At 49.8% G+C, this 66,834-nt stretch overlaps 4 protein-coding genes across 8 annotated transcripts; 3 read left to right on the top strand and 1 right to left on the bottom strand.

Annotated features, from left to right (window-relative positions):
- Positions 1–6,089: 6,089 nt before the first annotated feature.
- ERRFI1 (ERBB receptor feedback inhibitor 1) lies at positions 6,090–17,919 on the top strand. 4 transcript variants are annotated; one of them, XM_067472892.1, is made up of 4 exons: positions 6,090–6,166; positions 7,161–7,292; positions 14,896–14,957; positions 15,086–17,919. In XM_067472892.1, the coding sequence occupies exons 2-4, from the start codon at positions 7,210–7,212 to the stop codon at positions 16,186–16,188; spliced, it is 1,248 nt and encodes a 415-aa protein (XP_067328993.1). In that variant the 5' UTR covers positions 6,090–6,166; positions 7,161–7,209; the 3' UTR covers positions 16,189–17,919. The 4 variants fall into 4 exon arrangements, 3 of the variants coding, with proteins under 3 accessions (XP_067328993.1, XP_060615065.2, XP_067328992.1); XM_060759082.2 differs by lacking the exon at positions 6,090–6,166 and adding an exon at positions 6,508–6,652; XR_010910425.1 differs by lacking the exon at positions 6,090–6,166 and having other exon boundaries at positions 6,700–7,292; positions 15,086–17,280; positions 17,313–17,919.
- Positions 17,920–22,764: 4,845 nt separating this feature from the next.
- Positions 22,765–28,372, top strand: TAS1R1 (taste 1 receptor member 1). Its single transcript, XM_060758710.2, has 5 exons — positions 22,765–23,234; positions 23,891–24,640; positions 25,440–25,646; positions 25,781–25,901; positions 25,988–28,372. Exons 1-5 carry the CDS (start codon positions 22,983–22,985, stop codon positions 26,944–26,946), a joined length of 2,289 nt encoding a protein of 762 aa, XP_060614693.2. The 5' UTR covers positions 22,765–22,982; the 3' UTR covers positions 26,947–28,372.
- A 2,095-nt stretch (positions 28,373–30,467) lies between these two features.
- PARK7 (Parkinsonism associated deglycase) lies at positions 30,468–43,635 on the bottom strand. Its single transcript, XM_060758711.2, has 6 exons — positions 43,468–43,635; positions 41,320–41,421; positions 40,991–41,050; positions 38,995–39,064; positions 32,700–32,786; positions 30,468–30,809 (listed from the first exon to the last, which is right to left on the bottom strand). Exons 1-6 carry the CDS (start codon positions 43,555–43,557, stop codon positions 30,649–30,651), a joined length of 570 nt encoding a protein of 189 aa, XP_060614694.2. The 5' UTR covers positions 43,558–43,635; the 3' UTR covers positions 30,468–30,648.
- A 139-nt stretch (positions 43,636–43,774) lies between these two features.
- On the top strand, positions 43,775–52,563 carry TNFRSF9 (TNF receptor superfamily member 9). 2 transcript variants are annotated; one of them, XM_067472888.1, is made up of 7 exons: positions 43,775–43,919; positions 46,294–46,344; positions 46,466–46,594; positions 46,689–46,758; positions 47,807–47,913; positions 49,984–50,100; positions 51,708–52,563. In XM_067472888.1, exons 1-7 carry the CDS (start codon positions 43,841–43,843, stop codon positions 51,821–51,823), a joined length of 669 nt encoding a protein of 222 aa, XP_067328989.1. In that variant the 5' UTR covers positions 43,775–43,840; the 3' UTR covers positions 51,824–52,563. The 2 variants fall into 2 exon arrangements, with proteins under 2 accessions (XP_067328989.1, XP_067328988.1); XM_067472887.1 differs by having other exon boundaries at positions 43,776–43,919; positions 46,463–46,594.
- Positions 52,564–66,834: the final 14,271 nt, after the last annotated feature.

The raw sequence follows: 66,834 nt of genomic DNA, 5'->3' as shown, positions 1-66,834 counted from the left end.
TAAGGAAGGAAGGGGAGAGAGAGAGAAGAAGAGAGGGAGGGAAGGAAGGAGGAGAGAGAGAGAAGGAAGGAGGAGAGGATTGAAGGACAGAAGGAATAAAGAAAGGGAATGAGGGAGGAAGAGAAGGGAAAGGAAGGAAGGAAGGAAGGAAGGGAGAGAGAGAGAGAAGAAGAGAGGGAGGGAAGGAAGGAGGGAGAGAGAGAGAAGGAAGGAGGAGAGGATTGAAGGACAGAAGGAATAAAGAAAGGGAATGAGGGAGGAAGAGAAGGGAAAGGAAGGAAAGGAAGGAAGGATGGGTGGAAGGAAGGACGAGAGAGAGAAAATAAGGAAGGAAGGAAGGATGGGTGGAAGGAAGGAGAGAGAGAGAAAAGGGAGAAAGGGAGGGAGAAAGAGGGAAGGGAGGAGGCAGGAATGAAAGGATGGACAGAGAGAAAGAAAAATACATGGAGAGAAGAAGGGAGGGGGGAAAAAGAGGGAAAAGGAGGGAAGGAAGGAAGGAAAGAGAAAGGGGGGGAGGGGAGGGAGGATGAAAGATTGGGAGAGAGAGAGGAGAAGGAAGGAAGAGAGGATTGAAGGATGGAAGGAATAAAGAAAGGGAATGAGGGAGGAAGAAGGGAAAGGAAGGAAGGAAGGAAGGAAGGGGAGAGAGAGAGAAGAAGAGAGGGAGGGAAGGAAGGAGGGAGAGAGAGAGAAGGAAGGAGGAGAGGATTGAAGGACAGAAGGAATAAAGAAAGGGAATGAGGGAGGAAGAGAAGGGAAAGGAAGGAAGGAAGGAAGGAAGGGGAGAGAGAGAGAAGAAGAGAGGGAGGGAAGGAAGGAGGGAGAGAGAGAGAAGGAAGGAGGAGAGGATTGAAGGACAGAAGGAATAAAGAAAGGGAATGAGGGAGGAAGAGAAGGGAAAGGAAGGAAGGAAGGAAGGAAGGGGAGAGAGAGAGAAGAAGAGAGGGAGGGAAGGAAGGAGGGAGAGAGAGAGAAGGAAGGAGGAGAGGATTGAAGGACAGAAGGAATAAAGAAAGGGAATGAGGGAGGAAGAGAAGGGAAAGGAAGGAAGGAAGGAAGGAAGGGGAGAGAGAGAGAAGAAGAGAGGGAGGGAAGGAAGGAGGGAGAGAGAGAGAAGGAAGGAGGAGAGGATTGAAGGACAGAAGGAATAAAGAAAGGGAATGAGGGAGGAAGAGAAGGGAAAGGAAGGAAGGAAGGAAGGAAGGGGAGAGAGAGAGAAGAAGAGAGGGAGGGAAGGAAGGAGGGAGAGAGAGAGAAGGAAGGAGGAGAGGATTGAAGGACAGAAGGAATAAAGAAAGGAATGAGGGAGGAAGAGAAGGGAAAGGAAGGAAGGAAGGAAGGAAGGAAGGGGAGAGAGAGAGAAGAAGAGAGGGAGGGAAGGAAGGAGGGAGAGAGAGAGAAGGAAGGAGGAGAGGATTGAAGGACAGAAGGAATAAAGAAAGGGAATGAGGGAGGGAGGGAGGCAGGAAGAGGAGGGAAAGGAAGGAAGGATGGGTGGAAGGAAGGAGAGAGAGAGAAAAGGGAGAAAGGGAGGGAGAAAGAGGGAAGGGAGGAGGCAGGAATGAAAGGATGGACAGAGAGAAAGAAAAATACATGGAGAGAAGAAGGGAGGGGGGAAAAAGAGGGAAAAGGAGGGAAGGAAGGAAGGAAAGAGAAAGGGGGGAGGGGAGGGAGGATGAAAGATTGGGAGAGAGAGAGGAGAAGGAAGGAAGAGAGGATTGAAGGATGGAAGGAATAAAGAAAGGGAATGAGGGAGGAAGAGAAGGGAAAGGAAGGAAGGAAGGAAGGAAGGGGAGAGAGAGAGAAGAAGAGAGGGAGGGAAGGAAGGAGGGAGAGAGAGAGAAGGAAGGAGGAGAGGATTGAAGGACAGAAGGAATAAAGAAAGGGAATGAGGGAGGAAGAGAAGGGAAAGGAAGGAAGGAAGGAAGGAAGGGGAGAGAGAGAGAAGAAGAGAGGGAGGGAAGGAAGGAGGGAGAGAGAGAGAAGGAAGGAGGAGAGGATTGAAGGACAGAAGGAATAAAGAAAGGGAATGAGGGAGGAAGAGAAGGGAAAGGAAGGAAGGAAGGAAGGAAGGGGAGAGAGAGAGAAGAAGAGAGGGAGGGAAGGAAGGAGGGAGAGAGAGAGAAGGAAGGAGGAGAGGATTGAAGGACAGAAGGAATAAAGAAAGGGAATGAGGGAGGAAGAGAAGGGAAAGGAAGGAAGGAAGGAAGGAAGGGGAGAGAGAGAGAAGAAGAGAGGGAGGGAAGGAAGGAGGGAGAGAGAGAGAAGGAAGGAGGAGAGGATTGAAGGACAGAAGGAATAAAGAAAGGGAATGAGGGAGGAAGAGAAGGGAAAGGAAGGAAGGAAGGAAGGAAGGAAGGGGAGAGAGAGAGAAGAAGAGAGGGAGGGAAGGAAGGAGGGAGAGAGAGAGAAGGAAGGAGGAGAGGATTGAAGGACAGAAGGAATAAAGAAAGGGAATGAGGGAGGAAGAGAAGGGAAAGGAAGGAAGGAAGGAAGGAAGGGGAGAGAGAGAGAAGAAGAGAGGGAGGGAAGGAAGGAGGGAGAGAGAGAGAAGGAAGGAGGAGAGGATTGAAGGACAGAAGGAATAAAGAAAGGGAATGAGGGAGGAAGAGAAGGGAAAGGAAGGAAGGAAGGAAGGAAGGAAGGGGAGAGAGAGAGAAGAAGAGAGGGAGGGAAGGAAGGAGGGAGAGAGAGAGAAGGAAGGAGGAGAGGATTGAAGGACAGAAGGAATAAAGAAAGGGAATGAGGGAGGAAGAGAAGGGAAAGGAAGGAAGGAAGGAAGGAAGGAAGGGGAGAGAGAGAGAAGAAGAGAGGGGAGGGAAGGAAGGAGGGAGAGAGAGAGAAGGAAGGAGGAGAGGATTGAAGGACAGAAGGAATAAAGAAAGGGAATGAGGGAGGAAGAGAAGGGAAGGAAGGAAGGAAGGATGGAAGGAAGGGGAGAGAGAGAGAAGAAGAGAGGGGAGGGAAGGAAGGAGGGAGAGAGAGAGAAGGAAGGAGGAGAGGATTGAAGGACAGAAGGAATAAAGAAAGGGAATGAGGGAGGAAGAGAAGGGAAAGGAAGGAAGGAAGGAAGGAAGGAAGGGGAGAGAGAGAGAAGAAGAGAGGGAGGGAAGGAAGGAGGGAGAGAGAGAGAAGGAAGGAGGAGAGGATTGAAGGACAGAAGGAATAAAGAAAGGGAATGAGGGAGGAAGAGAAGGGAAAGGAAGGAAGGAAGGAAGGAAGGGGAGAGAGAGAGAAGAAGAGAGGGAGGGAAGGAAGGAGGGAGAGAGAGAGAAGGAAGGAGGAGAGGATTGAAGGACAGAAGGAATAAAGAAGGGAATGAGGGAGGAAGAGAAGGGAAAGGAAGGAAGGAAGGAAGGAAGGGGAGAGAGAGAGAAGAAGAGAGGGAGGGAAGGAAGGAGGGAGAGAGAGAGAAGGAAGGAGGAGAGGATTGAAGGACAGAAGGAATAAAGAAAGGGAATGAGGGAGGAAGAGAGGGAAAGGAAGGAAGGAAGGAAGGAAGGGGAGAGAGTGAGAAGAAGAGAGGGAGGGAAGGAAGGAGGGAGAGAGAGAGAAGGAAGGAGGAGAGGATTGAAGGACAGAAGGAATAAAGAAAGGGAATGAGGGAGGAAGAGAAGGGAAAGGAAGGAAGGAAGGAAGGAAGGAAGGGGGAGAGAGAGAGAAGAAGAGAGGGAGGGAAGGAAGGAGGGAGAGAGAGAGAAGGAAGGAGGAGAGGATTGAAGGACAGAAGGAATAAAGAAAGGGAATGAGGGAGGAAGAGAAGGGAAAGGAAGGAAGGAAGGGAGGAAGAGAAGGGAAAGGAAGGAAGGAAGGAAGGAAGGAAGGGGAGAGAGAGAGAAGGAAGAGAGGGAGGGAAGGAAGGAGGGAGAGAGAGAGAAGGAAGGAGGAGAGGATTGAAGGACAGAAGGAATAAAGAAAGGGAATGAGGGAGGAAGTGAAGGGAAAGGAAGGAAGGAAGGAAGGAAGGGGGAGAGAGAGAGAAGAAGAGAGGGAGGGAAGGAGGAGGGAGAGAGAGAGAAGGAAGAGGAGAGGTTGAAGGACAGAAGGAATAAAGAAAGGGAATGAGGGAGGAAGAGAAGGGAAGGAAGGAAGGAAGGAAGGAAGGGGAGAGAGAGAGAAGAGAGAGGGGGGAAGGAAGGAGGGAGAGAGAGAGAAGGAAGGAGGAGAGGATTGAAGGACAGAAGGAATAAGAAAGGGAATGAGGGAGGAAGAGAAGGAAAGGAAGGAAGGAAGGAAGGAAGGGGAGAGAGAGAGAAGAAGAGAGGGAGGGAAGGAAGGAGGGAGAGAGAGAGAAGAAGGAGGAGAGGATTGAAGGACAGAAGGAATAAAGAAAGGGAATGAGGGAGGAAGAGAAGGGAAAGGAAGGAAGGAAGGAAGGAAGGAAGGGGAAGAGAGAGAGAAGAGAGAGGGAGGGAAGGAAGGAGGGAGAGAGAGAGAAGGAAGGAGGAGAGGATTGAAGGACAGAAGGAATAAAGAAAGGGAATGAGGGAGGAAGAGAAGGGAAAGGAAGGAAGGAAGGAAGGAAGGGGAGAGAGAGAGAAGAAGAGGAGGGAGGAAGGAAGGAGGGAGAGAGAGAGAAGGAAGGAGGAGAGGATTGAAGGACAGAAGGAATAAAGAAAGGGAATGAGGGAGGAAGAGAAGGGAAGGAAGGAAGGAAGGAAGGAAGGGGAGAGAGAGAGAAGAAGAGAGGGAGGGAAGGAAGGAGGGAGAGAGAGAGAAGGAAGGAGGAGAGGATTGAAGGACAGAAGGAATAAGAAAGGGAATGAGGGAGGAAGAGAAGGGAAGGAAGGAAGGAAGGAAGGAAGGAAGGGGAGAGAGAGAGAAGAGGAGGGTGGGAAGGAAGGAGGGAGAGAGAGAGAAGGAAGGAGGAGAGGATTGAAGGAGAGATGGATAAAGAAGGGAATGAGGGAGGAAGAGAAGGGAAAGGAAGGAAGGAAGGAAGGATGGATGGGTGAGAGTGAGAGAGGAGAGGGTGGGAAGGAGGAGGGAGAGAGAGAGAAGGAAGGAGGAGAGGATTGAAGGACAGAAGAATAAGAAGGGAATGAGGGGAGGAGAGAGGGAAAGGAGGAGGAAGGAAGGAAGGGGGAGAGAGAGAGAGAAGAGAGGGAGGGAAGGAAGGAGGGAGAGAGAGAGAAGGAAGGAGGAGAGGATTGAAGACAGAAGGAATAAGAAAGGGAATGTGGGAGGAGAGAAGGGAAAGGAAGGAAGGAAGGAAGGAAGGAAGGGGAGAGAGAGAGAAGAAGAGAGGGAGGGAAGGAAGGAGGGAGAGAGAGAGAAGGAAGGAGGAGAGGATTGAAGGACAGAAGGAATAAAGAAAGGAATGAGGGAGGAAGAGATGGAAGGAAGGAAGGAAGGAAGGAAGGAAGGGGAGAGAGAGAGAAGAAGAGAGGGAGGGAAGGAAGGAGGGAGAGAGAGAGAAGGAAGGAGGAGAGGATTGAAGGACAGAAGGAATAAAGAAAGGAATGAGGGAGGGAGGGAGGCAGGAAGAGGAGGGAAAGGAAGGAAGGATGGGTGGAAGGAAGGAGAGAGAGAGAAAAGGGAGAAAGGGAGGGAGAAAGAGGGAAGGGAGGAGGCAGGAATGAAAGGATGGACAGAGAGAAAGAAAAATACATGGAGAGAAGAAGGGAGGGGGGAAAAAGAGGGAAAAGGAGGGAAGGAAGGAAGGAAAGAGAAAGGGGGGAGGGGGAGGGAGGATGAAAGATTGGGAGAGAGAGAGGAGAAGGAAGGAAGAGAGGATTGAAGGATGGAAGGAATAAAGAAAGGGAATGAGGGAGGGAGGGAGAAAAGGGAGGAAGGAGGGAAGGGAGGAGACAAAATTGGGAGAGATAAAAGAGATGGAGAGATGAAGGGAGAAAGAGGGAAAAGAAGGAAAGGGCGGGAGAAAGAGGAAGGAAGGAGGCAGGAATGGAAGGATGGAGGGAGAGAGAGAAAAGCGATGGAGAGAAGAAGGGAGGAGGGAGAACGAGGGAAAAGAGGGAGAAAGGAAGGGAGGGAGGGAGCCAAGGGGAGGAGTGAGAAGGTGTAGTGGGCGTGGCCAGGGGAGGCCCCGCCCCTCCGGGCTATAAAAGCGCGGCACCCTGCCGGAGCCCGGGAGTAAGGCGCAGGAGGAGTAAGGCGCGTGCGCAGTGGGGGCGCTGCTGCTGCTGCTGCTGCTGCTGCATTCTGGGTAAGGCCGGAAGGGGCAGGGAGGGGGGCGCGCGCGCGGGACTCGAGGGAGGGAGGGAGGGAGGGGGGGGGGCGGTTGCCATGGCAGCGTGGAGGGAGGCAGGCGTGGGCCGCTTCCTGTGTCCCGGGCCCTCTCCGCCTCCCTCCCTCCCTTCCTGCGTGGGCCTCGGGCGGCAGAGGCGGTGGAGACGGCAGTGGCAGTGGCGGTGGCAGTGGCGCCGGGGAGTCTGGTGAGTCAGGGCTGAGTCACTTCCCTCCCTCCCTCTCTCTCTCCCCGGAAGGCCGGGGCAGCCAGCTTGGGTGGGGGACAGGCGGAAGTGACGTCAGGGCCCCACACACCGGGGGAGCCCAGGGGAGAGGAGGGGGGCGGTTGCCTGGCAACCCGGGGCCGGACACTTCCTCTGGCCCTCTCTTCCGGGAAGAAGGCTCTCCCCCGCCATCCCTCCCTCCCTCCCTCTCTCCCCATTCTCCACTCCTCGGGATGAAGGTGAGTTCTGGCTGTCTGGCCATCTGCCGGGGGTGCTTCGAATGCCGCCTTCCTTCCTTCCTGCTCCTTGTGCTGGGTGAGGGGGATGGCCCAGGAGGCGCCTCTTCCCACTCTTCTGGGATTCCAGGGCTCTACAGCCGTGCTTCTCACCCTGTGTGGCTCCCCAGGTGTGTTTGGCCTACAACTCCCAGGAATCCCAGCCAGTTGACCATCTGTCAGGATTTCTGGGAGTGGAAGGCCAAAAACATCTGGGGACCCACACAGGGTGAGAAGCACTGCTCTACAGGAAAGAGAGGAGAGTCCGTCTGGACACGAGGAAGGACCTCCTGCCTGGGAGAGCTGTTCACCAGTGGAACTCTCTGCCTTCCCCGGAGGGAGTGTGCTGGTGGGAGGGAGGCTCCTTCTTGGGCATCTTTGGAACAGCAGGGCTCTGCAGGCCCAAGATGGAGCCTGGTGCCTGTCTCTCACCCCCGCCTCCTCTCTCTCTTTCCTCCTTCTGTGCTGCCAGGAGGAGTGCTGCCTCTGAGCGCGTCAAGAGCGCCACCGCCGGGCCAGCCATGTCGGCCACGCTGGAGGGCGCCTTCCTGCCCAGCCCCACCAGCCTCCAGGCCCCCCGATGCGGAGGAAGAAGAAGGAGAAGGTCAGTCCGGCCAGACAAGAGGGCTTTTGCCAATCCCCAATCCTCCTCTAACTCAGTGTGTGTCGTGGTCAGTGTGTACATTGGAGGGAGAGAGAGGCAGATCAATGGATAGGAAGAGAAATCAATGGATAATAATAATAATAATAATCTTTATTTGTACCCCGCTACCACCATCTCCCCAAAGGACTTGGTGCGGCTTACATGAGGCCGAGCCCAAACACAACAATACAAGCAATTAAAATTGAGAACATAGACAATAACATACAACATTATCAATAAGACAACATACAATTAAAACTGTGGGAAGGCCAAAGGTAAAATTAAAATTGGAAATAGCGCTGAAGCATGGACGAAAAGGTGACCGTGGCGTTTGTGGAAGACATACGAGCAGACCTAAAAGTGTAAAGTGCTTGGAGGACACAGTGCTGTGGGGTCATTATTATTCCGGGAAGGCACACTGGGACAGCCACGTCTTCCAGCTCCTCCTGAAGACTGCCAGGGTTGGGGCCTGCCTGGTGTCCTTAGGGAGGGAGTTCCAGGTATATGGATAGATAGATATGAATTTTGTTGTTGTGTCAGGAGCGACTTATGAAACTGCAAGTCGCTTCTGGTGTGAGAGAATTGGCCGTCTGCAAGGACGTTACCCAGAGGCAGTTCCTCAAGTTACTCCTGACGCAAAAAAAAAGTATTGTTTTATTATGCATTTTAACTGTACCTTCAACTTGCTTCTGATGAGACAATACTATTATTATTATTATTATGTACTCTTGTATTATTGTTATAATATTACTTTGTACTAGCTGTACCCGCCACGCGTTGCTGTGGCCAACCTTCCCTCCCTCTTCCTCTCCTCCTTTCTTTCTCCCCTTCCTTCCCTTTTTTCTTTCATTTTCTCCTTCCTTTCTTCTTTCCCCTTCCCTCCCTTTTTCCCTCTTCCTTCCTCTCCTTCCTTCCCTTCTTTCTTTCATTCTCTCCTTCCTTCCCTCCTTCTCTTCCCTTCCTTCCCCCTTTTCTCTCCCTCCCTCTTTCTCTCCTCCTTCCTTCCCTTTTTTCTTTCATTCTCTCCTTTCTTCCTTCTCTTCCCTTCTCTTCCTTTCCTTCTCCCCTTTTCTCTCCCTCCCTCCCTCTTCCTCTCCTCCTTTCCTTCCTTCCCTTTTTTCTTTCATTTTCTCCTTCCTTTCTTCTTTTCCCTTCCCTCCCTTTTTCCCTCTTCCTTCCTCTCCTTCCTTCCCTTCTTTCTTTCATTCTCTCCTTCCTTCCCTCCTTCTCTTCCCTTCCTTCCCCCTTTTCTCTCCCTCCCTCTTTCTCTCCTCCTTCCTTCCCTTTTTTCTTTCATTCTCTCCTTTCTTCCTTCTCTTCCCTTCTCTTCCTTTCCTTCTCCCCTTTTCTCTCCCTCCCTCCCTCTTCCTCTCCTCCTTTCCTTCCTTCCCTTTTTTCTTTCATTCTCTCCTTCCTTCCCTCCTTCTCTTCCCTCCCTTCCCCCCTTTTATCTCCCCCCCTCCCTCTTTCTCTCCTCCTTTCTTTCTCCCCTTTTGATGTGTTATCCTCCTTGTGGGAGGCTCCACTCATGTCCCCGTATGAGGAGCTGGAGCTGGTATAGAGGGAGCTCCTCCGTGCTCTCCCTGGATTTAAACCTGTGACCTGTCATCTATAGAAATAGACTAGCGGCCCCCTGCCAGGCGTTGCTGTGGCCCAGTCTGGTGATCTGGAAAATAAAGTAATGAGAAAATGTTGATTTCTAATATCTATCATGTTTTTCTGCTTGTGAGTAAACAGTACTTCTTGCTGTGTCTTTGTCAGTGTGGATGTGGAGAGTGTCTGGTTTGCCCACCCTGGAACATGCAACATATCATTGTCCTTCTTTCAAATCTTTGAGACTGCATCTGTCATACACATATATGTGTGTGAATGGCTGGATGGCCCTTTGTCAGGAGGGCTTGGATTATGTTTTCTTGCCCTGGTGAAGGGAGTTGGACCGGGTGGCCTTCAGGCAGCATTTCTCAACCTGGGAAGTCAAGACCCGGGGGGGGGGGGGGGAGAGGGGTCACCAGGGGGGTGTCAGAAAGGTCACCAAAACCCACCAGAAAACACAGTATTTTCTGTTAGTCATGAGGGTTCTGTGTGGGAAGTTTGGCCCAGTTCTGTCGTTGGTGAGGTTCAGAACGCTCCTTGATTGTAGGTAAACTATAAATCCCAATAACTACAACTCCCAAATGGGTCTGTGTTTATGGGTCAAGTTTGGTCCAGATCCATCATTCTTTGAGTCCACAGTACTCACTGGATGGAGGTGAACTACAACTCCCAAACTCAAGGTCAGTGCCCACCAAACCTTTCTAATGAGTTCTAGTGTTGGTCATGGGAGTCCTGTGTGCCAAGTTTGGTTCAATTCCATTGTTGGTGGAGTTCGGCATGCTCTTTGATTGTAGGTGAACTATAAATCCCAGCAACTACAACTCCCAAGTGACAAAATCATCAATTTTTGAGTTATGGTCACTCCTTGTGTTGTGAGACGTTTTGTTGCCAAATTTTGGTGTGATTTCGTTCATCGGTTCTTTTGTTTTTAGGGTTCTCATATCTATCTATCTATATATATATAGAAAGAAAAATGATGATAAAACATCAAAACATCCGGGCAACGTCCTTGCAGACGGCCAATTCTCTCACACTAGAAGCGACTTGCAGTTTCTCAAGTCACTCCTGACACACACAAAAATCTATAGAAATAAAAATGTAATGTTTGTTTGTGGGATTAACATAACTCAAAAACCACTGGACAAATTGACACGAAATTCGGACACAATGCACGTATCAGGCCCGTGAGTGACTGTCACTCATGAAAACACTGAAAAACACATGCAAAACGACTCCCACGGCAAAGAAACCCACAATACCATACCCACACTCCCTTCCGGACTACAGCTCCCAGCATCCCCTAGGCCAGGCCCTTCAGGAGAGGAAGAGGAGGAGGAGGATCCAAATGCGCTGCTTCCAAGATGGGAGCTCTCTTCTCTTTGGATTTCTTTGAGAGCATCCCCATCCCTGCATATTTCCAATTCCTTTTCCTGGACTGCAACTCCCAGCAATCCTCCAGATAGAGAGATTGAATGGAGACAGGGAGGGAGGGAGGGAGGGAGGGGGCGGACACATGGGCTGGTCCATGAGGTCACGAAGAGTCGGAAGTGACTGAATGAATAAACAACAACAAAAGGTAGGAAGGTAGACAGATTGATCCAGAGGACTGCTGGGAGTTGCAATCCAAGATTGGTAGAGAAGGAAGAAAGGAGGGAAAGAAAAGGGAAAGAAAAGGAAGGAAGGAGAGAAAGAGGGAGGGAAGGTTGGCCAGGTGGAATAATGTCCAGGGTGGAAGGAAGAAAGAGCCCTTGTCTGTTTGGTGCTAAATCTGTAAATTACGACATAACTTCACCATGCATGGAACTGTTTTTTCTGTTGATTTATTGTAAAACATGATGTTTTGGTGCTTAATTGGTGAAATCATGACGTAATTTGACGTTTCATAGGCATTTCTTTAATCCCTCCTTATTATCCAACATTTTCGCTTCTCCAACGTCCTCCCGGCCTGTTTATGTTGGATAAGCGAGACTCAGCGGTGTGTCCATTTCAGTTCTCTCAGTTGGACTCCGCCTCTTTGGCGAGGGAGGGGCTTCAGAGGCAGGCCCCCATGTTTGTTACTAGCCGTCCCCTGCCAGGCGTTGCTGTGGCCCAGCCTGGTGATCTGGAAAATGAAGTCATGAGAAAGTGTTGCTTTCTTTTATATATATATATATATATATATATATATATATATATATATATATATATATATATATATTCTTTCTGCTTGTGGGTAAACAGTATTTCTTGCTGTTTCTTTAGTCAGTGTTGATGTGGAGAGTGTCTGGTTTGCCCACTCTGGAACAGGCAACACATAATTGTCCTTCTTTAGGGGCCCCTTTCAAATCTAGGATATTATACCTGTGTGTGTGTGAATCATATCTATCTATCTCTCTCTATGGCTGGATGGCTCTTCGTCAGGAGGACTTTGATTACTTTTTCTTGCCCTGGTGAAGGGAGTTGGACTGGATGGCCTTCAGTATTTTCTGCTGGTCATGGGGGTTCTGTGTGGGGAGTTTGCCCCAATTCTGTTGTTGGTGGGATTCAGAATGTTCTTTGATTATAGGTGAACTATAAATCCCAGTAACTACAACTCCCAAATGTCAAGGTCTATTTCCTCCAAACTCCACCAGTGTTCACATTTGGGCATATTGAATATTTCTGCCAAGTTTGGTCCAGATCCATCATTGTCTGAGTCCACAGTGGTCTCTGGATGTAGGTGAACTACAACTCCCAAACTCAAGGTCAATGCCCACCAAACCCTTCTAGTGTTTACTGTTGGTCATGGGAGTCCTGTGTGCCACGTTTGGTTCAATTCCATCATTGGTGGAGTTCAGAATGCTCTGTGATTGTAGGTGAACTATAAATCCCAGAAACTACAACTCCCAAATGACAAAATCAACTTTGAGTGAAGGACATACCTTGGGTTGTTAGGTGTCTTATGTCCAAATCTGGTGTCAATTCATCCAGTGGTTTTTGCGTTCTGTTAATCCCACAAACGAACATGACGTTTATATTTATATAGATCTCGTTTCCCTCAGACCTCAGTGGAGGTGGAGTCGTGCATCATCATCATCATCATCATCATCATCACTTTATTTCTTAATTAGTCGCTCTCCACCAAAGTGCTCCGAGCGACTTACAATATAAAATAGCTTATACACATTAGTAGAAAAGTGTGCCTTTGCGGACTACAACTGTATAGTTTGGACTACAGCAGAGTCTCGCTTATTCAACATAAACAGGCCAGCAAAATGTCGGATAAGAGAAAATATCAGAGAATACGGAGTCTCCTGCTGTTCCTTATCCAACGTGGTGCTAGAGAACTAGAACACTAACAGCAAGGACTCAAAAGGGTTAAGGAGGCATTTCCCAACCAGGGGGTCATCAAAGACCATCAGAAAACACAGCCAAGTTTTCACTAGCTTCCTAAAGGTCAGGAGGGAGGGGCAGATCTAGTTTCATTTGGGAGGGAGCCACCACAGAAAAGGCCCTGTCTCTCGTTCTCATCAGATGCACCTGCGAAGGTGGCGGGACCGAGAGCAAGGCCTCTCCACACAATCTTAATACTTTGGATGGTTCATAGGGGAGAATAAGTTCGGACAGGTAAACTGGGCCGGAAATGTAGAGGTTGTAGGTTAAAACCAGCACTTTGAATTGTGCTCAGAAGCTAATTGGCAGCCAGTGGAGCTGGCGCAACAGAGGAGTTGTACGCTCCCTGTACTTACTTACTTACTTAGGCGATCCCTCGTTGGCCGAGGAGGATAGTCTTCCAGGATCAGTATTCTTGTGGATCCGTAGGTGGCTGTGGAGCCCTCTTCTTGACCTGCATCTTCTCCCATAGTAAGGAGGGCATTGGTTTCCAGACGGAAGGCGGTCTCGTCGGGGTTGGCTTGACGCGCCTTCCTCTTGGCACGTTTCTCTCTTTTCCCCTCCATTCGTGCCTCTTCAAATTCTGCAGCACTGCTGGTCACAGCTGACCTCCAGCTGGAGCGCTCAAGGGCCAGGGCTTCCCAGTTCTCCGTGTCTATGCCGGAGTTTTTAAGGTGGGCTTTGAGCCCGTCTTTCAATCTCTTTTCCTGTCCTCCAACATTCCGTTTTCTGTTCTTGAGTTCGGAGTAGAGCAACTGCTTTGGGAGACAGTGGTCTTTGGGCATCCGGACTACGTGGCCGGTCCAGCGGAGTTGATGTTGGAGGACCATCGCTTCAATGCTGGTGGTCTTTGCTTCTTCCAGCACGCTGACGTTTTCCTGCCTGTCTTCCCAAGAGATTTGCAGGATTTTCCGGAGGCAGCACTGATGGAATCGTTCCAGGAGTTGCATGTGACGTCTGTAGACAGTCCACGTTTCACAGGCGTAGAGCAGGGTTGGGAGGGCAATAGCTTTATAGACAAGCCCCTTGGTCTCCCTACGGATGTCCTGGTTCTCAAACACTCTCTGCTTCATTCGGAAAAATGCTGCACTCGCAGAGCTCAGGCGGTGTTGTATTTCAGTGTCAGTGTTGACATCTGTAGACAGTCCACGTTTCACAGGCATAAAGCAGGGCTGGGAGGGGAATAGCTTGTTGTATTTTGGAGAGGTGGCTGCCAAGGGAGCGGAAATGGTCCACATTTTCTAACATTACACCATTAAGCTGTATCTCTGGCATTGGAGAGGGGTTGGCTGGTGACTTTAGCTGGAACAGCACTTTGGTTTTCTCAGTGTTCAATGGCAGGCCGAGCTTCTCGTATGCTTCTGCGAAGGTGTTTAGAGTGGCTTGTAGGTCTTCTTCTGAATGTGCACAGACGACATTGTCATCAGCATACTGGAGTTCTATAACAGACGCTCCCTGTACCCGCTCCCGTTAGTAGCCTGCTGCCGAGCGTTGGACTAACTGCAGCTTCCAGGCAGTCTTCAAAGGCAACCCCACGTAGAGAGCGTTGCAGTAGTCTATACAGGATGTAACTAGACCGTGGACCACCGTGGCCAGATCAGACTTCCCAAGGTAGAGGCTCAGCTGGCGCACAAGCTTTAACTGTGCAAAAGCTCTCCCGGCCACCGCCGAGACCTGGTGTTCCAGGCTCAGCGATGAGTCCAGGGTCACTCCCAGGCTGCGAACCTGTGCCTTCAGGGGGAGTGGGACCCCATCTAACACAGGCTGTGACCCTATGCCCTGACCAGGAGTGCCTCTGTCTTGTTTGTTTTTGTCCCCTGAGTGCATGTTCTAAACGAGCTTTTCAAGGGAAGGAGATGGGCAACATTAACTTCAAAGACACAACCGTCCTCTCCTCACCCAATGTATTTTTGTAGTGGCAAGTCTTTATCCTTTGCAGTTTGAAGACATGGTTCTTCAGTTTAGCAGCTGAGCTCCCTGTGTGCCATTACATTTACGCTTATGAACGTCACTTGTTCAAAGAGTTGACTTCTAGCAAGGTGGTGACTTTATTGACTCGTGGTCATTGGTCAATGGAGATTCACATTTGCCAAGCGGATGAGACATTATTTTTACTTTTTCAACAAGGTTGTGGTGCACTTATTGCCAATAAGTTATGGAATTTCCAATCGGAGTTCCCTTCTCCTTTGTAACTTTTAATGCTTTGTCGGAATGTTTTAGGTTTGGTTGATGTCTTACTAGCTTGGGCACCTGGCGGTCTCCGGGTTATTTGAAAAAGGCATTGTTTTGGGGTGTTAGGTATTATCATTTAGTCAATTAGTAACATTATTGATTAGATACGTGCCAAATGTGGACCAGATCCATCAGGCCAGCAGTTCTCAGCCTTTCTAACACCGTGACCCCTAAATAGGCTTCCTCGTGTTGTGGGGACCCCCAACCATAACATTATTTTCGTTGCTCCTTTATAACTGTAATTTTGCTACTGTAATAAATAAATACAGTAATAAATAAACAAAGGGTCAGGTTTCAGGAGGTGGCGGTTGGGATGCCCCGCTGTGTGATTGAGCCCCCAAAGTGGACAGGTCCCCCCCTTGACCAGTGCCCCTCTCTTTCCCCGCAGCCCTTTCTTCGGAGTGGATCCCGGGAGCCCCTCAGTCGAGCGTGGCCTCACGGAGAACGGAGGTGAGTGTCCCCGCTTCTGGCCGGGATATTTTGGGGGCGGCTTGGCTTTAGGGGTGAGAGGAGCCGGTCAAGTGTTGGGTCGGAAGTGCCGCTCGCCCGCTCTTAACGTGTCCCTCCCTCCGTGTTAGGCCCCCGTCCTTGTGGAGGAAGATCGCCCGGGGAGGAGGACGTTCCCGCGTGGCCCCTTTCTGCCCTGGGGCCCCGGAGCGAGGGCCCCGAAGACTCCCTTGCCGCCCTCCTCCTGGGCTTTGGGCGGCTCTCGGCTTCGGGCGGGGCTGAACGGAGCGCCCGCCCGCTCCCCCCGCTGCCACCGGCTGAGGACGACCACAACGCGGAGGAGGAGGAGGAGGCCGACCGAGAGGTGGAGTTCCTGACGAGTTCGGACACCCAGCGCCTCCTGGGGGGCGCCCCCCCGGCCCTCCTCCGGCCCACCTCGCAGGGGCAGCAGCAGCAGCAGTGGCGTGGCTTCCGGGACTGTGGGCAGGTCAACCACGCCTATTTTGAGGCTGCGAAGGAGGAGGAGGAGGAGGCAGCGAAGGCGCCGCCCCCGCTGCACCGGAGGCTGCGTCGCTCGCACTCGGGCCCCGCCGGCTCCTTCCACAAGCCGACCGTCGCCGTCCGGGCCTCGGGCCCCTTCCGCCGGGCCTCCCCCGCTTCCGACGATGACGAGGGGGATTCCAGGCCGGTGGTGCCCCCGCGGGTCCCCATCCCGGCCCGGGCGCTGAAGCCGGACCGGCGCCGCTGGTCGGCCGAGGTGGCCTCGGGGGCCTACAGCGACGAGGACCGGCCCCCCAAGGTGCCTCCCCGGGAGCCCCTCTTGCCGCCGCCCCCCTCGGCGCTGCCGCCCCCCCTGCGGACCCCCAGCCCCAAGAGCCTGCCCTGCTACCTGCACGGGGTCATGCCCCCCACGCAGAGCTTTGCCCCGGACCCCAAGTACGTCAGCAGCAAGGCCCTCCTCCTGCAGCGGCAGCGGAGCGAGGGGGCCTCTCCGCGGGGGGGCCTTGCGCCCTGCATCCTGCCCATCATGGAGAACGGGCGCAAGGCCAGCTCCACCCACTACTACCTGCTGCCCGAGAGGCCCCCCTACCTGGACAGGTACGAACGCTTCTTCCAAGACGCCCGGGCTGCGGAGGAAGCGGACGCCATCGCCGCAGGAAGAGGGGGGCCCTCGGAAGCCGGGTTTGGGGACCCCGCCAAGCGCAGGCACTTTCCGTGCGTGGTTGCCCCCTGAGGACGACACGGGGAGGCGGTGGCCGGGTGAGGGTTCAAGGGCCTCCCCACACATCTGGGGCCTGCTTTGGGGAAGCAGCGGGGCGTCAAAGGGGGGCACAGGCGCCTCCGCATTGGGCTTCGGAGCCAGACTGGAGAGCGGCAAATACGTCAGTCATTCCACGTCCGAGAGTAATTAATATATAGAGAGATGCCTCTGCGCATGCATGTGATGTATCTATAATTGTACAGAGACACATTGGCAGCCATGTTCAAAATTAACTGGGTATTTTTATTACAAAAGTGTGAGTCAAGCACTGAGAGAGTGAGTAGGCCGAAGCCTGTTAGAGTCAGTGGGTTACGGCTAGTTTCGTCCTGAGGAGAGTGAGTAGGCCGAAGCCTATTAAAGTCAGTGGGCCAAAGCTAACGTCACCCTGAGGAGAGTGGGTAGGTCAAAGCCTGTTAGAATCAGTGGGCCAAAGCTAATGTCGTCCTAAAGAGAGTGAGTAGGCCGAAGCCGGTGTCATCCTGAGGAGAGTGAGTAGGCCGGAGCTAACATCGCCCTGAGGAGAGTGAGTAGGCCGAAGCCTGTTAGAGTCAGTGGGTTACAGCTAGTGTCGTCCTGAGGAGAGTGGGTAGGTCAAAAGCCTGTTAGAATAAGTGGGCCGAAGCTAATGTCGTCCTAAGGAGAGTGAGTAGGCCGAAGCCGTCAAAGTCAGTGAGCCGAAGCTAATGTCATCCTGAGGAGATTGAGTAGGCCGAAGCCTGTTAAAGTCAATGGGCCATTGCTAGTGTTGTCCTGAGGAGGGCAAGTAGGCCGAAGCCTGTTTAGAGTCAGTGAGCCGAAGCTAATGTCATCCTGAGGAGAGCAAGTAGGCCGGTCTGTCAGGAGTCAGTGGGCCAAAGCTAATGTCGTCCTAAGGAGAGTGAGTAGGCCAAAGCCTGTTTAGAGTCAGTGGGCCAAAGCTAATGTCATCCTGAGGAGAGTGAGTAGGCCAAAGCCTGTTTAGAGTCAGTGGGCCAAAGCTAATGTCGTCCTAAGGAGAGTGAGTAGGCCAAAGCCTGTTTAGAGTCAGTGGGCCAAAGCTAATGTCGTCCTAAGGAGAGTGAGTAGGCCAAAGCCTGTTTAGAGTCAGCAGGCCAAAGCTAATGTCATCCTGAGGAGAGTGAGGTAAACCTCTGTGTGAGAGAAGCCTTGTGTGTGAAGCTCCAGTGTGTAAATTACATCTGAGAATAATTAATATATAGAGAGATGCCTCTGCACATGCATGTAATAGATCTATAATTGTACAGAGAAACGTCGTGTCATTCGGGGCCTCTGTGAGCATGGCCACCCTTCCCTGCCCACCAAAGCAATGGGGAACCGGTGCCTCCTCGTGCCTTGAAGGGCCGGCAGAGAGGGACGCCAACCACCCACCCTCCCGTGGGACCAGTCTCCCTTTCCCAGAAGGGACGGGACCAAAGGGGGGCACAGGGGGTGGGTGCACTCCTCCTGCTCCGCGGCCCGCCTGGCGCCGTCCATACCTGCCCTCCCACCTCTTCTCCCCCCCCCTTGAGCCGCAATGCAGGCACCATTACACGTCCTGGGAGGGAGTGGGTTGGGGGGCAAAACTACATGAAGGTCTGTGAATGAGCGTGCCGAGGGAGGTGCGCCCGGCATTCAGTATTGAGCAAGAAGCAGCCCGAGAGGTTCGCTTTGGTATCGTGGTGTCTTGCCATTATCTTGGATTCAATAAAGGTCTTATTTATGGTAGAGCACGGCCCTTGGCGTCTCCTTTGCCACTTCTCCTCTCTCCCCAAACCAGGTTACGGTCAGTGAGGTTACGGACCTTCTGACCTGGTTCCTGCAGTGATCTCAGGAAGTGAGTGAGGGTACTTCATGTCCCATCATCCATGGTCCATCCTCCTCCAAACCGTGCCAGGATATAGAGTGGGTCATGGGGGCTCTGTGAGCTAAGTCTGGTCTTGATCCGTCATTGGTGAGAGTCACAATGGGTTCAGGAAGTGAGTGAAGATACTGTACGTTCCATCATCCATTGTCCATCCTCCTCCAAACCGCACCAGGATGTAGAGTGGGTGATGGGGGCTCTGTGTGCAAAGTTTGGTCCTGATCCGTCATTGGGGAGAGTTACAATGGGTTCAGGAAGTGAGTGAAGATACTGCAAGTCCCATCATCTGTGGTCTATCCTTCTCCAAACCGCACCAGGATGTAGAGTGGGTGATGGGGGCTCTGTGTGCCAAGTTTGGTCCTGATCTGTCATTGGTGAGAGTCACAATGGGCTCAGGAAGTGAGTGAAGGTACTGTGAGTCCCATTATCCATTGCCCATCCTCTTCCAAACCGCACCAGGATGTAGAGTGGGCGATGGGGGCTCTGTGTGCCAAGTCTGGTCCTGGTCTGCCATTGATGGGGGTTGTAGTGGTCTCAGGAAGTGAGTGAAGGTACTTCAGCTCCCATCATCCATTGTCCGTCCTCCCCAAACCGCACCAGGATGTAAAGTGGGTCATATTGTGGGGGGGGGGGGGGTGTCTGTATGCCAAGTTTGGTCCAGGTCTGTAGGAGCCGAATTGGGTGAATGTACCGCACACCCCGTCACCCCCCACTCCAAGTCAAGTGAGTCCTGTGGGTTGTGTGTGCCAAGTCCTTCTCGGGGGTGGCAGTGGTCTCGCGGGGCCTCTTCCCTGTGCCAGGACGAGGCTTTTCATGCTGGAACGATGATGCCACGCGGACCCCCCTTTTCTCGCAGCCAGAGGCCAGCGGGGCTCCTTTCCAAGCAGGGCTCTGGACTGGGCTGTTCCTGGGAGGCCTCCGTCCACGGAGCTCTCCTCCTTCCTTCCTTCCTTCCTTCCATCCTCCTTCCTTCCACCTGGACGAACCGGCCGTCCAATTCCAGCGCTGCCACCGCCGCCGCCCATCCTGTGTCGTAATTGTGGCCTTGCATCACCACCCTCTTCTTCGTCTTCTTCGTCATCATCCCTCCGCCCACGTGCCGGGTTCCCTCCGCTCCGCACCGCTTCCGCCTCCTGCTCCCAAACGACAGGCAGGGAAAGCCACAAAGCCTCCGGAGGCGTCTCCCTCCCTCCGAAGCCTCACACCACGGCCGAGCCAGAGGGAGGCGGTCCGGCCTCGGGACGTGGCTGCGGTCAAGGCAGCGTGTGGGCAGAGAGAGAGAGAGGAAGGGAGGGGAGCCTGGCCTTGGCAGTGAGCTGCACCGTGCGTGCGGGGAGGCCGGCATGGCCCTGAAATTATGGGGTGCCCCTCCTCCTCCTGCTTCTCCCTCCAGCGCCTGCCTGCCTGCCTGCCTGCCTGCCCCACACTCGCTCAGCCGGTTGCACCTCCTCCTCCTCCTCCAAAGAGTTAAATGTCGAAGGCTTCCAGGGCCGGACTCACTGGGGCGTTGCGTGGTTTCCGGCCTGTATGGCCAGTGGGTGCGGGTAGCCTTTTCCTCCTGACGTTCAGCCTGCTTCTGTGGCTGGCATCCGTCAGAAATACTAAACATTTACTAGGTATTTTGGGTTACAAAAGTATGAGTCAAGCACGGAAAGAGTCGAAAGGCCAAAGCCTTTTGGAGCCAGTGGGCCAAAGCTAGCGCTGTCCTGTGGAGAGTGAGTAGGCCGAAGCCCGTTAAGAGTCAGTGGGACAAAGCTAGCGTCGTCCTGAGGGAAGAGAGTAGGCCGAAACCTATTAGAGTCAGGGGGCCAAAGCTAGCGCCCTGAGGAGAGCGAGTAGGCCGAAGCCCATTAAGAGCCAGTGGGCCAAAGCTAGTACTGTCCTGTGGAGAGCAAGTAGGCCAAAGCCTGTTTGAGTCTTTGGGCTAAAGCTAGCGTTGTCCTGAGGGGAGCCAGTAGGCCGAAGCCCATTAAGAGTCAGTGGGCCAAAGCTAGCGCTGTCCTGTGGAGAGTGAGTAGGCCGAAGCCCGTTAAGAGTCAGTGGGACAAAGCTAGCGTCGTCCTGAGGGAAGAGAGTAGGCCGAAACCTATTAGAGTCAGGGGGCCAAAGCTAGCGCCCTGAGGAGAGCGAGTAGGCCGAAGCCCATTAAGAGCCAGTGGGCCAAAGCTAGTACTGTCCTGTGGAGAGCAAGTAGGCCAAAGCCTGTTTGAGTCTTTGGGCTAAAGCTAGCGTTGTCCTGAGGGGAGCCAGTAGGCCGAAGCCCGTTAAGAGTCAGGGGGCCAAAGCTAGCGTTGTCCTGTGGAAAGTGAGTAGGCCAAAGCCTGTTAGAGTCAGTGGGCCAAAGCTAGCGCTGTCCTGAGGGAAGCGAGGAGGCCGAAGCCCTTTAGAGTCATAAAGAAAATCCGCTTAATAAAAATCTATTACAAAAAAAGGGCGTTGTCCTGAGGGGACCAGTAGGCCGAAGCCTGTTAGAGTCATTGGGCCAAAGCTAGTGTCGTCTTGAGGAGTGTGAGGTAAACCTTAGTGTGAGAGAAGCCTCGTGTGAGAAAGCTCCAGTGTGAAGACTGTTGTGTGTAAAGCTACTATGTATCTGTTTATTTGTGTTATGGAAACCTTACTCTTTTGAGCAGCGCAACCATAGTATTTTACTACAAAGAGAAGCCTCCAAAGGAAGAGTTGACATTCGTCTGTGTGTGTTTGTGTTCGTTTTATCCCTTTGGGCTCCTGAGTCACACGGCTGCTCCTAAGTTCCTCTGCTGTCCATTTATGGGGAGGGTCTTTGTTAACAAGCCCACTCGCCCCACAGCACCTTCTGCAGCTCTGATGGTAGTAGTCAAGCAAGATGCAGGTGAAATGTCAGGAGAACGTGGTGCTTAGAACACATTGGCCATAAATGCCACCAAGTCCTCTAGTCTGGGTTGTTGTAGGTTTTGGGTTGTTGTGACCTCACCACCTCTGAGGATGCTTGCCATAGATGCAGGTGAAACGTCAGGAGAGAATGCTTCTAGAACATGGCCATGTAGTCCGAAAAACCGACAACAACCGAGTGATTCCAGCCACGAAACCCTTCGCCAAGTCCTCTCGCCTGCCAGGAGGTTGCGCAAAGGGGGTGCCTGGGTGGGGTCCCCCCTTTTGGTCTCCAAAGTCTCCCCACAGTTCCATGGATCGGAGACAAACATGCAAGGACACACGCAAGCACGGCAACCTAAGGGCCAGATCCAGGTGTTTGAAGGTTGCAGCTTTCATGGAAATGCCTGGCGCGATGCCTCGAAAGCTTTTTCCTCAACGCTGGGAAGGCAGCATGGTGGCGGCGTTGGCGTTCCGGTCGGCTTCCCGTGCTTTGACTCCCAAATGGGCCAGAGCCATTTCTCAAAGGCCGAGGGCGGGAGAAGCCTCCCAACAGAAGGAAGGGCCAATGGGAGATGGGGAACCGTGGCAGCCTCCTTCACGGTCCCACAGGAGTGTCACGGTGGGCAGGGCCAAATCCATCCCCAATAAGAGGGCCATTAGGCAAAGCAACCCCTGGGAAGTCCATCGCAGGAGTCTGGAGCCAAAGCCGGGCTGCTGCGCGTCCTCAGAGGTGGCGATGCTGCTGACCTGGCTTCCCCTGGCTGCCCTCCTCCTCGGGGGCCGTGGGGCCACCCCGCAGGGCTCCTCCTGCAAGCTGCCCTCCCACCTCCCGGGGGACTTCCTCCTGGCGGGCTTCTTCCCCATCCACCGCAACAGCACCTGCGCCAGGTGAGTCAGGGGGCGCGCCCCCCACCACTTTTCTCCGGAGCGCAACATTCGTCTGATCCTTTATGCCACACTTTGGGGACAGGGCACACCTGTGAGGAGGCGACAACTTATTTGTTTACAGTATGTATATTCCGCCCTTCTCACCCCGAAGGTCACAGAACATACATGTGCGGCAAACATTCGATGCCGTTAGACTCAGACAAGACAGACAACAGTCCAGATAGAGAGGGATGCACCCTGTTCCCCTGAAAATAAGACACGGTCTCGGATTAATGTGTTAGGGCTTATTTTCAGGGGATGTCTTCTTCTCCCCCCAACGGATATATTTTATTTAATTGTAACAAAGCTTCTTTTTGAATTAGGATTTTGAAATCCTGAAAAATCCTGCTAAAGCTTATTTTCAGGGTAGGCCTTATTTTTGGAGAAACAGGGTCGGCTTTTCCCAACTTCAGTGTCCAGGAGGTTGTGCTCGATTCCAGCCACAAAGGGGTGTGTGATGTCGCTCCGTCCTCCATGCCGAAGACGTAAATAATATCTTGTAAGCCGCTCTGAGTTGCCTTCAGGGTGAGAAGGGTGGCATGTAAATGTCGTAAATAAATAATAGACACAGAGAACGGGGAAGCTCTGGCCCTTGAGCGCTCTAGCTGGAGGTCAGCTGTGTCCAGCAGTGCTGTAGAATTTGAAGAGGCATGAATGGGGGGCGAAATGAGAAATGAGTCAGGAGGAAGGCGCATCAAACCAACCCCGACCGGGACCGCTTTTCACCTGGAAACCGATGCCCTCACTGCGGGGAACATGTAGGTCCGGAATAGGGCTCCATAGTCACCTACATACCCGCCACCAAGACGCCGAACTTGGAGGACCATCTTCCTTGGACAACGAGGGATTGCCTAAGCAAGCTCGATTCCAGGCACAAGGAGTGTGTGTGTGTGTGATGTTGTTATTTATGTATTATTTATTTACTATATTTGTACACCACCCCTCTCATCCTTCCGGCGACTCGAGGCGTTCCCTCCTCCACGCCAAGACCCGTTCCATCCTCCAAGCCCAAAAGCCCTGCTCACAAACTGATTAACTGAGGAACGCCCCTGCCTGGTTGTGCCCCAAACACGCAAAGCCCGCCTCGGCCCTGACGCCTTCTCCCTTCCGCCGCAGCTTGGACCCCTGGGGCTTCACGCAGTCGCAAGCCATGCGCCTGGCCGTGGAGGAAATCAACCGCTCCTCCCGCCTGCTGCCCAATGTCTCCTTGGGCTACCACATCTGGGACAACCCCAAGGACGCCCCCTTCCTCCGGGGGCTCTTCCGGCTGGCGCCCAGCCAACGGGGACGCCCTCCCTGCACGGTGGACTGGGCCCGGAAGGTGGTCGGCGTGGTGGGCCCCTACGAGTCCGCCCTAGCCCCGCTGGCCTCCCACATCCTCGGCCTCTACGGCCTCCCACAGGTAAGGCGCTTCCCGGCCGTCCCGTCTCGGCTTGGACTCTGTCCTCTGACATCATCCCACAGGAACACGGGGCACACACGTGACGGGTGGGTCAGGGTGTGAATGGGGTTGTCTGTCATTGAGGACAGCTGACACTCCGTTTAGGTCCCCAAACTCTGTCCCACGCGCCAGGTACGACCCTCCAAGCTCCTTTACATGCGCCCCCCCCGCCCTAAACTTTAGACAGAGGGTTGCCCTGACTCTACAACGATTTGAAAGGCACCCAACGACAACAATCCTAACGAAGCCAAAAGCAGGCCTGCAATGCCCACTGCAGTACTAGTTCTTCATTTTGAATAAGATAGGTACAGCGTGTCCAGGGATTTGCTCGGGATTTTCAAAAACGATGGTTCCCAACAATCTCAGGGGACCTCAGGGGCTTAAAAAGCGTGAGGAATGGCGGTTGGCCACGCCCACGCTCCCCTCGAGAGCATATATAGCCCATGGGTCGGCTAACCGCTTCAGTTCTCTTCCGCCGCCTAAGCTGCTAGAAGGAGGAGGCATAACAAACTGCAGGGAGGATGGGCGGGGCTGTGCGAATTCACAGGTGACCACTAGGGAAACTACGGTTACAGGTAAGTTTAGGACTATTGAGGGCATGTCTCTTCTTCCTCCAGGTCAGCTACAGCATCAAGGACGAGGACTTTGACAACCGTGGCCGGCCGCCGCTGCTCTTCCGGACGGTGCCCAGCACGGCCCACCAGCTGGACGGCATTGTTGCGCTGATCCGGGCCTTCCGCTGGGAGTGGGTCTCGGCAGTGGGCAGCGGCACCAAGGCTACCCAGGAGTCAGTCCGGATCCTGATTGACAGGGCCGCCGCGCGGGGCATCTGCGTCTCCTACCAGGGGCTCATGCCCGGCGGGCCGGTCGCCACCTTCGACCAGTTAGAGAAGGTGGTGGAGAACATCAAGAGGGCGGGAACCAATGTCACCGTCATCCTGGGCAACGCCGCCATTGCCCGGCAGTTCTTTCAGGTGGTCATCGCTCTGGAGATCACCGGCAAGGTCTGGGTGGCCACCGAGAGCTGGGTCTTGTCGGACGTGGTGGCCGCGCTGCAGGGCATGGAGCGGGCGGGCACGTTCCTGGGGCTGACCATCAGGCCCATACGGCTGCCCCACGTCAAGCGCTTTGTGGAGGAGGCGCTCCGTGACGGCCCCCCCAAGGGCTCCTCCTGCCCCGCTTCCTGCCCCCCTTCCTGCCCGCCGCCCTCCCCGGACTCCTTGGCCAGCCTCCTGGGCTCCTCCCTCTGGGACTGGGCCTTCTACTCCTACACCGCCGCCTACGCCTTGGCCCATGCCCTCCACCTCCGCCTCGGGTGCAGCCGCCGGGAAGACTGTCCTGCCGGTCAGGAGCCCCGGCCTTGGCAGGTGAGTCTTCGTGGGACCCCCAAAGGAAGGAGGAGGCGGGGTGGGCGCTGGTTGGGTCTGGTCACCTAAGGAGGCCCCCGCCCCGCCCCTCTTCCTACAAGGGGACGTGTGTTTGGACAAGGCCCCATACGGCCCTCGGCCAGGACGCCGAGTACTTTCTTTCCATGGCAGATGACAGGTGCCGCCCCAGACAACTCTCTCTCTCCTTCCATCCTTCCTTCTTTCCTTCCTGAACTCCCTTCCTACAATTCTCCCTTCTTTCCTTTCTCCCTTCCATTTCTTTCCTTCCTTCCTGCCATCCTCCCTCCCTCATTCCATCTTTCCTCCCTCCCTGCCTTCCTCCCTTTTCCGTCCTTCCTTCCATCTTTCCTCCTTTCCTGCCTCCCTCCCTCCTTTCCTTCCTTTCTTCCATCTTCCCTTTCTCCCTCCTTTCTGTCCTTCCATCTGTGTAGCTGCTGATCTTCCCATTTTTCCATCTTTCCTGCTCCCTCCTTTCCCTCCGTCCTTCCATCTTTCCTCCCTCCCTCCTTCTCCTTCTTCCTTCCATCTTTCCTCCCTTCCTGCCTCTCTCCCTCCCTTCTTGCCTCCTTTCCTACCTTTCTGTCCTTCCTTCCATCGTTCCTCCCTTGTTGTCTTCTTGCCTTCCTCCCTCTTGTCCGTCCTTCCTTCCATCTTTCCTCCCTGTCTTCCTCCTTCCCTCCCTACCTTCTGTCCTTCCTTCCTGTCCTCCCTCCCTCCCTCCCTTCTCTCCTTCCTTTTGCGCAAGGGTCATCCCTCTCTTCTCTGTCCTTCCTTCCAGCTGCTGGAGACCCTGAGGGAGGTGGACTTCCCCCTCCTGAGCCACACCATCCGGTTCAGCCCCCAGCAGGACCTTTTCCTGGGCTATGACATCATAACCTGGTCCTGGAAGGACAATGGCGTGGACTACGTCAAGATTGGCAGCTACACAGCTCGGAGCCTGGATATCAACCGGACACAAATCCAATGGCCGGGTCCCGAGGGCCAGGTGAGGCTGGAGCCGCACCTCCTCATTCCACCTTGGTGTTTGCCAGTTGGGGGCCCAATCCCTTTTGTGATTCTTGTGTGACCTCTCGTGGTTCCCCTTCATGCCCGTTGACCTCTCCGCTCTCCCCTGCACAGATCCCAATCTCCTCCTGCGCCAGGGAGTGTCCCACCGGCCAAAGTCGGAGCAAGCGAATGCTGGACGAATGCCCGTGCCGCTGCGAGGACTGCGTGGAGGGCACCTTCCAGAACCAGACAAGTAAGAGGCGGGACGGCCGTCTGTTGGGAGGGCTTTGGGCTGACGGCCTTCGGGTTTCCTTCTAATTCCACGACCCTCCTCCGCAGACTCCGCAGACTGCCTGCCCTGCCCCAACGGGACGTGGTCTCCTCCGCGCAGCGCCCGCTGCTTCCCTCCCTCGGTTTCCTTCCTGCGGCTGAGCGACGGCAACGTGGTGGCCTTGCTGGCCGTGGCCCTGCTGGGCTTCCTGCTGCTGCTGGGCTGCCTCGTCGTCTTCGCCACGCACCGCCACACGCCTGTGGTGCGGGCCGCGGGCGGGGGGCTGGCCTTCGTGATGCTGGCGGCTCTGCTGGGCTCCTGCGCCACCGCCCTCCTCTTTGTGGGGCGCCCCTCCGCCCAGGCCTGCCTCGTCCGGCAGCCGGTCTTCGCGCTCTGCTTCACGGCCTGCGTCTCCTGCCTGCTGGTGCGCTCCCTGCAAGTGGTGCTCATCTTCAAGGCGGCGGGGCGGCTGCACCGGGCGCGGCACTGCTGGCGGCGCTTCCGGGGCCCCTACCTGGCCGTGGGGCTGAGCTGCGGGGTGCAAGCCACACTCTGCGGCCTCTGGCTCAGCCTCTCTCCGCCGGCCCTGGTCCAGACGGCCCTGGGGCCCCGGGAGGTGTCCCTGCGCTGCTGGGAGGGGCCCTTCCTGGGGCTGGGGGCGGTGCTGGGCTACATCACCCTCCTGGCGGGCGCCTGCTTCCTGCTGGCCTTCTGGGGCCGCCACCTGCCTGAGAACTACTCCGAGGCCCGGCTGCTGACCGCCAGCATGCTGGTCTTCCTGATGGGCTGGGGCTCCTTCCTGCTCACGTACGCCACGGCTGAGGGCCCGAGCACGGCCGCCCTGCAGATGTTCACTGTCCAGACCAGCGTCTACGCCGTGCTCTGCGCCTTCTTCCTGCCCCGCTGCTACGTCATCCTCTGCCGGCCGCAGCGCAACACCGCCGCCCACTTCCGCACCTGCATCCAGGCCTACACCACCGCGGCCGCGGACACCGGGCCCACCCCACCGGGGCCACGAGGAGAGTGAGGCGCCCCCAGGACTCTCTTCCACAATGTCAGGGCGTGCTAGGGTTGGAAGAGGTCCCCAAAGGACGTCCAGTCCAGCCTCCTTCTGCCGAATCTGCGTCAATTGGAACCGCGGATACGGAGGCCTTCCTATTGGGCCCCCGTATCCGCTAAAATCTCAAAATGGCGGATCGGCCCCGTTTTAATGCCATATTTTTCTTTACTCAATTCTTAACTAAACTGCTATCTTGCTTTCCTCATTTTGGATCCCTACGCCCGGGAAATAATCTTTTTATTTAAAAGAATATAATTTGACAGAAAACAGCTAATTGTCAAATCTTCGCCAGCTCCACACAAGCAGTCAATTTCTCTTTGTTGCCGCTCGTTCCTGCCTGGCTCCGCAACCGGGGACTTGCTGTGGCTGCCCCCAGGAGATCTTGGAGAGGGGGCCGGGCAGGAGGTCCAGTCCTTGGGAGGGAGTTATAGTTTCCCAAGGACCAAGCTATGGATTTTGCTACCTATCAACCCAGTGCCTATCTGCTAGCTTTAACCAGGGAAGAATGGCTTTCTGCTGCTTGCTTTGGACTGCAAGCCACCTCCGTTTCCACGAACTTTCCCCAGAACCATGGGACTTCAAGTTTTCAAATAAAAAAAATCAATTCTTTTATTAACTATTTATAAAGTGGGGTGGGAATGGGGTTTTTCTATATGAATTTTGTATTAATGATAATGCATGAAGCATCGCTTGTTTTCCCGCCTTTCCCCTTGACTTTTGCCCTAAAAAAAAGTGACCCAGGACTGTTGGAATGCCCGAGGGAGGACCCCCGCCTCCCTCGAAACTTACTTGATTGTTTCACATCTGCATGGACAAAACAAGTTGAGATTTCCTTTACCGCTCTCTGAGTTCGTCTGGCGGGCGAGGAAGTCTATTTGGACACTCGGATTGATTGACAAAGGACAGGAACGACCCCCGGGGACCCCTGTCCCGACCCTGTTTGTTCTCTCCACCAAAACCCATCAAGGATAGGAAAACCGTTCATAAGAACAATCGCACCATGCCGGCCAAAACAAAGTCTCAAGTCCCCGCTGGCCGGCTAGGGATAATCCCATCATTTCCCCCATTGTCCGCGGTCATCCCGCCTTCTCTCTTCTGATTCGTCGATCCTCAGAAGCAAGAGGAGAGCGCTGATTGGCTCCTCGGAGGTGGAGAAGCTTGCTGATTGGCCCAGAGCAAGGCGGGCCGCCAAGCCTCCTCCCAGCTGTTCAGGCTGTCAACCAATCAGCGTGAAGCCAGGCGGAGAGGGGCGGGCGGGAAATTCAAATTGTTTTTCTGTACTTTTGCTATAAAAATGCCTGTAAACCTTGCATCGGTATGCTTGTGGTGGAACTATTCCTGCAATGCATCCGATCTCAGCTGAATTGCTAATTAAAATACCTCGGTCGCCATCTTCTTCCGCTTCGGTGGGGATTTATTATTTTTAATATTTTTGGCTGCTGGAATTGACTTCGCTGCCCTCGCCAAGGTTCAGGGACCCTCTTTGGTGCGGTCCTCGGGACCTCCTCGGCTGGGGAGATCCCCCTAAAAGCGCCTCGATATCACTTCTGCCTCATCGAATCCTAGGGTTGGAAGAGACCCCCAAAGGACATCCAGTCCAGCCTTGAAGACACCATCCAATCCCTCCTAACAGATGGCCATCCAGCCGTACATATACCATGTTCTAATATATACAAGAAGTGACTGGACTGACCTTGAAGGAGCTGGGGGTGGTGACGGCCGACACGGAGCTCTGGCGTGGGCTGGTCCATGAGGTCACGAAGAGTCGGAGACGACTGAACGAATGAACAACAACAACAATATATACAAATCATAACATTGGAAGGGACCCCAAGGGCCATCCAGTCCAACCCCCTTCTGCCTTGAAGACACCACCCAAGCCCTCCTGACAGATGGCCATCCAGCCATATATAGGATAGGTAGACACACTATACTTTATGATATTTCTATCCTAGATTCCAAGGGTTGGAAGAGGCCCCAAGTGCCCCGACTCCCTTCTGCCAGGCAGGAAAAGCACAACTGAAGCCCTCCCTACAGATGTCCATCCAGCCTCTGCTTAAAAGACTCCGGCGCAGAGAGTTCCCCTGTTGAGTAGCTTTTATGGCCAGGAGGTTCTTCCTGATGCTCAGGTGGGATCTTCTCCCAAAGGTGCTTCTCCCACTTTGGATGCGCACGGCTCCGGTCACGGCTGAGTAAGGACTTTGCTTAATGTGCCTTCTCGTGTCAAAACACCGAAAGATGGAGCACTTTGTGGGGCTGCTCATCGCCCGCTCTTCCTTGTCAACACCCATCCATACGGCACACAGGGAAATTCAAGATCTGCTCCTCTGCGTGAAAAATGGCCGATGTGGTTGTTGCCCAAATGCTCGGAAAAATAGTCACACCTGAGCCGGTCACATTTGCATGGTCCACCCAGTGAATTTGGTAGGCAAAGGGGGACACTTCCCGGGGGTCAATAGGTCAGCTTGCAGTGCCATCGCATGTGGATGGACACTAAAAATGAGGGTGGTATTAGTATGGCTGTTATTAGAAATTATCATTAAAATGATTAGCCATTGTTATATGTATATATTTATCATAACAAATATTATGGAATTATATAATTATTCTTAAAATTATTGTTGCAAGAAAAATAAAAGTTCCTATGATTAATACAATTATTATTATTATTATAAATAAAATACACTTAATAATACAACTATTATTACTATTGCATTATTAATAACTAGCTGTACCCGCCACGCATTGCCCGCCTTCTTTCTCTCCTTCTTTCCCTCCTTCCTTCACTCTCTTTCCTTTTCTTTCTTTCCTTCCTTCTCTACCTCTTTCCTCCCTTCCTTCACTTTTTGCTTCCATCCTTCCTTCTCTTTCCTTCCCTCTTTTTCTCCTTCTTTCCCTCCTTCCTTTGCTCCCTCTTTCCTTCCTTTCCTTTTTCCTTTCCTTCTCTCCTTCCTTCCTTCTCTCCCTCTTTCTTTCCTTACCCTTTTTCTTTTCCTTCCTCTTTTTCTCCTTTCTTCCTTCTCTACCTCTTTCCTCCCTTCCTTTGCTTCCAGGCTTCCTCCTCTCTTTCCTTCCTTCCTTCTTTCTTTCTTTCCCTCCCTCTTTCTCTCCTTCCTTCCTTCCTCCCCTTTTTTCCCTTTTTTCCTGTATTGTCATTTAATTTTTCATCATTTAGCTTTTTGGGGTTCTTGAGTCCTTTCTGCTTTTTTGGGGGGGGGGGGGAGGGGTTACGAGTGATGGCCACTCATTGGTCCGTTAGGGGTGTAGTGTCCAAACTTCGTGTCCATTTGTCCAGTGGATTTTGAGTTCTGTTAATCCCAGGAAGGAACATGACATTTTTATTTATATATCTATAGAATATAGGTAGAATAAAAATAGTTAATATTATTAAGGCAATCTTTATGAAAAATTATATTATTATTATTATTATTATTATTATTAGTAGTAGTAGTAGTAGTAATGCCCCCCCCCCCAAATAATGCCAGCCATTCAAACATCATATTTTATTCAAGGTGACTAATTCCCAGGAAGTGGGGGGATGTGGGGGGGGGGCACACCGAGATGGGGCGCGTCATGGGATCCCCTCCCAGGGGTCTCCGAGGGCAGTGCCCCCAATGGCGGGGGGGGGGGCTTCAGGGTCTCTCCCTGGGGGGGGGGTCTGCCCCCCCCCTAATCCTTCAGGACGAGCGGGGCCTTGACCTGGGCGGCCACCTCCTTCCCCAGCAGCTCCTCTATGATGGCCAGGCCAAACTCAAAGCTGGTGCCCGGTCCCCGGCTGGTCAGCACGTGGCCGTCCTTCTCCACGCGGCTCTCCGAGTATTTGTAGTGGTCTGGAGGAGAGAGAGAGGGAGGGAGGGGAGGGAAGCACAAGGCTCCGCAACACAAGTCTGAGCTCTCTATCTCCTTGAGTTCAAAGGGACCCCCAAAGGCCATCCAGCCTGACCCTCTTCTGCCATGAAAGACACCATTAAAGCCCTCCTGACAGATGGCCACCCAGCCATAGAGATGACTGAGATAGATAAATTACACAAGAGTTGGGACCCCCAAAGACCATCCAGCCCAACCCCATTCTGCCATGAAAGGCACCACTAAAGCCCTCCCAACAGATGGCCACCCAGCCATACTGAGATAGATAAATCACACACACACACATATATAAGAGACAGGTATACCATAGAATCTTAAGTATTGGAAGGGATCCCCAAAGGCCATCTAGCCTGACCCTCTTTTGCCATGAAAGGCACAATTAAAGCCCTCCCGACAGATAGATGGCCACCCAGACATAGATTTTATGTGTATGTATGTCTATCTATCTATCTATACACACACACACATATATGCATACATGCACATACACTCACACATATATATGTATGAGACAGGTATACCATAGAATCTTTGGAAGGGACCTCCAAAGACCATCCAGCCCAACCCCATTCTGCCATGAAAGGCACCACTAAAGCCCTCCCGACAGATGGCCACCCAGCCATAGAGATGACTGAGATAGATAAATTACACACACACACACACACACACACGAGACAGGTATACCATAGAATCTCCCAAAGGTCATCTAGCCTGACCCTTTTCTGCCATGAAAGGCACAATTAAAGCCCTCCCAACAGATGGCCACCCAGCCATAGAGATGACTGAGATAGGTATACCAAGAGTTGGAAGGGACCCCCAAAGACCATCCAGCCCAACCCCATTCTGCCATGAAAGACAGCACTAAAGCCCTCCCAATAGATGGCCACCCAGCCATAGATGACTGAGATAGATATAAATACCATAATATACCTTATATATATATATATAATATACATACACACACACATACACACACACATATATGACAGGCATATCATAGAATCCTAGAGTTGGAAGTGATTCCCAAAGGCCATCCAGTCTGACACCATCCAAACCCTCCCAACAGATGGCCACATAGCCATAGATATACTTATTTATCTATCAAAATGGCGCACGCACACACACACAGGACAGGCATACCATAGAATCTTAATAGGTGGAAGGGACCCCCAAGGGCCATTCAGTCTGACCCTCTTTCTGAAATCAAGGAGGACACCGCCCAAACCCTCCCAACAGTTGGCCACTCAGCCAAAGATATGATTGAGATAGATAGCACATCATAGAATCCCAGAGTTGGAAGGGACATTTAGTCCAGCCTCCTTCTGCCACGAAAGACACCATTAAAGCCCTCCTGACAGATGGCCACCCAGCCATAGATATGGCAAGCATATCATAGAATCCTACAATTGGAAGGGACCCCCAGAAGGGACCCCCAAAGGCCACCCAGTCTGACCTTGTTGTGCCATAAAGGACACCATCCAAGCGCTCCCAACAGATGGCCACAGAGCCATAGATATATTTATCTGTCTAAATCTCATACACACATATAAATATACACACATGACACCCAGCCATAGCGATGGCAAGGACACCCCAGAATCCTAGTTGGAAGGGACCCCCTCAGGGCCACCCAGTCATGGAGGAAAGGCACAACCCAAGCCCTCCCGACAGATGGCCATCCTGCCACAGATGATAGGCAAATACACTATATTCAATCTGCCCACCCCACCCGCTTCTACCAGGAAGGACACCATTCAAGCCCTCCTGACAGATGGCCATTCAGTCCCACCCCATTTATGCCATGGAGGAAAGGCACAACCCAATCCCTCCCGACAGATGGCCACCCGGCCTACCTCCGGCCATCATCTTGTCCTTGGCCAAGGGGTGCGTCGTCACTTTGCGCCCGAAGCCGATTCCGTGCGCCAGCAGCGCGGTGGGACCTGGGGCCACAGGGAGGGACACTCATGTCATTTGATCCGATATTGGATTCCGACTACGTCTTTGGATCGTGCGTTTTGATTGGGTTTGGTTTGAACGTGAATCTGTGGCATTGCGTGGTTGCCTTTGCGAGGCCGCCCTGAGTCCCCTCCGGGGTTGAGAAGGTGGTCAATCAATACATATGGACTCTGTATTGCGTGTCTGTATGTTGTCAGCCACTTAAAAATCATCAATAATGAAATAATAAGGAAATTTTGAAAGTTTTTGTGAGAGTTCTGAAATTTTCACCACCTGAACTTGAGCAACACTAAAGCACCAGCGCCCCCTAGTGTTCACCACCGGAATTTTAGTTTTGTAAGTGCTTTGGGACCACTTAGGACAGTGTTTCTCAACCTGGGGGTTGGGACCCGGGGGGGGGGGGTGTCAGAGGGGTCACCAAAGACCATCAGGAAACAGCATTTTCTGCTGGTCATGGGGGTTCTGGGTGGGAAGATTGGCCCAATTCTATCATTGGTGAGGTTCAGATTGTAGGTGAACTATAAATCCCAGCAACTACAGCTCCCAAATGTCAAGGTCTATTGTCCCCAAATTCCACCAGTGTTCACATTTGGGCAGATTGAGTATTTATGCCAAGTTTGGTCCAGAGCCATCATTGTTGCAGTCCACACTTTGGATGTAGACGAACTACAACTCCCAAACGCAAGGTCAATGCCCACCAAACCCTTCTAGTGTTGTCTGTTGGTCGTGGGAGTTCTGTGTGCCAAGTTTAGTTCAGTTCCATCATTGGTGGAGTTCAGAAGGCTCTTTGGTTGTATGTGAACTATAAATCCCTGCAACTACAACTCCCAAATGACAAAGTCAACCCCCCAAATCTAGTGTTGTCCTGAGGAGTGTGAGGTAAACCTCTGTGTGAGAGAAGCCTCGTCTTACAATTCTATTGTTGGTGGGGTTCAGAATGGTCTTTGGTTGTATGTGAACTATAAATCCCTGCAACTACAATTCCCAAATGACAAAATCAACCCCCCAAATCTAGTGTTGTCCTGAGGAGTGCGAGGTAAACCTTTGTGTGAGAGAAGCCTCGTCTTACCATTCTATTGCAAATTTGGTCCAGTGAATGAAAGTACATCCTGCAAACCAGATATTTACATGACGATTCATAACTGGAACAAAATTACAGTTGTGAAGTAGCAACGGAAATAATTTTATGGTTGGGGGTCACCACAACATAAGGAACCATATTAAGGGGTCGCGACATTAGGAAGGCTGAGAACCACTGACTTAGAAGCATGCATGTGCCTACTACATAGGGGAATATACCTATCTATCGATCTATCTATCTATCTGTACACACAAAGTGTAAATATGTATGCGTGTGTGTGTACACTTCCACAAACAGCTATGGCTCCCATTCCTCAGGAGACACTAAACACCCTCCCGCCAACGACATGCCATGAACATGTTGTTGTGCTCCAGAACTCTCTCTGTCTGAATTCGGAAGTCCCACGATCGTGAGGTCAGGAGTGTTGTATTATTATTATTATTATTATTATTATTATTATTATTATTACTATTCTGACACAAAAACACAGCATGTCATAGCAAATGAGATCAACATGCTGGATTTCGTATCACAAAATCACAAGTTGAACACTCCCCAAGCGTCTAGGACACACTGGGTGCAGCGCCTCCAGACCTTGGCCTGCACTTAAACACAATCGGCACTGACAAAATCACCACCTGCCACCTGACTGGGATCTGCACGCATTATTCGGCAATACATCACACACTCCTAGACACTTGGGAAGGGTCCGACGTGTGATCCAATACAACAACCATTGCATTGGATCACACAGCAGAGTGACCTTGTTTGCTGTGTACTCATCTTGTTGTGTATTTTCTCTGTTTGTTTGTTTGCTTTGTTCTGTTAGAAATGTAACATAATTGACTGGCTGCCCTGACACAAGAAATAAATATAATCTTGTTGTGTATAATTATTATTATTATTATTATTAATAATAATAATAAAGCATTTGACTCACAGAGGACCTCACCCTCTGAGGAAGCTTGCCATAGATGCAGGCGAAACGTCAGGAGAGAATGCCTCTAGAACATGGCCATACAGCCTGAAAAAACCCACAAGAACTGAGTGATTCCGGCCATGAAAGCCTTCGACAATACATTTGAGTAACTGCCACATTGTTGGATCATCAAATGTCTAGATGTCATTGGGGTTTGTGAAAATATTAGAACAAGCCGGTAAAGGTGGTCCAAGTGGTGACTGGCACACTGGGCGCAGTGCCTCAAGACCCTGGCCTGCACTTAAACACAATCGGTACTGACAAAATCACCACTTGCCACCTGATTGAGATCTGCGCGCATTATTCGGCGATACATCACACACTCCTAGAGACTTGGGAAGGGTCCGACGTGTGATCCAATACAACACCCAGCAGAGAGATTTGTTGTGTTTCCAATAATAATAATAATAATAATAATAATAATAATAATAATATAGCAGAGTGTCTGCTGTGGACTCACCTTGTTGTGTTTCCAATAATAATATAGTTTATAATAACAATGGCTTTAATAATAATAACTATTATTATTTATAATAATAATGTATTTATAATAATAATAATTCTATCTATCTATCTACCAATACACCTGCCTACCTATATATATCATCAATAAATGGGTGGGATCCTTGGTGGTCCCTCAAGGAAAGCGTGGACAATAGAGAAATAATAAACATAATCTATACATATAATAAAAGTGAATATAATAAAAGGGCGGAATATAAAAGCTGTAAATAGAATAAATATAATCCTGATATTGTACTATGCTGATCATATAATATATTGTATGTGTATATGTCTATCTATCTTGTACGCCGCTCTGAGTCCCCTTCGGGGTGAGAAGGGTGGCGTATAAACGTCGTAAAAAAATAAATATTATTGGTTTCATTACAGAGAGGCCAATGGAAATGTGAATGAGGGCTGCAGTTGGCCCCGGGCCGGACGTTGAGCACGCCTGGTCTAAGTCGTCAATAAACAACGACTAATAATAATAATAATAACTAATTATAACTAATAATAATAGTAATAAAAGCCAGCCCGGCTTGGAGTGGGTTTCCAACCAATTGTGTGCAGCCTGTTGTCGACCTTTGCAACCTGAAAGACAGTTGCATCTCTCAAGTAGGAAAATTAGGTACCACCTTAAAAAAGTGTGGGGAGGCTAAATTAACTGATTTATGAGGCCATAAAGAAGACTCCAGCAAAGCATTCCAGCGGGGAAGCATGCGGGGAATGCGGAAGCGCTTCATCAGTGTCGCAGATGGACGAGGAAAGCGACAGCTCCCCTGGCAGCCAGAAAAAGTGAAATAGCCTCTGTGTATGTCTGTATTTATTTATTTATTTACAGTATTTATATTCCGCCCTTCTCCTCACCCCATAGCAGGGGACTCAGGGCGGATTACAGTGTACACACACATGGCAAACATTCCATGCCAGTTTTGACATACAACATATACAGACATAGACAGAGGGAAGATGATACTGAAAGTACAGAAAGCCTTGACAGTGACCTGACCCGGCAAGCTTGTCTTGATTTGTGTGTCAGGCGGAGTTCTCGCCTGGCTGGTAGACGAGAAGCCAGCTCGGGGAAAGGTCATCGCAATGCTTTCATGTTGGTGAGAGCATAATGTTTTCATGTTTGTTTATTTATTTACAGCTTTTCTCTTCCACCCTTCTTCTCACCCTGCAGGGGACTCAGGGCGGATTACAGTTTACACATACATGGCAAACATTCAATGCCAATTTTTGACATACAAACATATACAGACATACACAGAGGCCATTTAACTTTTTCTGGCCGCCAGGGGAGCTGTCGCTTTCCTCGTCCATCTGCGACACTGATGAAGCACTTCCGCATTCCCCGCATGCTTCCCCGCTGGAATGCTTGGCTGGAGTCTTCTTTACGGCCTCATAAATCAGTTAATTTAGCCTCCCCACACTTTAAGGTGGTACCTAATTTTCCTACTTGACAGATGCAACTGGTCTAAGCCATCACTAAACAACGACTCCAGCATCGGTGGTGGTGCCACGGAAGAGAGACCCCCCTGCGCCCTGGATGGCCGTGTGGCCGATTCAAAGGGGAGCCCCCTTCCTTCCTTCCTTCCTTCCTTCCTTCCTCCCCGATTCGCGCCCGTCAACCGCCTAATGCCAGAAATGACGGTGGCGTGCCCTTTGCTCGTTGGCGATGCCGTGACGGCAGAGCGATAAGAGGCCCTCCTCCTCCTCCCAGGAGGAAACCCACAGCTCAGACTGAAACTAGCGGGGAAAATAAGCCCTTCGGAGCAGCAGCCGCGGTGTCATCACAACTCTCGGAAGGGAGGCCGGCAGGAAACCAAAGCCACAGGGCCGCCGAAAGGTCCCTCCCGTCTCAGGCAGGTGTCAATCAGGCTTCCTGGGAGAAAAGGGGGGGGGAGGGGGGTGCCTTCCCCTCCGGTCAGTCTCCGCAGACGAGGCGTAAGAGGAGCCGCTGGCCGGCTGCAAAGGCCAAAGGGCACCCACCGGGCTGACCAGCCAAGGACACCGCTCCTCTGGCCAAGGGAGGACAGGGCTGCTCTTGGGGCTCCATATTGGGTCCTGGAGCTCCGTTCCACCCCCAGCACCTTCTTCCCAGAGAGGGCCCGCTTCTCTCCCTCTCCCCACAGCAAACAAGATCATTCTGCTGGCTGCTGTATTGCATCGCACATCAGACAATTCCCAAGTGTTGTCATCATTATTGTTATTATTATTGTTATTACAAGTAATAGTATTTATATACTTATATTATGTATAATATTATAACGTTGTTATATTAGTAGTAGTTAGTTTTTATATTATTATTTATATTATTGTATTATTATAAGTAATAGTTTATATTATTATAATATTATATAATTATTATAAGTAATAGTATTTATATACTTATATTATGTATAATATTATAGTATTGCTATATTAGTAGTAGTTAGTTTTATATTTTTATTTATATTATTATATTGTTATTAGTATTTATTAATATTTATATTATTGTATTGTTATAAGGAGTAGTTTATATTATTATATTTATTATTATTATTATATTATTATTATTATAAGTAACAGTATTTATATACTTATGTATGATATTATAATATTGTTATATTAGTAGTGGTTAGTTTTTATATTTTTATTTATATTATTATATTGTTATTAGTATTTATTAATATTTATTGTATTATTAGTAGTAGTTTATACTATAATATTATAATATTATTAGTATTTATTAATATTTATATTATTGTATTATTATAAGTAGTAGTATTTATATACTTATATTATGTATAATAGTATTATATTAGTAGTAGTTAGTTTTTATATTTTTATCTATATTATTATATTATTAGTATTTATTAATATTTATATTATTGTATTATTATAAGTATAGTTTATATTATATTATTTTTATTATATTATTCGTATTTATTAATATTTATATTATTGTATTATTATAAGTAGTAGTATTTATATACTTATATTATGTATAATATTATAATGTTATATTAGTAGTAGTTTTTATATTTTTATCTATATTATTATATTGTTATTAGTATTTATTAATATTTATATTATATTATTATTTTAAGTATAGTTTATATTATTATTATATTATTATTATTATTATAAGTAATAGTATTTATATACTTATTTATTTATTATTTACATTGCGATTCACAACAGGAGCAAAACGACAGCTCTGAAGTAGCATCGAAAATATTTTGTATGGTCGTGGGTCACAATATGAGGCATAATAATAATAATAATAATAATAATAATAATAATAATACTAATAATAATATAGGGCACTCTATGAAGGTGACACAGCCTGAGAGAGGCTGAGAAACCCCGAGAAGGGGACTCCAAAGCCCATCATCCTCCCATGGCCGTCCTCCCATGGCTTTTGGAGCTTGAGAGGCCCAAAGGTCAGACGCAAGATCTCCCATCAGAGTCTGCCGATCTTGAGCCTGCTTCCCTTCCCGGAAGAGAGACAAGATAGCAGAGCCGCTTCCCCTTCTCGGCATTTCCCATCCAAAGGCCCCACATGGACCCCACAGAGGACAGGAATGGGGTGTCCCTTCAGCCCCCCAAGGGCACACGTGTGTGTGCGTGTGTGTGTGTGTCCCACCTGCGCAGATGGCGGCAATGAGGGCTTTCCGGCCGTCCTGCTCCTTCAAGACGTCCTTCACGGCCGGAGACTGCAAAGGGAGAGCGTCAATAATACATTAATCACAAATAAAATGGAATTATTGATAACACATTATATTATAAATATTGTAAATTACATTTATAATAAACTAGCCGGACCCGCCACACGTGGCTCTTCCTCTCCTTCTTTCCCCCCTTCCTTCCTTCACTCCCTCTTTCCTTCTTTAATTCCCTTTTCTTCTTCTTTCCGTCTCTCCTTTCTTCCTTCTCTACCTCTTTCTCTCCTTCCTTCCTTCACTTCCTCTTTCCTTCATTTCCTTTTTCTTTACCTTCTCTCCTTCCTTTCTTCTCTACCTTTCTTTCCTTCCCCCTTTTCCTTTTCCTCTTTCCTTCTCTGCCTCTTTCCTTCCTTCCTATGCTTTTTGCTTCCATCCTTCCTTCTGTCTTCCCTCCTTCTTTCTCTCCTTTCTTCCTTCTCTACCTCTTTCTCTCCTTCCTTCACTTCCTCTTTCCTTCATTTCCTTCTCCCTTTCTTCTCTGCCTCTTTTCTTTTCCTCTTTCTCTTTCCTTCCTTCACTTTTTGCTTCCATCCTTCCCTCCCTTTCTCCCTTCTCTACTTCTTTCTTTCCTTCATTTCCTTTTTACTTTCCTTCTTTCTTCTGTACCTTTCTTTCCTTCCCTTGTTTTCTTTTCCTCTTTCTCTTTCCTTCCTTCATCTGCTTTTAGCTTTCATCCGTCTGTCTTTCCTTCCCTCTCTCTTTCTTTCTTTGCTCCCTCTTTCCTTTCCTTTTTTCTTTCCTTCTCTACCCTTCTTTCCTTCCCTTTTCTTTTCCTCTTTCTCTTTCCTTCCTTCCTTTGCTTTTTGCTTCCATCCTTCCTTCTGTCTTTCCTTCCTTCTCTACTTCTTTCTCTATTTCCTTCTCTACTTCTTTCCTCCCTCCCTTTCTTTTCCTTTCTCTTTCCTTCTCTACCTCTTTCCTTTCTTCCTTCCATATTTCCTTCCCTCCTTCTTTCTCTCCTTCCTTCACTTCCTCTTTCCTTCATTTCTTTTTCTTTTCCTTCTCTTTCCTTTCTTCTCTGCCTCTTTCTTTCTTTCCCCCTTTTTCTTTTCCTTTCCCTTTCCTTCCTTCATTTGCTTTTAGCTTCCATCCTTCCTTCTGTCTTCCCTCCTTCTTTCTCTCCTTCCTTCACTTCCTCTTTCCTTCATTTCTTTTTTCTTTCCTTCTCTCCTTCCTTTCTTCTCTACCTCTTTCTTTCCTTCCCCCTTTTTCTTTTCCTCTTTCTCTTTCCTTCTCTGCCTCTTTCCTTCCTTCCTTTTTGCTTCCATCCTTCCGTCTTTCCTTCCCACTCTCTCTCTCTCTTTCTTTCTTTGCTCCCTCTTTCCTTTCCTTTTCCTCTTTCTCTCCTTTCTTCCTTCCTTTCTACCTCTTTCCTTCTTCCTTCCTTCTCTTATATACTAAAATAATAATAATAAATACAGCTCTATAATAATAAGATATGCCTGGATATGCCATCATACTAATATTAATATATTTAACATAATATTATTAGTAATAATAAATAATATAATATACCAAAATAATAATAAATACAGTACTATACTAATAAGATATGCCTGGATAAGCCATCATACTAATATTAATATAATTAATATTACTGATCATATTACGATATAGTGTTATGGTGCAATATAGCAATGTGTAATGCTGATATTGTACTGCGCTAATAATACAGGGTTAGTCAAAATGAATAGGCCAATATGTATGTTTACTGTAACCTACTGTGGCCTATTCAGTTTGACTAACCCTGTATAAGATATTGTATGTAATCTATACCTTGGAAGCCGCTCTGAGTCCCCTTCGGGGTGAGAAGGGCGGCATAGAAAGGTTGCAAATAAATAATAAACAAGAGGCTTCAACAAGACAATAATAATAATAATAACCTTTTTAATGTATTTCTCATTGGCCCCTGCTTACCTCTGAGAGGTTTTGGGCCCCCAGGTTTCCTCCCGGCAAGACCACCACGTCGTACGGCCCCTGAAGGAAAGGAGAGAAGAGAAGTCAGCGGGCAAGGCTTCCCGGGTTGGAAGAGACCCCCAAGGGCCATCCATTCTGACCCCCGACAGGTGGCCACCCGGCCTCTACTCTCTCCCAACACGGGGATTCTATGATAGACAAGTCATATAACAGAGCAGACCCCCTTCATATCTATGGCTGTTAGGAGGGTGCCTTTAAAGCAGAAGGGGAGGGCGGGGTGGCCCTCTTCGGGGTCTTTTTCGACTGGGTTGTTCCTTGGAAGGACCGACCTCTTTGCGGGCCTCGTCCAGGCTCTTGTCCGGACACAGGACCACGTCGCGGCTGCACTGGACGGGCTCCTTCCCCGCCAGGCCGGCCACGGTCACCGAGATCTGGGGGAGAAAGAAGAAAGACAGAGAGATGGGTGGATACTATACCTATTATATGTAAACACTGCTTATACACTTCATGTACTATATAGACATATATATATATTATTGTGTATTTGTTATGCTGTTGTTTTATTGAGGGCCTTGGCCTATGTAAGCCGCACCGAGTCCTTCGGGAGATGTTAGTGGGGTACAAATAAAGTTAATACTATGTATGATGGATCCGGAGGGACTCCCAAGGAATCTTGGGAGATCTGGACGGGGGGAGTGTGACCCTGTTGGTTCTCTTGGACATCTCAGCGGCTTTCGATACCATCGATCATGGTATCCTTCTGGGACGACTCTCTGGGATGGGTCTCGGGGGCACGGTTTTGTCGTGGCTTCGGTCCTTCCTGGAGGGTTGATCCCAGATAGTGAAGCTGGGAGATGCCTGCTCGGACCCCTGGCCTTTGACCTGTGGGGTCCCGCAAGGCTCCATTCTGTCTCCCATGCTCTTTAACAACTACATGAAACCACTGGGAGAGGTCATCCGGAGTTTTGGAGTTGGGTGCCACCTCTACGCAGATGACACTACGACTCTTTTCCACCTAATTCCAAGGAGGCCCCTTGAGTGCTGGACGAGTGCCTGACTGCTGTGACAGTCTGGATGAGGAGGAACAAGCTGAAGATCAATCCCGACAAGACAGAGGTCCTCCTGGTTGATCGCAAACCTGACCGGGGTATAGGGTGGCAACCTGTTCTGGACGGGGTTACACTCCCCCTGAAGCCACAGGTCTGCAGTTTGGGAGTCCTGTTGGATTCATCGCTTACGCTTGAGCTTCAGGTGTCAGCGGTGTCCGGGAGGGCTTTTGCACAATTGAGACTCATGCGCCAACTGCGACCATACCTCGCGAAGGTGGATCTGGCCGGAGTGGTCCATGCCTTGGTCACCTCCAGATTGGACTACTGCAATGCACTCTACGTGGGGCTGCCCTTGAAAACGGCTCGGAAATTCCAGATGGTCCAACAGGCAGCAGCCAGGATGCTAACTGGGACTCCTTACAGAGAGAGGTCAACTCTCCTGTTTAGGGAGCTCCACTGGCTGCCGTTTATTTTCCGGTCCCAATTTAAGGTGCAGGTGCTCACCTACAAAGCCCTGAACGGTTTGGGACCAGCCTACCTGTGTGACCGCATCTCAGTTTATGAACCCACGCGTTCACTTCGTTCATCCGGAGAGGCCCTGCTCGTGATTCCGCCTGCATCGCAGGCGCGTTTGGTGGGGACGCGAGACAGGGCCTTTTCCGTGGTGGCCCCCCGATTCTGGAACTCCCTCCGCAAAGATCTTAGACAGGCCCCTTCGCTGGCAGTCTTTAGGAAGAACTTGAAGACCTGGCTGTTCTGATGTGCCTTCCCCGAATAGGAAAACTCCAATACCAAGTCCCAGAAGTACTTTAGAAGAAACAAAGATTACTGCACATTGCACATTGCATTTGCCCTATAAGCCTTACAGACCACCTGTCACAGCAGCACTTTTAATCCTGTACCCATTACTCTGACCCGGCCCAGTCTTATTGTGTCTCGGTGTATTGTTTATTGCTTGTTGTTTAATATTTCTTTAACTGTTTTTGATTTGCTTTAGGTGTTGTATTGTGATGTTGTGTTTTGAGGCCTTGGCCTGTGTAAGCCGCATCGAGTCCTTCGGGAGATGCTAGCGGGGGACAAATAAAGTTATAATAATAATAATAATAATAATAATAACACTCTATATACACTATATTTGCACACACACAGGTCTCCAGCCTATACTTCTCTAGAGTTGGAAGAGACCCCCAAAGGGCATCTAGTCCCACCCCTTCGGCCAGGCAGGAGACGCACAGTCAGAGCCCTCCCAACAGATGGCCACCCTCCAACCTCCAAAAATAGATCTTCCCAAGGAAGCTTGGCTTCTTTCCCAGGCGCGCATGCGCAGTGGCCTGCGGCCCCCTCTCCCCTCGAGTTCCCCTGGGCGCGCATGCGCAGTGTGCTGCGGCCCTCTCTCGCTCTCCCTCCCTCCCTCCGAGGGGGCCTCACCCCTGCCCTGCGCATGAGGTCTGTGGGGATGACGGTCTCCATCTCCTCGGCGCCTTTGGCCAGGATCACCAGCGCCCGCTTCGAAGCCATGGCGGACCTTCCTGCCCGGATTGCCCCTCAGGCTCCGCTCAGGCCTGGCCTCTCAACTGCGCATGCGCACCTCCGCTGGCTCGGGAGTGGGCGGGGCCACAGAGAAAGGGGCGGGGATTTAGAGGCAGGCACGAAGCCACGCCTCCCCCGCGCGCGAGAGACAGCTGAAGGGGCGTGGCCTTGAAGTAGGGGCGGGGCTTCCTGGGAGAAGGACCTCCCCTTTAGCCCACGCGCGCCCCTTAAAGGGCCCCCGCCCGCGGAGTGGGTCCCACTCGGTTGGAAGATGATGCTGGGGAGGGAGGTGCGGCTTCTGCTGATGATGATGATGCTCCTGCGGGTGGGCGCCCTCCCCTGCCCGGAAGGTGAGTCCCTCCCTTTCTGCCCTCAACCAAGGCACCACTCGATCCCTCCCCGCAGATGGCCAGCCAGGCTCCCCTTCAAAGCCTCCAGGGAAGGAAGGAAGGAAGGCAGGAAGGAAGGAAGGGGGCGCACACAGAAGATAATAATTCTCCATACAGTTGGGCCCCTCAAAGCCCTTTAGTAATCATAATAATCATCATAATAATCATAATAGGAGGCACCATTAGATCCCTCCCGACAGATGGCCATCCAGACTCTACTCCAAAGCCTCCAGGGAAGGGGACACGTCCAGAGTATAATAATTCTCCATAGAGTTGGGGCCATAAAAGCCCTTTAGTAGTAGTAGTAGTAGTAATAATAATAATAATAATAATAATAATAATGGGAGGCACCATTCGATCTCTCCCGACAGATGGCCATCCAGGCTCTACTTCGAAGCCTCCAGGGAAGGAAGGGGGCGCACACAGAATACAATTCTACATAGAGTTGGGGCCCTAAAAGCCCTTTAGTAATAATAATAATAATAATCATCATAATAATCATAATAGTGGAAGGCACCATTCGATCTCTCCCGACAGATGGCCATCCAGACTCTATTTCAAAGACTTCAGGGAAGGGGACGCACCCAAAATATAATTCTACATAGAGTTGGGGCCCTAACAGCCATTTAATAATAATCATAATAATCATAATGATGGGAGGCACCATTCGATCCCTCCCGACAGATGACCATCCAACCCTCTGCTTAGAAACCTACAGAGAGGGGAATGCCAGCAAAGTATATTTCTCTCTTGTGTCCCTAAAAGGCATCTGTTCTTACCCATGTAAACCAGTCAGGGAGGGAGGCACCACTCAATCACTCCTGACAGATGGCCACCCAGCCTCTGCTGAATAAGAAGCACACCATTCGATCCCTCCCGACAGATGGCCATCCAAAAATCTGCTTAGAAACCTACAGAGAAAGGAATGCCAGCAAAGTACTGTGTCCCTAAAGGCCATCTGACCCATGTAAACTACTCAGGGAGGGAGGCACCACTCAATCACTCCTGACAGATGGCCACCCAGCCTCTGCTGAATAATAATAATAGTGATAATAGATAGTGTAATAGATGGTCTCTGCATAATAATAATAATAATAATAATAGAGAGATAGGATCTTAGAGTTGGAAGAGACCTCACAAAGAAGCACACCATCCGATCACTCCCAAACAGATGGCCATCCAGCCTCTCTTTGAAAAGTTTCCAGAGAATGGAACACCTCCAGAGTATGTTTCTCTGTAGAGTTAGAAGGCACCATTCGATCCCTCCCGACAGATGGCCATCCAGACTCAATTAAAAAAAACCCAGCAGAGGGGTCCCTAAAGGGCATCCAGCCTTACCCACCCGATCCCTCTCGACAGATGGCCATCCAGCCCATTATGTAAAAGCCTCCAGTGAAGAGGGTACCTCCAGAATATAGTTATCTCTAGAGTTGGAAGGGCTCCCTCAAGGCCATCTAGTCCCACCCCATTCTGCCCTAAAGGAAGGCACCATTCGATCCCTCCCGACAGATGGCCATCCAGCCTCTCCTTCAAAGCCTCCAGGGAAGGGGACACCTCCAGAGTATAGTTCTCTCTAGGGCTCCCTCAAGGCCATCTAGTCCCACCCCTTTCTGCCCTAAAGGAAGGCACCATTCGATCCCTCCTGACAGATGGCCATCCAGCCTCTCCTTCAAAGCCTCCAGGGAAGGGGACACCTCCAGAGTTTTTTTCTCTCCAGGGCTCCCTCAAGGCCATCTAGTCCCACCCCTTTCTGCCCTAAAGGAAGGCAGCATTCGATCCCTCCTGACAGATGGCCATCCAGCCTCTCCTTCAAAGCCTCCAGGGAAGGGGACACACCCAGAGTATATTTCTCTCCAGGGCTCCCTCAAGGCCATCTAGTCCCACCCCTTTCTGCCCTAAAGGAAGGTACCATTCGATCCCTCCCGACAGATGGCCATCCAGGCTCTACTTAAGGAACGCCAGCAGAGGCGACCCGAAGGGACATGGAGCCTTACCCATGTAAACAAGCCAGGGAGGCAGGGGCGGCGCAACCCTTACGCAAAGTAAGCAGTCGCGGTAGAGTTGATGTTGCCCAGGGGTGCAATAGACCTTGACGTATGCGAGTTGTAGTTACTGGGATGTATAGTTCACCTGCAATCACAGAGCATTCTGAACTCCACCAACGATGGAATTGAACCAAACAGGGCACACAGAACTCCCACGACGATGAACAGAAAATATATATCACTGATTGGTTGGGGGACTGAAAATTCCCTAGGGCCGCACCTGACCCCTCTCGACAGATGGCCATCCGGACTCTGCTTAGAACCCCTCACCTTCTTCTTTCCTGCCTTAGGCTCCTACCGTGACCCCCTCGAGGGCTGCCTCCCCTGTGACGTCTGTGACCGTGAGTCCTTCCTTGGGGTGTAAACAAAATCATTATGATTGATTGATTGATTGATTGATTGATTGGTGAGCCCCTCTGCATTTCCCCCCCTTCCTTCCTTCCTTCCTTCCTGCCTCAGAAGGGCGTTCCTACCTGCGTCCCTGTGGCCCCGAGGCCAACGCTGTCTGCAGATGCCCCCCGGGAAGAGAGTGCGGGGGCAACACCTGCGTCCGGTGCGACTGTCCAAACGGTCAGCAGCCCACCAAGAAAGGTCAGAGGTCAGTGGGGGGGGGGAGATGGGGATGGTGTCAGTGGGACCCCCCTTCCTTGCGTGACACCCCCTTCCTTGTTGCTTTCTCTGCCAGGCGGCTGCCAACGCTGCCCCAAAGGGGAGTTCAGCAACGGGACCTCAGGACCCTGCCGCCCCTGGAGCCGGTGAGTCCCACCAAGGCCTGCTCACACTGAGGGCTCTCTCAGACTGAGGACTTTCTCCTACTGAGGCCTACCTCACACTGAGGCCTACCTTACACTGAGGGCTCTCTCAGCCTGAGGGCTCTCTCCCACTGAGGGCTCTCTCCCACTGAGGTGTACTAACATTGAGACCTCTCTCCCACTGAGGGCTCTCTCCCACTGAGGTGAACTAACATTGAGACCTCTCTCCCACTGAGGGCTCTCTCCCACTGAGGTGAACTAACTTTGGGACCTCTCTCCTGCTGAGGGCTCTCTCCTACTGAGGTGAACTAACATTGAAACCTCTCTCCCGCTGAGGGCTCTCTCCCACTGAGGGCTCTCTCCCACTGAGGTGAACTAACATTGAGAACTGTCTCCCTCTGAGGGCTCTCTCCCACTGAGGGCTCTCTCCCACTGAGGCGTACTAACATTGAGACCTCTCTCCCACTGAGGGCTCGCTCTCACTGAGGGCTCTCTCCCACTGAGGCGTACTAACATTGAGACCTCTCTCCCACTGAGGGCTCTCTCCTACTGAGGAGTACTAAAATTGAGAACTGTCTCCCGCTGAGGGCTCTCTCCCACTGAGGGCTCTCTCCCACTGAGGTGAACTAACATTGAGGCCTTCTCATACTCAGGCCCTTCTCCCACAGAGACCTTCTCTCACACAGAGGTTTACCTCACACTCCTCAGGACAACACTAGATTTGGGGGGTTGATGTTGTCATTTGGGAGTTGTAGTTGCAAGGATTTATAGTTCACCTACAACCAAAGACCATTCTGGACCCCACCAACAATAGAATTGTAAGACGAGGCTTCTCTCACACAGAGGTTTACCTCACACTCCTCAGGACAACACTCGATTTGGCTCACTAACTCTAACAGTGCTTGACTCACACTTTTGTAATAAAAAAATACAAGCAGCCAAGTGGGCTAAGTGGCTGTGGACCTGTGTGTCGTTGTTGTCGTGCCCCCCTGGTAGTCATGGTTGTGCCCCCCCCGCCCCCCGCTAAATCCTGTCTGCTCCTCCTCCGCAGGTGCCCCCCCGGCCTGCGGATCCAGACGCCTGGGACCGAGGAGAGCGACGTGGTTTGCCAGCCGGAGCTGGGGGCCCCCACCCAGCCTGACCCAAGGAGCCCCTCCAGTAAGAGAATGGGAGGGGTCCCCTGCCCCATAGACAGAGAAGGAGGGAGGGAGGAGAGGGGGGAAAGAACGAGGGAGGGGCGGAGGACCCCCCAGAATCTTCCCGTCCAATCCCTTGAGACAGGCACTCGTCCAGTCGTGCCCATCTCCGTTTCAAAGCTGAAGAGCCAGCGTTGTCCGTAGACACCTCTAAGGTCATGTGGCCACTGGCATGACTGCATGGAGCACCGTTACCTTCCCGCCGGAGCAGTACCTATGGATCTACTCACATTTGCATGTTTTCGAACTGCTAGGTTGGCAGGAGCTGGGGCTGACAGCGGAAGCTCATCCCCCCCCCCCCCGGATTTGAACCTGTGACCTTTCAGTAAACAAGCTCAGCAGCTCAGTGCTTTGACCCACCGCTACTGGGGGATCCCCAATAAATGAGACAGAGAGATACATAGAGAGAGAGATGATTGATTGATGATACATCCAGACAGACAGACAGATAGATAATAGATAGAGACAGATTAATAGATAAATGATACGTATAGAGAGATGATAGATAGATAGAGACAGACAGATTAATAGATAAATGATAAATAGAGATAAATAGAGAGATGATAGACAGATAGATAGCTGATGCATAGAGACAGACTGATTGATTAATAGGTAGGTGATAAATAGAGATAGATAGACAGATGATTGATAAATGATATAAAGAGACAGGCAGATAGATAGATGATACATAGAGACAGATAGATTAATAGATAGATGATGATAGATAGATCGATAGATAGATAGAGACAGATTGATTAATAGGTAGGTGATACATAAAGATAGATAGACAGATGATTGATAGATGATACATTCAAACAGACAGACAGACAGATAGATAGATAGATAGATGGAGACAGACAGATTAATTGATAAATGATACATAGAAATAAACAGAGAGATTATAGATAGATGATTCATAGAGATAAATAGGCAGATGATTAATAGATAGATAGATAGATAGATAGATAGATAGAGACAGATTAATAGATAAATGATACATAGAGAATAGATAGATAGATGATTGATACATGATACACTGAGACACACAGATAGATAGATAGATAGATAGATAGATAGATAGATGATGCATAGAGATAAATAGACAGATGATTGATAGATGATCTAAAGAGACCGATAGATAGCTGATACATAGAGACAGACAGATTGATAGATAAATAGATCCATAGAGATAGAGAGATGATTAATTGATTGATAGATCATACATAGAGATAGATAGATAGATAGATAGATAGATAGATAGATAGATAGATAGATGATGCATAGAGATAAATAGACAGATGATTGATAGATGATCTAAAGAGACCGATAGATAGCTGATACATAGAGACAGACAGATTGATAGATAAATAGATCCATAGAGATGGTACATAGAGACAGATAGATTGATAGCTGATGCATAGAGACAGATTGATAGATTAATGATACTTAGAGATAAATAGAGAGATGATTAATTGATTGATAGATCGTACATAGAGATAGATAGATAGATAGATAGATAGATAGATAGATAGATAGATAGATAGATAGATAGATAGATAGGTAGGTAGGTAGGTAGGTAGGTAGGTAGATAGATAGATAGATAGATAGATAGATAGATAGATAGATAGATAGATGATACATAGAGACAGACTGATTAATAGGTAGATGATAGATAGATAGATCAATAGATAAATGATACATAGAAGTAAATAGATAGGCAGATGATTGATCGATGAGACACAGAGACAGACAGACAGACAGACAGAGAGATGTAAGCAGGAGAGAGAGAGAGATGACAGGAGCCTAGAACCCTGGAGTTGGAAGGGTTCCAAGGGTCATCTAGTCCACCGAGAGCTGTGGTTCTCAACCTTTCTCAACCTTGGGAGTTGTAGTTGGTGGGATTTATAGCATTCTGAACTCCACCAGCAGGCCCAAGTGACCCCTTTGTTGACCTTTGTGGCTTGTTTGGGGTCCTTGGGGGAGTGACCGTGACCGCCCCCCGCTTCTCCTCCCCCTCCCCTCCCCCCCCCAGGACCCTCCCTGGTGGTGCTGGCCGTGGCCTGTCCTGCCGCCGCCCTGCTGACCTGCCTGCTGCTGGTGCTGCTGCTCTTCCGCCGCTGGCTCCGGGTTCAAGGGAAGGCCCAGCAAGGTGAGGACGCGGACCCCGCTCCCACTTCCCTTCCGGGGGCCACGGAGGCCCCTCCCCCCTTGGCCCCCCCATGGACCCAATGGAGAAAAGTGGGATATAAATAAAGATGATGATGATGATGATGATTAATCCGTCCCTTCCCTCTCTTCTCTTCTCATTTCTCTTCCTTTCTTTCATTTCCCTTCCCTTCTTATTTCACTTCCCTTCTTTCTCTTCCCTTCTTTCCCTTTGCTTCCTTTTCCATTTTTCTCCTCTCTTCCCTTCTTTCTTTTCCCTTCTGTCATTTCTCTTCCCTTCTTTTCCCGTCTGCTTCCTCTTCCCTTCTTTTCTCTTCTCTTACCTTTCCCTCTTTTCCCTTCCTCTTTTACTTCCTTTCTTTCCCTTTCCCTTTTTCCTCTTCTCTTCTTTCCCTTCACTTCCCTTTCCTTTTTTCTCTTCTCGTCCCTTCTTTCTCTTCCCTTCTTTCCTTTCCCTTCCCTTCTTTTCCCTTCCCTTCTTTCTCTTTTCTTCTATTCTCTTTTCTTCTTACTTTTCCTTCTTTTCCCTTCTTCTTTTACTTCCCTTCTTTCTCTTATCTTCCCTTCTTTTCCCTTCTTTCTCTTCTATTCTGTTTTTTCTCTTCTCTTCTTTCCCTTCGCTTCCCTTTCCTTTTTTCTCTTCCCTTCTTTCTCTTCTGCAATTTCTCTTCCATTCTTTTCTCTTCCTACACTTCCTTTCCTCCTTTTCTCTTACCTTCCCTTCTTTTCCCTTCTTCTACTTCCCTTCTTTCTCTTCTTCTACTTCCCTTCTTTCTCTTCCCTTCGGCCACTTCACTTCCCTTCTTTTCCCTTCTTCTTTCACTTGCCTTCTTCCTCTTCCCTTCCCTTGTATCTCTTATCTTCCCTTCTTTCCCTTGCCTTCTTTCTCTTTTCTTCTATTATTTCTCTTCCCTACTTTCCCTTCGCTTCCCTTTTCTTTTTTCTCTTCCATTCCCTTCTTTCTCTTCCCTTTTTTTTACTTCCCTTCTTTTCCCTTCTTATTTCACTTCCCTTCTTTCTCTTCTCGTCTTTCATTTCTCTTCTCTTCTTCCTTTTCCCTTCCCTTGTTTCTCTTCCTTCTTTCCCTTCCCTTCTTTCTCTTTTCTTCTATTCTCTTACTTTACCTTTGCTTCCCTTTCCTTTTTTCTCCTCCTCCCTTCTTTCTCTTCCGTTCTGCAATTTCACTTCCCTTCTTTTCCCTTCTTTCCCTTCCCTTGTTTCTCTTCCCTTCCCTTCTTTCCCTTCCCTTCTTTTTCTTTTCTTCTATTATTTCTCTTCTCTTCCCTACTTTCCCTTCGCTTCCCTTTCCTTTTTTGTCTTCCTTTTCCTTCTCCCTCTTCCCTTGTTTCTCTTTTCTTCTATTCTCTTCCCTTCCCTTCTTCCTCTCCCCTTCCCTTCTTTCCCTTTGCTTCCCTTTCCTTTTTTCTCTTCCTTTTCCCTTCTTATTTCACTTCCCTTCTTTCTCTTCTCTTCCCTTCTTTCCCTTCCCTTCTTTCTCTTTTCTTCTCTTCCCTTCCCTTCCCTTCTTCCTCTCCCCTTCCCTTCTCATTCCCTTCTTCCCTTCCTCTTTCCCCTTCCTCCCTCTCCCAGGACCCTTCCACCGGCCGGCCCAAGAGGTGGACGACCTCAGCTTCTGCTTCCCGGAGGAAGAGGAAGGAGGCCGAGAAGCCTTCGGGGCCAAGGCGGAGCTGGAGAAGGTCCCTTAACAAGACCCTTGATGCTCTTGCCAGTGGAAGAGGGCCCTCCTGGTGCTTTGGACTCCAACTCCCATCATTCCTCACAGCCGCTTAAGCGTTATATCTATTTATCGAGATGTGAAGATAGGCATCCTTTAGGTCTATCTCTCTATCATCTGGCTTAAGCGGCTGAGGGGGAAAGGAAGGGGCCTGAGGCTGTGAGGAATGATGGGAGTTGAAGTCCAAAGCACGGGAGGGCCAAAGTTGACCCAGGCCTGTCCTAGAGGAAGTGCAAGAGGGGTCTCCCTCCTCCTCCTCTTTGGGGCACGGCTGCCTTTCCATCTCCTGAGTGAGTCGGCTGTGGCGGTCGGGCCCCACGGAAACCTCATCGAGGCCGGTGACGTCTTCTGTGGTTGCGAAACCGTCCGGGCCTGTGTCGATTCCCCCGCAGATTAGGAGGAAAGAGCCGAGTGGAAACTCCTCGCCGCCCCCTTCCTTTCCTTTCCCCTCTTCCTCCGTCACCCGTGGACTTTCGGGGCCACCCAATTTGCCCTTTGCGGCACCCTGGGAAGGGTCTCTCTGCCCGTGCCTCTCCGCCAACTGAGCCTCTCAACGCACATCCTTCTGAAACCATAACGGCAAACGCGGTGTCGCTCTGAACGGGCGCCTCTCTACTTTGGGGGCGTCGCCAGGCGCTCCGGGTCTCTGTGTTTTTGTCTACCTCGTTTTCGATGTTCAAAATAAACATTTTTTCTTTCTTTCTTTCTTTCTGAGAGCACGAAACGCCTGCTTCCTTTGCTGGCTGCGTCTCCAAAACTGCGCCTTTGAAGACACTGGGGTGATCAATGCTCAATAATCGATAGATAGATAAATCAATAATTATCAATATAATTTGTTTGTGGGATTCACAGAACTCAAAAACCACTGGACGGATTGACGCCAAATTTGGACACAAGACACCTCACAACCCAATGTACGTCCACTCAAAAAAATTGATTTTGTCATTTGGGAGTTGTAGTTGCTGGGATTTATAGTTCACCTCCAATCAAAGAGCATTCCGAACTCCACTAATGATGGAATTGGACTAAATGTGGCACACAGGACTCCCATGACCAACAGAAAACACTAGAAGGGTTTGGTGGGCATTGACCTTGATTTTGGGAGTTGTAGTTCACCTACATCCAGACAGCACTCCAGCACTCTGGATCTGGACCAAACTTGGCATGAATATTCCCAAATATGAACACAGATGGAGTTGGGGGGAAATAGACCTTGACATTTGGGAGTTGTAGTTGCCGGGATTTATAGTTCACCTACAATCAAAGAGCATTCTGAACTCCACTAATGATAGAATTGAACCAAACATGGCACACAGAACTCCCATGACCGACAGAAAACACAAGAAGGGTTTGGTGAGCATTGATGTTGAGTTTGGGAGTTGTAGTTCACCTCCATCCAGAGAGCACTGTGGACTCAAATGATGATGGATCTGGACCAAACTTGGCATGAATATTCCATATGCCCAAATGTTAACACAGAGGGAATTGGGGGAAAATAGACCTTGACATTTGGGAGTTGTAGTTGCTGGGATTTATAGTTCACCTCCAATCAAAGAGCATTCTGAACTCCACTAATGATGGAATTGAACCAAATGTGGCACACGGGACTCCCATGACCAACACAAAACACTAGAAGGGTTTGGTGGGCATTGACCTTGAGAGTTGTAGTTCACCTACATCCAGACATCACTCCAGCACTCTGGATCTGGACCAAACTTGGCATTAATATTCCATATTCCCAGATATTAACACAGATGGAGTTGGGGGGAAATAGACCTTGACATTTGGGAGTTGTAGTTGCTGGGATTTATAGTTCACCTACAATCAAAGAGCATTCTGAACTCCACTAATGATGGAATTGAACCAAATGTGGCACACGGGACTCCCATGACCAACACAAAACACAAGAAGGGTTTGGTGAGCATTGATGTTGAGTTTGGGAGTTGTAGTTCACCTACATCCAGAGAGCACTATGGACTCAAACAAGGATGGATCTGGACCAAACTTGGCACAAATACTCCATATGCCCAAATATGAACACAAATGGAGTTTGGAGGAAATTTGACATCTGGGAGTTGTAGTTGCTGGGATTTATAGTTCACCTACAATCTAAGAGCATTCTGAACCCCCTCAACGACAGATTTGGGGCAAACTTCCCACACAGAACCCCCATGACCAACAGAAAATACTTAAGGCCACCCAGTCCAACTCCCTTCACCAGGGCAAGAAAATGTAAACAAAGCCCTCCTGACAGAGAGCCATCCAGCCATAGAGATATTTATTTATTTATTTATTTATTTATTTATTTATTTCGGTTTCTTCTACCCCGCCCTTCTCACCCCGAAGGGGACTCAGGGCGGCTTACAAAGGCACAATTCAATCATCATATAACAGTAGTAACACAAAATAACATCAATTAACAATTAAACAACAGTTCCTGCATTACAACAATAAAACCAATACAAACCCAATTACTCCTCATTGACAGACAGCGTTCGCCATCTCATAGTCCAAATTCCAATTCCACATTGTCAGTCCTAATCGTCTGATTGTCCTTACCTAGTTGTCAGATTGCCCAAAGGCCTGGTCCCACAACTACATCTTTACTTTTCCTCCTGAAGGAGAGGAGGGATGTTGATGGCCTGATTTCTCCCGGGTGAGGGGTGCCACCACCGAGAAGGCCCTGCTCCTCGTCCCCACCAGCCTCGTGATAGAGGTGGGGTCGAGAGCAGGGCCCCCCAGATGATCTCAGATTTCGGGGTGGGACGTAGAGGGAGATGCGTTCGGACAGATACACTGGACCGGAACTGTACAGGGTTTTGTAGGTCAAGACCAGCACCTTGAATTGTGCTCGGAACCGAACCGGCAGCCAGTAGAGCTGACACAACAGGGGGGTGGTGTGCTCCCTGTATGTCGCCCCGGTGAGTAGTCTGGCTGCCACTCGCTGGACCAATTGAAGTTTCCGAACAGTCTTCAAGGGCAACCCCACGTAGAGAGCGTTGTAGTAGTCTATCCGGGATGTAACAAGAGCGTGGACCACTGTGGCCAGATCAGGCTTCCCAAGGTACGGGCGCAACTGGTGCACAAGTTTTAATTAGATATGATTCACACACACACACACACAGGGGCGGCTCAACCCATACGCAAAGTAAGCACTCGCGGTAGAGTTGATTTTGCCCAGGGGCGCTCTTGAGGGAAAATAGACCTTGACATATGCAAGTTGTAGTTGCTGGGATGTATAGTTCACCTACGATCAAAGAGCATTCTGAACGCCACCAATGATGGAAGGCAGAGCTCCCTGTCGGCCGTCACCACCCCCAGCTCCTTCAAGGTCAGAGAAGTAATGACAGATGGATAGATGAGAAAGGTGATCGAGTCCAATCCCTTAAAATAGATTATTGATCAATAGAGCTGATAATAGATGATAGGTGATGCATAGATAGAGATCAATGAGAGAGAGAGATGATAAAAACGATACCTAGATAGACAGATAGATAATGATACCAATCGATAGATACATGATAGATAGATAGATATAAATGAGGAAGAGAGATGTTAAGAACATGTTGTTGTTGTTGTTGTATTGTCGAAGGCTTTCATGGCCAGAATCACTGGGTTGTTGTAGATTTTTTCGGGCTGTATGGCCATGTTCAAGAGGCATTCTCTCCTGACGTTTCGCCTGCATCTATGGGAAGCATCCTCAGAGGTAGTGAGGTCTGTTGGAAGTAGGAAAAGGGGTTTATATTTCTGTGGAATGACCAGGGTGGGACAAAGGACTCTTGTCTGTTGGAGCTAGGGGTGAATGTTTCAACTGACCACCTTGATGAGCATTTGATGGCCTGGCAGTGCCTGGGGCAATCTTTTGTTGGTAGGTGATTAGATCATCATCATCCTCATTTAATTACTTATTAATTGCTCTCCATCCAAGATGCTCTAGGCGATTTTTAAGCTAAAATTGTAAAGGATAAAAATACATACAGATATTGATAAAATTAACATAGCTGTCCTTGTTCAGCTACCAGTATTAAAAAATCTGTAAAATTACAACAGCACAACAACAGAGAGGAAACAATCAGGGACATCTAATCACCTCCCAACAAAAGATTCCCCCAGGCACTGCCAGGCCATCAAATACTAATCAGGGTGGTCAGTTGAAACATTCACCCCTAGCTCCAGCAGACAAGAGTCCTTTGCCACAGGTGCAGAAATAGTCACAACAATGGGTTGTTGTAAGCTTTTTCAGGCTATATGGCCATGGTCTATGGACTACAACTCCCAAAACCCAAGGTCAAATACCCCCAAACGCCACCAGTATTCAAAGTTGGGTAGTTGTGTACGCCTTCTAGTTGTGTTCATCTGCTTGGCTCACCGTGCTCTCTGGATGCAGGTGAACTACAAATCCCAATATTCAAAGTCAACCCCCACCCCCCACCCCACAACCTCGGCATAATGTAACATCAGCCATGTTAGGCCTGTGTGCTAAGTTTGGCCCAGACCCATCACTGTTTGGGTTCGGAGTTGTCTCAGGATGTTGGTGAACTAGATCTCCCAGAGAAAGAGAGAGATCACGTCTTGCAAGAAGCCTTTTCCCCGAAGCAGTGAATCATCCTCCGTCCGAAGAAGGGGGTCAGGGCAAGGGAGAAGGGGGGGGCAGCCTTGACGTCACGCCGTGCGTCACAACCTTGAGAACGTCCCCCGAAACGGTCTTGTTCCGTCTGTTGGGGGGGACGAGGGAGAGGCGCCCCTCATTACGAGCCCAGAGGACGCTCTCCGCCGGGTGCCAGGACTCCATTTAATTAAGGGAAAGAGCTCCAGAGACGTCAGAGGAGCCGCCAGGCGGGGCGGGGGGGGGTCCCACTAAAGGCACAGACAGAGAGACCCCCCTCTCTGGCACAGAAAGAGAGACCCTTTGGGGGACGACGGGGACAGGTTGGGACCCCCGGGCACGTGTTGTCTTGCAAGACGTGCGGCAAAGGTCGGCGAAGGCACAAGGCAAACGAGGCCAACGAGCAGAATTTATTTATCATATCGGAAGTGGACCGAGGGAACGGTTATAATGCATTTAAATACACAAATTATACTTCATGTCCTTTGACCCGAAGCTGGCCACTTGGAGACCCTCTGGTGTTGCCGAGAGAAGTGGAGTGGACACCATCTCTCGGACAGACGGCAAGCTGTTTGACCTCAGCAGACTGGTGTGTGGTGGTGTCTTGAGCGAGGTGGAAACTACCCTGAGTTGCGACACTGGCTCCAAACTCATGACCTTTTGGCCAGTAGTAATCTTAATGCAGCGGACTCCCCGTCACACTTATATTTGTAAAGTGACGCCCGTCTTCCCTTCCTTTTCTTCTCATGGCCAACCCTGCAAAAAGGAGGGTCCAGGGACACCCAAGTGCCAGGGCAACAGGAAAACACAACCACAGTCCCCCAACAGATGGTCATCCAGGCAGAGGCGGCCCTAGGTCATTTTCAACGGTAAGCAAACAGTATTTTGGCGCCCACCCCCAACCAATCATTGATATATAGATATATTCGTCGTGGGAGTTGTGTGTGCCATATTTGGTTCAATTCCATCATTGGTGGGGTTCAGAATGCTCTTTGATTTTAGGTGAACTATGCATCCCAGCAGGGGCGGCTCATCCATTACACGAAGTAAGCGGTCGCAGAACACTTCTTTTTGCCAGGGGTGCAAATGTAAATCTCCCTCGACTGCCTCTTGTGGAGCGCCCCCTCAGCTCACAACAGCCCTCGCAGTCCGGGGGGAGCCTCAGCTTTCTTGCCTCGTTGCCGATCCTCTTCCCACAGGGGCCGGGCCCTTGAGCCGAGCCTCGCCCCTCTCGTTCCTGCTCCACCCGGCCACCGGGTGCGCGAGCAGAGCCGGCGCTCAATCGTTCTCCGCGTTCCCTTCCTCATGACCGGCTCCCTTTCCCGATCCCCCGGCGCTCCACCCGCCTCCTCTCCTCTCCCCAATCTGCGGGTGGGCCAAGGGGTGGAGCTGCCGCGTCTGGCCCGCTTCAGATCTGGAGGTGTGTCTGAAGACCCCAGCGTGCGCACCAAAAGTCGCCTCTTCTCCTGACTTTCTCTTCAGCCATTGGGACCAAGAGAGAGAGAGAGAGAGAGAGAGAGAGAGAGAGCCCCTCCGGCTGGAGGTATCTCCCACCTCCGCTCCCTCCTTTGTTTTTGTGCCTACCTTCAGGAAAGGTGGGCATCTCCACCTCTCTCTCTCTCTCTCTCTCTCTCGGTCCCAATGTTCACCTACAATCAAAGAGCATTCTGAACTCCACCAATGATGGAATTGAACCAAATATGGCACACAGAACTCCCACGACAAACAGAAAATATATATCAATGATTGGTTGGGAGGAGGGGTGGGCGGCAAAATATTCTTTGCTTACCGTTGAAAATTACATAGGGTCGCCTCTGCATCCCAGTAACTACAACTCGCATAGGTCAAGGTCCATTTTCCCCCAAGAGCTCCTCAAGAGCGCCCCTGGCAAAATAGACTATACCGCGAATGCTTACTTTGCGTAAGGGGTTGACCGCACCTGCATCCAGGCCCCCAAAAGAAGGAGCCCACACAACACTCCAGAATGCTCTTTGATTTTAGGTGAACTATACATCCCAGTGACTACAACTCGCATAGGTCAAGGTCTATTTTCCCCCAAGAGCGCCTCAAGAGCGCCCCTGGCGAAATCGACTATACCGCGAAGGTTTACTTTGCGTATGGGATGAGCTGCCCCTGCATCCAGGCCCCCCAAAGAAGGAGCCCGTACAACACTCCAGAATGCTCTTTGATTTTAGGTGAACTATACATCCCAGTAACTACAACTCGCATAGGTCAAGGTCTATTTTCCCCCAAGAGCGCCTCAAGAGTACCCCTGGCAAAATAGACTATACCGTGAATGCTTACTTTGCATAAGGGGTTGACCGCCCCTGCATCCAGGCCCCCAAAAGAAGGAGCCCGCACGACACTCCGAGCGCTGAGCATAAGCGAGAGGCCTGGCCTTGCTCTGCCCCCTCCCATACCCACCAGGCACCCCCACCCTTGGCTCCGGCCCTGGCCTTGCTCTGCCCCACTTGTGCCACGCAGGGTGCCTCCGCGCTCTTGACCGCCAAGGGGTCACGCTCGGGCGGCTCGTCCTGCTCCGAGGGGTTGCCAAAACCCACCTTGCGTGCCCACTCCCTGCAAATAATAGCTCCACACCCCTTCCAGATGACCCCAACTTGTGCCCATGACTTCATCCTGGGGCTTGTTTACCTCCCTGGGGTCCCCGCAGTGGGTTTTTGGGGGTCTCCCCAAAGCGATACCTCCGCCCCTCCCCCTGTGTTGCAGGTGGGCCGTAAATCAGCTCTCCGTTGGCAGCGGTCCCATCTCCATCTCCTTTTCCATTAGCGCCTGATTGATGGCTGGAAGGGGCTCGTGTCCCGTTTATAAACTTTCTCTGTCCCTCGCTGCCCGCCGCTCTGTCCATCAGCCGGGAGATTTATTGGCTCTGAAGGAAAGAGGATGACATCAACGCACTCCTGGCGCACGGTGCGGACGGGGCGCCCATTGGAGGGATGGGTGGCGGAGGCGGTGGCGGGCGTCATTGGCCTTGCGGGGAGGAGGGGGCCAGGCAGGACATATAGGCCCACCGAGGGCCACCCGGGGAAGCCACGCCGGCAGGCAGGCAGGGACACCCACACCTGGAAGGAAGAGAGGAAGGAGGATGGAGAAGCTGGGCTGGATCTGCCTCTCCCTGGCCAGCCTCGCAGGGCCGGCGGTCTGGGCACTGCCCTCCAGAGCCATGGCCGGAGAGCTCGGCGCTTGGCCTCCAGGTAAGGCCCTCTCCCATCGCCCTCATTTGAACATGAGGAAGAACTTCCTGACTGTGAGAGCCGTTCAGCAGTGGAACTCTCTGCCCCGGAGGGAGTGTGGTGGAGGCTCCTTCTTTGGAAGCTTTTAAACAGAGGCTGGATGGCCATCTGTCAGGGTTGATTTGAATGCAATATTCCTGCTTCTTGGCAGAATGGGGTTGAACTTTTCCAACTCTTTGATTCTATGAGGAGGAGGTGGTGGTTGTTTTGCTTCTCAAAGGGTTAGCAGAAGGGAGGCTGAATGGCCATCTGTCAGGGGTGATTTGAATGCAATATTCCTGCTTCTTGGCAGAATGGGGTTGGACAGGAGGTCTCTTCCAACTCTTGGATTCTATGATTCTATGAAATAAATCATAGAATCAAAGAGTGGGAGAAATCTTCTTTGGTGATTTCTCCCTTTTTCCACTTCTTGTGCATGTCTCTTTTGTGTCTTAGCACAGTTAGAAGTTATTACTAGCTGTCCCCTGCCACGCGTTGCTGTGGCTCACATGGGGGTTCTGTGTAGGAGGTTTGGCCCAATTCCATCGTTGGTGGGGTTCAGAATGCTCTGTGATTGTAGGTGAACTATAAATCCCAGCAACTACAACTCCCAAATGTCAAGATTCTATTTCCCCCAAACGCCACCAGTGTCCACATTTGGGCACACTGAGGATCCGTGCCAAGTTTGGTCCAGATCCATCATTGCTTGGGTCCACAGTGATCTCTGGATGTAGGTGAACTACAACTCCCAAACCAAAGGACACTACCCACCAAACCCTTCCAGTATTTTCTGTTGGTTGTGGGAGAACTGTGTGCCGAGTTTGGCCCAATTCCATCATTGGTTGGGTCCAGAATGCTCTTTGATTGTAGGTGATCTATAAATCCCAGCAACTACAACTCCCAAATGACAAAATCATTTTTTTGAGTGAAGGACAAACATTGGGTTCTTAGGTGTCTTGTGTTCAAATTTGGTGTCAATTCCCCCAGTGGTTTTTGAGTTATGTTCATCCCACAAACCGAACATTACATTTTTATTTATATAGATAAGTAAAAAGCATCTAAGTAAAAAGCACTTTAAAGGAATAGGTAAATCCAATTAGGTAAGAAGATAAGTATGAACATTGTAATGTGTGGTTTTTTTGGCTTTTTAACTCCCTTCTGCTGTGTTTTCCAGTGTTTTTATGAGTGAAGGACGTACATTGGGTTGTTAGGTGTCTTGGGTCCAAATTTGGTGTCCATTCGTCCAGTGGTTTTTGAGTTCTGTTAATCCCACAAACTGAACATGACAACATTATTATTATTATTATTATTATTATTATTATTATTATTATTATTATTAGGGCTTTGGGTGACCCTTTGGTCTCTTTGGAGAAGGGTCGCCATGGCTGGCTTGGCCCTCGCTGCCCTGAACCCCCAACTGATTCTAGGGGACCCCCTTTTTTTCTCCCCCCAGCGGCCCCCGAGGAAGAGGCGTGGCTTGGTCTGGATTCCTTGGCGGCGCAGGTGAGCCCTCCCCAGGAAGCGGGTGACCGCCCCAGGAAAGCAGGTAAGGAGGGACCTCTGTCCAAGCTGACCCAATGGGGGAAGTGGTCAGTGGGAGCTGGGACGGAGCTCCCCGGGATCCGGGTCTGATTGGGGTGCCCTGCTTGTTCCTTATATAATAACTCTGTTCGGCCCCCTTTCCTTCCAGGTCTCCGGCCTGACGGTCTCCCCCAAGACGGCCTCCAGCCACGGGAAAGTGGACTCCAAAAAGTAAGCAGGGCCTCCTTCTTGGTGGCTCCGATGACTTTTGACCCCTGTGGGTTTTCCTGCCCGAGAGAGAAGGCTCTGGCCGGGGGTCAAGGGGGCCGCTCGCCCCTTTCCTGGCCAGGACCGCCTTGGCTTCCTTGGCTCCCTAAAGGGTTAATTCCCAACATTTCCCCCCTTTCTCCCCCTCTTTTCCTTTCTTTCTTTCCTTCTCTTCTTCTCCTCTTTCTTTCCTTTCCTTCCTCTCTTCCTCCTTCCTTTCCTGGCCTTTAACCCCCTTTTTATTTCCTCCCCTTTCCTTCCTCCCCTTCTTTTTTTCCTTCCTCTCTTCCCTCTCTCTTTCCTTTCCCTCCTTTGCTCCTCACTCTTCTTTCCATTCTTCCTTCCCTTCATCCTTTCTTTCCTTCCTCTCTTCACTCTTCTTTCCGTTCTTCCTCCCTTCATCCTTTCTTTCCTTCCCTTCCTCTCTTACTCACTCTTCTTTCCTTTCTTCCTTCCCTTCATCCTTTCTTTCCTTCCCTTCCTCTCTTCACTCTACTTTCTGTTCTTCCTTCCCTTCATCCTTTCTTTCCTTTCCTTCCTCTCTTCCTCACCTTTTTTCCATTCTTCCTTCCCTTCATCCTTTCTTTCATATTCTTCCTCTCTTCACTCTTCTTTCCATTCTTCCTTCCCTTCATCCTTTCTTCCCTTCCCTTCCTCTCTTCACTCTTCTTTCCATTCTTCCTTCCCTTCATCCTTTCTTTCCTTTCCTTCCTCTCTTCCTCACCTTTTTTCCATTCTTCCTTCCTTTCATCCATTCTTTCATATTCTTCCTCTCTTCACTCTTCTTTCCATTCTTCCTTCCTTTCATCCTTTCTTTCCTTTCCTTCCTCTCTTCACTCTTCTTTCCATTCTTCCTTCCCTTCATCCTTTCTTCCCTTCCCTTCCTCTCTTCACTCTTCTTTCCATTCTTCCTTCCCTTCATCCTTTCTTTCCTTTCCTTCCTCTCTTCCTCACCTTTTTTCCATTCTTCCTTCCCTTCATCCTTTCTTTCATATTCTTCCTCTCTTCACTCTTCTTTCCATTCTTCCTTCCCTTCATCCTTTCTTCCCTTCCCTTCCTCTCTTCACTCTTCTTTCCATTCTTCCTTCCCTTCATCCTTTCTTTCCTTTCCTTCCTCTCTTCCTCACCTTTTTTCCATTCTTCCTTCCTTTCATCCATTCTTTCATATTCTTCCTCTCTTCACTCTTCTTTCCATTCTTCCTTCCTTTCATCCTTTCTTTCCTTTCCTTCCTCTCTTCACTCTTCTTTCCATTCTTCCTTCCCTTCATCCTTTCTTCCCTTCCCTTCCTCTCTTCACTCTTCTTTCCATTCTTCCTTCCCTTCATCCTTTCTTTCCTTTCCTTCCTCTCTTCCTCACCTTTTTTCCATTCTTCCTTCCTTTCATCCTTTCTTTCATATTCTTCCTCTCTTCACTCTTCTTTCCATTCTTCCTTCCCTTCATCCTTTCTTCCCTTCCCTTCCTCTCTTCACTCTTCTTTCCATTCTTCCTCCCCTTCATCCTTGCTTTCCTTTCCTTCCTCTTTTCACTCTTCTTTCCATTCTTTCTTCCCTTCATCCTTGCTTTCCTTTCCTTCCTCTCTTCACTCTTCTTTCCATTCTTCCTTCCCTTCATCCTTTCTTCCCTTCCTTTCCTCTCTTCACTCTTCTTTCCATTCTTCCTTCCCTTCAACCTTTCTTTCCTTCCCTTCCTCTCTTCACTCTTCTTTCCATTCTTCCTTCCCTTCATCCTTTCTTCCCTTCCCTTCCTCTCTTCACTCTTCTTTCCATTCTTCCTTCCCTTCATCCTTTCTTTCCTTTCCTTCCTCTCTTCCTCACCTTTTTTCCATTCTTCCTTCCTTTCATCCATTCTTTCATATTCCTCCTCTCTTCACTCTTCTTTCCATTCTTCCTTCCTTTCATCCTTTCTTCCCTTCCCTTCCTCTCTTCACTCTTCTTTCCATTCTTCCTTCCCTTCATCCTTTCTTTCCTTTCCTTCCTCTCTTCCTCACCTTTTTTCCATTCTTCCTTCCTTTCATCCATTCTTTCATATTCCTCCTCTCTTCACTCTTCTTTCCATTCTTCCTTCCTTTCATCCTTTCTTTCCTTTCCTTCCTCTCTTCCTCACCTTTTTTCCATTCTTCCTTCCTTTCATCCTTTCTTTCATATTCTTCCTCTCTTCACTCTTCTTTCCATTCTTCCTTCCCTTCATCCTTTCTTCCCTTCCCTTCCTCTCTTCACTCTTCTTTCCATTCTTCCTCCCCTTCATCCTTGCTTTCCTTTCCTTCCTCTTTTCACTCTTCTTTCCATTCTTTCTTCCCTTCATCCTTGCTTTCCTTTCCTTCCTCTCTTCACTCTTCTTTCCATTCTTCCTTCCCTTCATCCTTTCTTCCCTTCCTTTCCTCTCTTCACTCTTCTTTCCATTCTTCCTTCCCTTCAACCTTTCTTTCCTTCCCTTCCTCTCTTCACTCTTCTTTCCATTCTTCCTTCCCTTCAACCTTTCTTTCCTTCCCTTCCTCTCTTCACTCTTCTTTCCATTCTTCCTTCCCTTCATCCTTTCTTTCCTTTCCTTCCTCTCTTCCTCACCTTTTTTCCATTCTTCCTTCCTTTCATCCGTTCTTTCATATTCTTCCTCTCTTCACTCTTCTTTCCATTCTTCCTTCCTTTCATCCTTTCTTTCCTTTCCTTCCTCTCTTCACTCTTCTTTCCATTCTTCCTTCCCTTCATCCTTTCTTCCCTTCCCTTCCTCTCTTCACTCTTCTTTCCATTCTTCCTTCCCTTCATCCTTTCTTTCCTTTCCTTCCTCTCTTCCTCACCTTTTTTCCATTCTTCCTTCCTTTCATCCTTTCTTTCATATTCTTCCTCTCTTCACTCTTCTTTCCATTCTTCCTTCCCTTCATCCTTTCTTCCCTTCCCTTCCTCTCTTCACTCTTCTTTCCATTCTTCCTCCCCTTCATCCTTGCTTTCCTTTCCTTCCTCTTTTCACTCTTCTTTCCATTCTTTCTTCCCTTCATCCTTGCTTTCCTTTCCTTCCTCTCTTCACTCTTCTTTCCATTCTTCCTTCCCTTCATCCTTTCTTCCCTTCCTTTCCTCTCTTCACTCTTCTTTCCATTCTTCCTTCCCTTCAACCTTTCTTTCCTTCCCTTCCTCTCTTCACTCTTCTTTCCATTCTTCCTTCCCTTCATCCTTTCTTTCCTTTCCTTCCTCTCTTCCTCACCTTTTTTCCATTCTTCCTTCCTTTCATCCATTCTTTCATATTCCTCCTCTCTTCACTCTTCTTTCCATTCTTCCTTCCTTTCATCCTTTCTTTCCTTTCCTTCCTCTCTTCCTCACCTTTTTTCCATTCTTCCTTCCCTTCATCCTTTCTTCCCTTCCCTTCCTCTCTTCACTCTTCTTTCCATTCTTCCTCCCCTTCATCCTTGCTTTCCTTTCCTTCCTCTTTTCACTCTTCTTTCCATTCTTTCTTCCCTTCATCCTTGCTTTCCTTTCCTTCCTCTCTTCACTCTTCTTTCCATTCTTCCTTCCCTTCATCCTTTCTTCCCTTCCTTTCCTCTCTTCACTCTTCTTTCCATTCTTCCTTCCCTTCAACCTTTCTTTCCTTCCCTTCCTCTCTTCACTCTTCTTTCCATTCTTCCTTCCCTTCATCCTTTCTTTCCTTTCCTTCCTCTCTTCCTCACCTTTTTTCCATTCTTCCTTCCTTTCATCCATTCTTTCATATTCCTCCTCTCTTCACTCTTCTTTCCATTCTTCCTTCCTTTCATCCTTTCTTTCCTTTCCTTCCTCTCTTCCTCACCTTTTTTCCATTCTTCCTTCCTTTCATCCTTTCTTTCATATTCTTCCTCTCTTCACTCTTCTTTCCATTCTTCCTTCCCTTCATCCTTTCTTCCCTTCCCTTCCTCTCTTCACTCTTCTTTCCATTCTTCCTCCCCTTCATCCTTGCTTTCCTTTCCTTCCTCTTTTCACTCTTCTTTCCATTCTTTCTTCCCTTCATCCTTGCTTTCCTTTCCTTCCTCTCTTCACTCTTCTTTCCATTCTTCCTTCCCTTCATCCTTTCTTCCCTTCCTTTCCTCTCTTCACTCTTCTTTCCATTCTTCCTTCCCTTCAACCTTTCTTTCCTTCCCTTCCTCTCTTCACTCTTCTTTCCATTCTTCCTTCCCTTCAACCTTTCTTTCCTTCCCTTCCTCTCTTCACTCTTCTTTCCATTCTTCCTTCCCTTCATCCTTTCTTTCCTTTCCTTCCTCTCTTCCTCACCTTTTTTCCATTCTTCCTTCCTTTCATCCGTTCTTTCATATTCTTCCTCTCTTCACTCTTCTTTCCATTCTTCCTTCCTTTCATCCTTTCTTTCCTTTCCTTCCTCTCTTCACTCTTCTTTCCATTCTTCCTTCCCTTCATCCTTTCTTCCCTTCCCTTCCTCTCTTCACTCTTCTTTCCATTCTTCCTTCCCTTCATCCTTTCTTTCCTTTCCTTCCTCTCTTCCTCACCTTTTTTCCATTCTTCCTTCCTTTCATCCTTTCTTTCATATTCTTCCTCTCTTCACTCTTCTTTCCATTCTTCCTTCCCTTCATCCTTTCTTCCCTTCCCTTCCTCTCTTCACTCTTCTTTCCATTCTTCCTCCCCTTCATCCTTGCTTTCCTTTCCTTCCTCTTTTCACTCTTCTTTCCATTCTTTCTTCCCTTCATCCTTGCTTTCCTTTCCTTCCTCTCTTCACTCTTCTTTCCATTCTTCCTTCCCTTCATCCTTTCTTCCCTTCCTTTCCTCTCTTCACTCTTCTTTCCATTCTTCCTTCCCTTCAACCTTTCTTTCCTTCCCTTCCTCTCTTCACTCTTCTTTCCATTCTTCCTTCCCTTCATCCTTTCTTTCCTTTCCTTCCTCTCTTCCTCACCTTTTTTCCATTCTTCCTTCCTTTCATCCATTCTTTCATATTCTTCCTCTCTTCACTCTTCTTTCCATTCTTCCTTCCTTTCATCCTTTCTTTCCTTTCCTTCCTCTCTTCACTCTTCTTTCCATTCTTCCTTCCCTTCATCCTTTCTTCCCTTCCCTTCCTCTCTTCACTCTTCTTTCCATTCTTCCTTCCCTTCATCCTTTCTTTCCTTTCCTTCCTCTCTTCCTCACCTTTTTTCCATTCTTCCTTCCTTTCATCCATTCTTTCATATTCTTCTTCTCTTCACTCTTCTTTCCATTCTTCCTTCCTTTCATCCTTTCTTTCCTTTCCTTCCTCTCTTCACTCTTCTTTCCATTCTTCCTTCCCTTCATCCTTTCTTCCCTTCCCTTCCTCTCTTCACTCTTCTTTCCATTCTTCCTTCCCTTCATCCTTTCTTTCCTTTCCTTCCTCTCTTCCTCACCTTTTTTCCATTCTTCCTTCCTTTCATCCTTTCTTTCATA

Source organism: Anolis sagrei, chromosome 13 (assembly GCF_037176765.1).
Source record: "Anolis sagrei isolate rAnoSag1 chromosome 13, rAnoSag1.mat, whole genome shotgun sequence".
Lineage (NCBI taxonomy): Eukaryota > Metazoa > Chordata > Lepidosauria > Squamata > Dactyloidae > Anolis > Anolis sagrei.
This window is presented reverse-complemented; position numbering and strand designations above follow the sequence as displayed.

Bases quoted from the DNA above. Each gene is read 5' to 3' on its own strand.
- ERRFI1 (XM_067472891.1), top strand. From the start codon at position 7,096: ATGGAGCCTGGTGCCTGTCTCTCACCCCCGCCTCCTCTCTCTCTTTCC. The intron at 7,293-14,895 runs GTCAGTCCGGCC...CTTTCCCCGCAG, and splicing joins GGAGGAAGAAGAAGGAGAAG to CCCTTTCTTCGGAGTGGATC. The intron at 14,958-15,085 runs GTGAGTGTCCCC...CCTCCGTGTTAG, and splicing joins TGGCCTCACGGAGAACGGAG to GCCCCCGTCCTTGTGGAGGA.
- TAS1R1 (XM_060758710.2), top strand. From the start codon at position 22,983: ATGCGCCTGGCCGTGGAGGAAATCAACCGCTCCTCCCGCCTGCTGCCC. The intron at 24,641-25,439 runs GTGAGTCTTCGT...CCTTCCTTCCAG, and splicing joins AGGAGCCCCGGCCTTGGCAG to CTGCTGGAGACCCTGAGGGA. The intron at 25,902-25,987 runs GTAAGAGGCGGG...CCTCCTCCGCAG, and splicing joins CACCTTCCAGAACCAGACAA to ACTCCGCAGACTGCCTGCCC.
- PARK7 (XM_060758711.2), bottom strand. From the start codon at position 43,557: ATGGCTTCGAAGCGGGCGCTGGTGATCCTGGCCAAAGGCGCCGAGGAG. The intron at 41,422-43,467 runs GTGAGGCCCCCT...TTTCTCCCCCAG, and splicing joins ACCTCATGCGCAGGGCAGGG to ATCTCGGTGACCGTGGCCGG. The intron at 32,787-38,994 runs GTGGGACACACA...CTGTGGCCCCAG, and splicing joins CATTGCCGCCATCTGCGCAG to GTCCCACCGCGCTGCTGGCG.
- TNFRSF9 (XM_067472887.1), top strand. From the start codon at position 43,841: ATGATGCTGGGGAGGGAGGTGCGGCTTCTGCTGATGATGATGATGCTC. The intron at 46,595-46,688 runs GTCAGAGGTCAG...TTTCTCTGCCAG, and splicing joins TCAGCAGCCCACCAAGAAAG to GCGGCTGCCAACGCTGCCCC. The intron at 50,101-51,707 runs GTGAGGACGCGG...TCCCTCTCCCAG, and splicing joins TCAAGGGAAGGCCCAGCAAG to GACCCTTCCACCGGCCGGCC.